This window comes from Rhamphochromis sp. 'chilingali' (assembly GCF_963969265.1).
Source record: "Rhamphochromis sp. 'chilingali' genome assembly, chromosome: 2".
NCBI classification, from domain to species: domain Eukaryota; kingdom Metazoa; phylum Chordata; class Actinopteri; order Cichliformes; family Cichlidae; genus Rhamphochromis; species Rhamphochromis sp. 'chilingali'.
The window spans coordinates 23,355,423-23,427,511 of NC_137930.1; the positions used below are offsets into that span (position 1 = coordinate 23,355,423).

Here is a 72,089-nt window from a genome sequence, read left to right on the forward strand (position 1 = left end):
CTGTTAGGCTTATAGGCAAGTTTATTCACATCATGAGGCCCAACGATCGAGATATGGATTGATAGCGGAGACAGGAATTGATTCACTGTGTGTGTGCGTGTACACTTATGACAGCACTTTCAAAGCGTGAGTTGGCAGATCCATTTCAATTCAGCAAGTTACATATTTTTTTGTTTGCAAGTGAAACCTCAACGATGGGGGTCAAGAGCTTTTGAGTGAACACTTCCTTGATTGGGTATGATCTGGACTTTGGCCAGCTTATAAAGTCGTACCATGAATGATCATAAATGATGTCAGATTTTCCAACCGGCCTGTGCCTTGTTATGGCTCAATCCAACCTTATTTTCTTTGTTTTTTTTATTTGGTTTGGTTTTCTAATGAAGTAAAAACAAGAGTTAAATATTAGTGATTTTTTTTTTAAATTATACAGATATTATGACAGGCCAGCATTTTATCCACTAAACTGGTATATTAGTAATTGTACATCCCAATTTCTAGATTCCAAAGCTTTCATGAGTTTTTAGTTGTGGCATTTTAATTGCCTTTTGCACAGTTTACTGCACATTGTCATAAGATGTCTCTATATTAATATGGTTTTGCTTACAGTAGAAGAGTTGTCGAATCTTGTTGCTAAGGTAATTTTGTGACTGACTACTTCAAATTTTGAAGTAGACAAGCTGGATGACATGTTGGTCTGAAAAGTGTCAAGGTACAGTTCGGTCCATATATATTTGGACACTGATATTGTGCAATCTCTAAGCTTTCATTTGAGGGTATCCACATTCAAATTGGATGAAATGTTCAGGAGTTTCAGTTCCTTAATATGTGCCACTGTATTTTTCAAGGGACGGTGGTACGCGATGCTCACAGAAGAAAACAACGGTGGATGATCGCAGAATAATTTCCATGGTGAAAAGAAACCCCTTCACAACAGCCAACCAGTGAACAAAACTCTCCAGGAGGTAGACGTATCGATATCCAAGTCTACCATAAACAGTATGGAGGGTTCACCGCAAGCCACTCATAAGCCTCAAGAATAGAAAGGCTAGATTGGACTTTATTAAAAAAGACATCTAAAAAAGGCAGCACACTTCTGGAAAAACATTCTTTGGTCAGATGAAACCAAGATCAACCTGTACCAGAATGATGGCAAGAAAAAAGTATGGAGAAGGCGTGGAACAGCTCATGATCCAAAGCATACTACATTATCTTTAAAACATGGCCGAGGCAGTGTGATGGCTTGGGCATTGAGACACTAATGTTTATCGATGATGTGAAACACGAGACAGAAGCAGCTGAATGAATTGAATTCTGAAAATGAATTCTGAGATGTTCAGAATCATGCTGTCTGCTCAAATCCAGCTAAATGCAGTAAAATTGATTGGGCGACATTTCATAATACAGATGGACAATGACCCAAAACACACAGCCGAATCAACTCAGACAGAAAGGGCCACAAACAAACAGCAACTGAAAGCCGCTTCAGTAAAGGCCTGGCGGAGCATTAAAAGGAGGAAACCCAGCATCTGGTGATTCGAGACTTCAGGCTGTCATTGCCAGCAAAGGGTTTTCAACCAAGTATTAGAAATCTTTTATTTTCAGATATTGAATTTGTCCAATTACCTTTGACCCCCTGAAATGAAGGGATTGTGTTAAAAATACTTTAGCTCCTCACTTATTAACACTAGGAGTCCCAGGCTTCTACCTTTCTACCTTTAAAACCCACCACCAGCCAAATGGCTGGTAGGCTTTTAGCTAGGCTTTAGCTTCAGCCAAGTGGAAGCTAAATTGGCTAGTCATTCATATGTAAATTAGGTTGTTAGCTGGGAATTCTGGAGGGAGGGGAGTGGGGGTGTGTGGATGAGGGGGTGGGGGAGCTGCTAAAAGCTGTGAACTTCCTTTTGTGTTTCATCTTGATGCATTCTCAATCATCCAGGGAAATAAATCTCCAAAAGTCACCAACTTGGAGTGTTTCAGTTTGCCATCTTAGGGAGAAATCAACACACATGGGTGTATGTCCTTTGTTGCTGAGATTTATTGATAAAAACAGTACAAAAAACCAACCATTTGTACACATATTTACAAATAATAATAAAAAGTGAGTGAGTACATTTCAACATTTTCAGCAATCACTCACAATCCTGGCACTGCCATGGTATCTGTAGTCTGCATTTACCACATGTGTATCTGTAGCAGTGAACACATCGCACAGTGGCATGATTGTTCTTGCATTTGTGTTTGACCTGACACATGGCTCTTTTTCCAGGACTAGGTGTGGAGGGTTGTGTCCGAAGCAACTGTTCTTTTCTTGCCTTCTTCTCAGCTACATGAGAGTGAGCCAACTCTCTTGCAAGCTCCACCACATTTACATATGAATGACTAGCCAATCCACTAGTGGATTGAGGAATTTCCCTGCGAATCCTGTTGACTGTGCCGAGGATGGTGGTTTTCAGTCTAAGAAGTTTTTGCGCAAGTGAAAGCGATGTGAAAAAATTGTCCGTGGTAACATTTCTGCCCTTGTCTAGGAATGGTTCCATCAGCCTCATTACTACATTTTCAGAAAGTCTCTCCCCAGTGGGACGATTGGGGTCCTTGCCAAGATATGGGAAGACATTGCAAATGTACTTGGATTTTAGGTCGCAAGCCACCCAAAACTTGATCCCAAACTTGTCAGGTTTACTTGCAATATACTGCAGGAAACAGCACCGAGTCTTTGATGGGAAAAGCTGTTCATCAACGGTGATATGTAGACCAGGGTTGTAGCACATGATGCAGTTGGTGACCAATGATCCCCACACACTGGAAATTGCAGCGAACTTATCAGTCTTTGCTCGATTTGCTCCATTGTGGCATCAATCAGACCACTGGTATAATGTTGAAATGTACTCACTCACTTTTTATTATTATTTGTAAATATGTGTACAAATGGTTGGTTTTTTGTACTGTTTTTATCAATAAATCTCAGCAACAAAGGACCTACACCCATGTGTGTTGATTTCTCCCTAAGACGGCAAACTGAAACACTCCAAGTTGGTGACTTTTGGAGATTTATTTCCCTGGATGATTGAGAATGCATCAAGATGAAACACAAAAGGAAGTTCACAGCTTTTAGCAGCTCCCCCACCCCCTCATCCACACACCCCCACTCCCCTCCCTCCAGAATTCCCAGCTAACAACCTAATATACATATGAATGACTAGCCAATTTAGCTTCCACTTGCCTGAAGCTAAAGCTTAGCTAAAAGCCATTTGGCTGCTCTCCGGGTTTTAAAGGTAGAAAAAGCCTAATGGCAGTCCGTGGTGATGTAAGTGTTAATGCAATATTTTTGTTCAGCCCACTGAATTAGAGCCAAATTCTGCACTATAACTACATCTGAGTTGCTTCATTAAAAACTTATTGTGGTAATGTACAGAACCAAAATTAGAAAAAATTTGTCTCTGTCCAAATATTTATGGACCTAACTTTAGTTACTTTCTGCATTTTTTTTATACTCTCTGTGCCTCAATGACAAATAAACCTGAAAACCTGAAAAAAAGATTAGATACTATAAAGTCTTCCAGTAAAAGACCCCACCACAAAATTTATAATCATTCAAGAATTATGAATTTAATTTTCCTTTACCCACCATTAGTCATTTCGTTGGGTTGGGAACCATTGGAACAAGATACTTCACTGCACAAAGTAGATAAAACTAACCAATTTTATCACCATCCCCAAAATGTAACTATTTTATGCCATTCAGGATTTAATGCCATCAAAAGTCTTGTCACTTTTAATGATAAAGATTAATCAAAAATAATCATCTGATTTCAAAAGGCTTTTTTAGTAATGGAAATATAATTTTAAAATAAACTGCTGAGTATAAAGTTTTATATACAAAATTTACAATGTTGACAATTGTCCCCCTCTGTACAGAGGGCATATGTTCATGTGATAGTCAAACAGTGTTATACTTTATAAGCATGTCCAGAGTCGCTGCACCCACTGCTGTTGTTAAGCTACCTACCAGTAACCACATGAAACTCATGAATCCCCTCTGTCTAACCGTACATGTTCATCACCGGTGAATGGCTGTGGAATTAAAGCACTTTGAAATAAGATGATTATTTCTGATGCATGCTGTGCTTAAGTAGCACATGCCCATGCTCCTGTAATCGTTGGCCTATTCAAGCTATTGGCCATGAAATTAAATTTATACTGTATTTTCATAGGGTGTTGTAGCTGCATAGATGTTAAAAACAGGGTCATTTTAGGCCATTGCTACACAGCAAATCCAGCATGTCCAAATTAACACTGTCGGATTTGATTTCAACACTATTAAAGTGTCTATATGGGTCCACACCAGAGAGTGTTAATTTAACTCTTTTTGGAGAGTTGGTACGTTAACTCTGATTTAGTGTTAAACACCAAATCTGTCTGGAGTTGATAATTTAACACTTGGTGTTAAGAGTTTATATATTAACTCTCAAAGAGTATTTTAGTTTAACTACGTAAGAGTTATCTTCTAATTCATTCTAAAAAGCGGGAATTTAACTGTTCTGAACTTCTAGAAATTTCTTTTGGAAATAAACATTTACTAAAAAGATGCAATGGTTTTTGAAAAACATTTATTCTGAACTGTGCACCACAATTTCAAAACATTTTCTGAAAGATGTAACAGTGTACATGTTCTCACTTTCATTAGAATTTTGTTTATCAAAAGGTCTGACATGGTAAATGCAAATAACAGCATTCTCAACACTTATTTCTTCAATACAATATGCATGTCCTTCATTCATCACTTTGTGGAACTTCAACACACTTCTGCTCTCCCCCATATTCCATCTTCACAAGCATATCCTGTGTGGAGATTGAATAAAAATTAGTTGACACTAATTAATGGCACAAATAATCCAGTAAACAATTGCAGCACAGTAAAAAAAAAAAAAGGAATCCTCTTTGAGCCATTACTTGTGTAAAGTATTTTCCCAAAAGACAAGGACACAGGCAACAGGTAATACTGAACTAAATGTAAAACCTCAACCTTTTTCATTTTTACCTAAACCGTGTGCACAAAACTCTGGAGGGATCGATGCTAACTTAGAATCCAGTCAGGACGCCTGCTACTGCTGTTTGCTCGTTTTTTTGTTTTTTTTATGGGCGATCGTTTTCAGGCTTCAAGTAGCACCATTATACCAACATTTCACATTCTAGACATTGTTTTAGGTGTATTTGACCAAAAGTTTGACTGAAAATTCACATGCAAGCTTTTTTTCAAGGCTGTGGTATTTGCCCGCAAACAATACCTTTCAGCTAGCTAAAACAGAATATTATGCTATCAGCGAGCAACATGGCTAATGCCTTTCACACAGCTTTGTCTCAACTCCAAAGAGTCACAGAAGTAAAAGCTAATAATAATTGAAACAATCTTTGAAAAAATGACTTACCAAGCATGGCAAACAACTCAAATATGTAGAGCAAAATGTTCTGAAACGGCTTCACTTCAGCTTCGATTGGAGCCGTGCTGGGGGCGGAGTCTGTGAATTTACTCTGTTGGTGTCATAGCCCCTCTAGGAGTTCAGAGTTAAGAGGTCAAGAGTTAATGTTTCCATTTTAACACCTCCAGATTTGACAGAGAAACACTCATTTTTAACACTCGATTTTAACTACTATCATTTTACACCTCAGAGTTACATTAAAAGAATGTGACTCTACTTAGAGTAAAATTAACTCTACTTTTGCAAGGAGACTATTAACACCAAAACATTTAACACTTTTGAATTTGCTGTGTAGATGGTTGCTAAGCAGCATGATGATTATAATATGTCATGTGTAATTCAGCCTTTTTGGATATAAATGAGATGTTACTGTGGTGAAACTAAAATGACATGATGCAAAAAAGCAAAAAGAGAAAAAAAAGCAATTTGTATCATGCATGCCTGAGGTTTTGTGGATATAAAAGAGATGACTGTGCTCTGAACGAAAACTGTAAAATTACTTACATTTATTTTTTTTACAGGGTTTGCTTTTGCAATAGACTATTTCTGCACCATTGTAGTGGGGGTTTTTTTCTTTTTTTTTTCCGTACGGCAGTTGCCTATGTGGCGATTTTAGCATAGGAAGTCAAACCTCGTTCTAAACCTTATCACACTCATCTATCACATGATAGATGTGAGCCAAAAACCAATGTTCCCAAAGGAGATTATTGGAAAAGGTGCTGGTGTAATGATGATTACATTTTTCTGAGTTTTACAAACCCAGCAAAATTTTTGTTATTGCTATAACAAAAATCAGAGTTAAAAAAATCAGAGTTTGACTCTGTGCTCTGTGGGCCTCAATGTTGCAAATTTCCAGGTACCTCCTAGAAGATTATTGGAAAACGTGCATAAGAATGAGGCAAAAACAGCTACTCAGTCAGGGATGCTGACAACATTACTTTGAATAGTAAAATGAAATGAAATAAAACTATCAAAACGACCAGAATGGTCTACTGCAGCTTGAGTCTAGACGTGAAAATTTGCTGAGCATTGTGCTTGTAAGTTTTGTAAGAACGTAGAGAGGGGCCATGTTAGCAATCCATTAAAATTTGGATTATATTTGCCAAGGTCCTCAAGGTCAACTTAACACTTAAAAGCCAACGGGAGTGCCAGGGATCCCATTTCCATTTTTAAATCCTGGTAGAATTGCAACCAAATCAATTAGCTTAGCAACTTTAAATGCTTAAAAAATGTCACAATGGCATTCTCAAAAAGTCTTATAGCTTATAACTATAATTCTTACAAGCGTGGTGTGTATTGTCAATGTTAATGGGGATTCTAATTGTCATGTTACTTTTGACCTCTGACCTATTCTTCAAGATCAAAAAAGGTCTAACTTTCATAAAACATTTATAAAAAAAAAAGTATTTTATCTTTAAAACTATGCCCACAATTGCCTCATAAGTAAGTTCTGTCCAGAGAGTAAGTTTCCTTCGCAGAGATTTGATTCTTTTTATAATTCTTCGCATTATTTTTCTGATACTTTCATGTAGTCAAAAATGTTTTTGGTGGGCAACAAAAAATCATTTGTGTGGAAAAACCATGTCTCGCTCAAGAATTTCGAAGAGAGATCTTGGTGCTTGGGGGCTTTGTGGTTCATTATCTGTTCACTTAGCAGAGACAAACAGTAGTGTCTGTATTTCTTATCAGCCGACTGATTCCTGATTCCTTCTGCCTGAAGACCTTGAAGTGCTGTTGTACTTTTGTGAAGTTACACAATTATGCCTTTTATTTCTTTTGCATATTGAATGAAACACTTGTCAAAATGTTTTTTTTTTTAAATTTGTTTGTGATTTAATTAATATGTGCACAATACATGTACAGGAGTTTTGTAGTCTTAAAACAATACATAAATAACATCAACACGGTTATCGTAGTTTATAACACTGAGTCTGGACCTATTTTTTAAAACATTTTTTCATTGTGCCTTGAACTCTGTAGCATGAAAGGTACATAGCACCCAGTGGTTGAAAATCTTGACATACCTAAAATACTAAGTACTGAAAAATGTAGTATATACTGAGGGAGAGAACACAATAACCTCTTGGCACTGCTTCTCTCATAATCCCACCTATGGCTGTTGAGCTGGGATTAGTTTTTCAGAGCCACAGGGAATGTTTATTTCCATACAATCCCTAATCTGATCTAGCCTAATCTAACCCCATATATAGTGATTACTGACAGGGATCACCTTCTTACACATCCAGCCATGCTAACGCTTCGACCCCACAACACTGCCTTAGATGGCTGAGGAGGTTCAGTTTAAAAAAAAAAAAAATTTGATTCTAGTTCAGTCATAACTTAAAAATGGACATTTTGAATTTTAAGTGCATGGTATAACCTTTTTTAGACCATATCTTAATTTACAGTGAACTTAAATGTTAATTTTAAATTTATCACACCATCTGTGTCATATCACTGCCCGTTGCACTGTTGTCTTGCAAACTTCTTTGGGTCTAAAAATAATAATAATAATAATTTTCAGCCTTCTTTGCACTAATCCACCTTTTTCATTCATTTGGCCACTGGTAAAGTGGACCATAGTTTTTGATTCTCATATCCAATCATGAAGGCTTAACAAACATAATATTCATTAGATAGATGCAGCCACTCTTGACCACAAGTGATCAACATCTGATATAAAACCAGGCTTGTTTTTGATTGCAATTCCCAAAACAGTAAATAAAACCCTTGTTTGTATAGCGCTCTAAGAGGCTTTTACAAGACAGGCAAGGTATACCTACTGTATAATCCATTCAAGTCTGTCTTTGGTTGGCCCAAATTAAAACGGTCAGTGATTTTTGCCTTGCGGATGTTCTATATTTTGGATTTTTATAATTTATCCATATCCAGTGCTAAACCTTTGGTGAATATATTACAGCCTGAGGCTGGTAACGTCTGTCAATTAGATGTGGGCAATCCAAACATCAATAGTGTCGATACCAATGCTGGTATTGGGATCTGATCGATACTTTATTTCTTGCCTCTAAGACAATATGTAGTACACTGAATTGTGTTAAACAAATGATTACTCTTTTAAATATAAAAAAGGTACCTCAAACATGCACTCTGAAGAATATTTGAACCATTATGCATTGACTGTCAGATCTATTTTATGTATAGACTGTAGCACATTTAAACAACAGAAGCTGACTCAAAGTGCTTTGGAGACAGGCCCTGTTATACTCCTGCTCTTAAATAAACCTAGTTTCAAAATACATGAAAAGCTGAAAGACATATTTTGTTAACTAATTATTGTGAAATACATTGAAAATGATTTAGTGGTCATTAAATGTGTTCAGAATTTACAAATTGATGATGATTCGTGTCACAAATCATGACACACTGCTCTCTCACATAAGCTGCTTTTGTAAGTTAAAAGTGTTGGTGTCAGCGATACTTGCCCTGTATGTGCTTGGTACTGGATCAATTTAAGAATTTGCAGTGTGGCAGGGCATTACTGTTAATGATCTGGTTAAGTAAATAATTTTTTTCACTAATATAAGGCTCACAATTTTGTGTTTTTGTAAAGAACTAAACAACTTTTAAACAACTATAAGAATATGTGTCTTTTCACTGAGTGAAGTGCAGCAATTTTGGTGATCCTTAGCTTCTTCTTCAGTACCAATTTAGTACCGATTTATGGCTGTAAGTATTATGTCAGATATTTAAGGTTACCCTGACACTGAATACAGACATTCATACAGACATTTCCCTTAGAGTGCATTGTAGTGAACTCTTAACATTTTATCCATCCTCAGGTCAAAATTTTGGTCTATAATCAAACAATTTGTCTATTATCCATATGAGTGGATAGAGTACAGGCTCAACTAAAGTGGCGAACATTGAGTACTTTCTACTGCAATGTTTTTTTTATTGTTATTTTTATTTAGGTGTTTTTTTGAGATGCAGACATGTATTTTGAGTGTACGGTATACCTTCCATGGATTTGCTGTATCACTTATTTATCTGTAAATTTATATTGCATGTTTCTGCAGCATATAGGTATTTTTATTTCTTTACATTTGAATTATTTTTGCTGTAAAATAAACATTTTCTGGCCTGAAAAACAATAACAGGGTTACAACAGAGTTTATTGGAGTGTGAGGAGGGGTTTTATGACTTAATATATATAAAAATAATAATATAAACACATGGTTTCTGCTTTGCAAATTTTCACATTTCGAGGGAATACTGTAAATCACTTTTTCCAACTTTTCCCATGTCCTAATCTAATAGTTTATCAAGTGTAAAAGTTTTTTATGTCATTTGTTGGGCTTCTTTGGCTGCTAAAAAATTATGTGATTAAATAAACAGACAAGTTTTCTTAGCTTATACATTTTTGATAGATGCAAGATTATCAGGTTTATCCCATGTTTTTTATGGAAACGTGTCTATTCAAAGAAGAAAATGACAAGCTCAGATCTCATCAACGTAGTAGAAAGGGGAAGGGTATGTCTAACAGGAGCATTAGGTACTTTCTAACAAAATTTGAAAAACTGGTTTAAATTTTTTTTCATTTATACTAACCACATATACACAAAAAACCTCCTAGTGATTGCTTTGGTTGCTAGCAGATTGCCAAAGTCATCTGTAGTTTGCATGGAGGATTCCAGCTTGTCTGCTAACACAAGCATATTACTAGATGAGCAGCAACCCCGTCTTTAAGTCTGATGTCATTAGTCGTTTCCAGGTCCAACACACAACAGCCTTAATAAACGAAGAGTAGTTTGGACTGAGAATTAGGGTTCATACTCATCACTTAAAGACCGGATAAAACTTGAATAAGTGCAATGCAAACTGGAAATGGAGAACATTGACTTTCAAACTAGAAGTTGTGCCTCATAGCTACAGTTAAGACATGCCAAAAGGCACAACTTTTACCTTGAATTCAAGTTTCTATCACTCTTCACAGTCTTCCTACTTCTTGAAGAGTAGTTGGGAAGTGTTTACAGAAAAGGCAGTTCCTTGAAAAGTATGGTTGACCACAGCAATCTGCTAAGCTGTTGCAAAGAGATTTTTGCCAACTGGTCAGGGAATACACATTTTTCTCTACCATCTCAGTAGTTGCCAGAAAGTTGTGGATTGGACTGGCCTTGTTTACAGCTTTTGGTACTAAACACACAAGATTCTGTGGTCAATACTGAAAGCTGTGCAAACTGAGAAATGACAAAACTTAGAAGCAATAAAAATAATATCTACACTCTTTGAACTGGAGCATACAGAAGGCTGCTGTGTGTACTTATGCACATAATTTTTAACATGTGTGGAATATCTACACGTGATATGTAAAACACTTACATATGAAGAATGGGTAACACTTCAGATTAATGGGATGCAGAAAGCAGATCATTTGTGAAGGAAATTAGTAAGTACAACAAATTCTCTGTGAAGCAGAGTTTCAGTCTCTGTGCTGGAATTATGTTCAACTATGTCAAATAAATCTTTCAGGCTATTATTTATTAATCATTTGCAAATGATTTTGTTCATAACTTAACAAAAGTTTATATATGACTTGCAACACACTTGTAAGTTGTTAACAGGGCTTACTGACTTTCAAATATATATTAATGATTTGTAAAAGATTAATTAATCATTAATTAAAGGTTTCTAAATGCTTTGTCAAAAATATTATAAGTGTTATCAAATATTCCTTGAATGTTGATAAGTTTTCTGACTTTATCATCTAAGAATTCATTTAAAATAGCTGCACTACTTTCTAAAACTTCACCAGTATCTCTGTTTCACATTAAAAAGAGGTTCTTAAAATTGTCAACAACTCACCTTTTTGAACGTGACCTTTGGCTTTTCAGAAATTCTGCACTCTCTTTAACCCAGTGACAGCCCCTTACTCTTGGAATCACCATGCCCTATCCCTTGAAGATAAAGAGATAGAGCTTCTTTTACTACTTCCTCCCACTTTTAAATACTTGCCTGCACACACAGAGAGGACTGCAAAAGCAAAAGAAGTTAAAGTAAAAATAATTTTTATGAGATGCTGGAAAAATTGCCAGAAAAAACCCTGTATTTGTGAGTGTTGTAATATTTGGGCTTGAACACAGTGAATCCCCCTTTATTTATCTTGCCCAAGAACACATCAGCGTGCAAACCACAGTCACCCATGATCTATTACAAAGAGACAAGCTTTTTTAGATATCTGATTTGTTGATGTGACTTTAAAAAACTCATTCCTTTCCCGATAGTCTATGCTACAGACCTTTTTTTATTTGCCAATTTCCTTCTTAGCCATTTTCTATCATAAAAGAATGAAAAATGTAGTTCACATCTGACATAGCTAAGGATTTAATTTCTTCTCAGATCTAAGCTGCAATGGATTCTTGCCAGGAGAGTCATAAAGTCATCCTCACAAAGAGAAAAAAGACACCCCTCTCAATGATTAAAACAATAAATCTGATTAGCTTTTCCTTCTTCACTTTTACAAGGATTCTATGATGTGTGGGAGCTAGTGGGTTAGTAAGATCCAGCTTATTTCATTCCTCTCCCCAGGTGTGCCTAGGCAACATGTGAAACCTGAGAGTAGATTAAAGTGCCAATCCCGGAGAGGAAAAATGCTTTTAGGAACTTTTAAAACTGTGTTTAACGGTGTGTTTTTAGTGCCTCCTAAAACCAACACACCGCACCACATGGCCAAGAAGGAAAGACGGAGCATCCTACAGTGTGAGAGAAAGGCAGGAGAGAAAGAAGGAGAAAAGAAGGGATTTTGTTACTTTTCAGAGTAACACAGACTTTTTCTTGACAAAAGGTCTGGACTTTATCTAAGAACCAGCAGAAAACAAGGACAATAGTTTTTCTTTGGTTAACTTGTGTCTATTTTTGAGACTTTATGCTGTGCTCAAGCATTTACCAACTCTAAATGTTTTTCCTTCATTAAACTTGTATGGATAAAATGTGATTGTGTTTAGTTCATAGTTTAGATTAATTTAACTGCACTTTTTGTTTGATTGTGATTATTACACAAGCTCGCGTGAAGAATTATTTTGGTACTTAAAGTGAAGCACATGTAAACCAAAACAGCAGCACCTACTTGTGTAAAGTTGGACCAGCTGTTACTGTGTTGCTAAACTAGCATACCACAGTGAGGGGCAGGACCCTCACTCTTGCAGCTAGACCACTGTTGCGTAAACCATATGTAAGTGAAGATCATCTGGACAGCAGTGTCCACTCTTATCGATGCAGATTAAGAATGCAACTAGTTTCTCCAATTTCAACCAAACCTGGCTAGCTAGCTTGTTTGTTAGCAGTAATCATCAGTGTTGGGTAAGTTACTTTAAATTAGTAACTTAGTTACATTACTAGTTACTTCTATCAAAAGTAACTCCGTTACTTCAAGTTACTCGTTACTTTCAGAGTAACTAGTTACTAGGGAAAGTAACTTTGGTTTTACTCAGAATTCTCTTGTTAATGTGTTGCTTCCGTAACTGGATACCCAGCAAGATTGCCAGTCTTCTAGCTTGCTTACTTGCCACAAGTGCACTGTGCCACCTACCAATAGAAAGGAAAAAATAATGTGCACATTTCCACGAGAGAAATCCCACACCTGATTCTATCCTAGCCTGCTTTTTACATCCAACACAAAAACTGCAGTCGTGGTGCTTTCGATTGTACTCAGAACTCGGAAATTCTGCCTTCTGAATAGGAAGATGTAGATAACACCAGACTGCAGATGAGCTGCATACAGAGCTCGACTGGGACAAAAAAATCGTCCCGGGCATTTTGACTAGAGACCGGCCCACCATTATAGGAAAAATCATAAAGCCTTTGAATGAAAACAAACACTGTTGTGACAGTGATGTACACTGTTCTGATGGTATATATGTATCAATCTATCAATTGTTTGTTGCAAGACTCAGATAATTATTTTTTTAAAAGTGAGACATTTTAAATGAGAATAAGAAATTATTTCTTTGTGCCCCCCTTTCCCTTTTAATGCCCTACATGGACCCCTGGCAACACTTTGCTAGACCCGCCCCTGCACAGTTACCAGCTGTCAGCTACCTAAAAAAGGATCCTGGTGTTATTTGTCTCTCAGAAACAGTTCATAACTTCTCTTCAACTCATTCATGTCACCTAAAAGGTAAACCTGTTTCTCCATCACAGCTCTGATGATCCAGTAAGGACATCTCCTGGTTTCATCTTCATGTTTCCCTCTCATCACATAACCAAACCATATCATGACCAGCAGGTTTACAGCTGTGGCTCCAGCAAACATCAGCTGATACTAGAAATTAATATTAAATAAATTCTAACAACAGCTGATCAAGCTTAAACGTGCTGCTGTTGTTTACCGCGACATCCGCTGGTTTCCTCTTTCTGGCGCAAAGTGGGCGATAAACAAACAAGAGAGAAAAGCTGATCAGCTGATCATTGATCAGTTTCATGATTGAAGTAGAAACAGGAGAGGGAGGGTGAGAGGATGAGAGAAGAAGAGGCAGCTGTGCAGCATAAACACAGAATAACTCCAGCTTTGTGTCTTTTTCATTGTAGCTGAAGTCCGGGACAAACTGTTCCTTTTCACCTCAACACGAAACGCGTAATATTTTCTCTGAATACGAGACGATTCCGTTTTTTACGGGAGGGTTGGCAGCTCTAATAATTAACCTTATGAACAAAATAAAGTTCAACATCATTAACTTCATAGCACCCACCCAGCTGTATAGAAACTCCGTCATGCTAGCTAGCACGCAGTACGAAAAAGTCAGCATAAAATAAACTCCACCTAAACTTGGTTCATATCTGACCCAGATGGACTGCAGGTCATAACTTCTTACCTGAAGTTCAGTTCACCTGACACTCTCGGACCAGCGGCCGCTTCGGGTCTCTCCTCTTGCCTCCCTTTTCCTTCATCCACCTGCTGGCCTCCATCACTTGCTAATGTTATTGAATCTGTGGAAGCTCCGTGATAGCCACCACACGAAGTAACGAATAACGAGCCTACCTAAATCCCAGTAACGAGTAACGCGTTCCCGGTTTTGGCATAATAACTAGTTACCGTGCTCGTTACCACAATAATAACGTAGTTACTGTAACGCGTTACTTAATAACACGTTAGTCCCAACACTGGTAATCATTACCGATTTACACCCCGCAGAGAAGGTTTACAGGCAAACATATAACAGTTAGACATAAAAGCAAAACACAAAGTCTAAAACATAGAAGACTGGTAGTTGCAAAAATGTGAAGAGTAATAAATAAATCACCATGACAAATGCTGTATAGCTAACTTCTATTTCAAAACGTAGAAAGGTTTGTTTTACTGTGTGTCTCTTAATGTATTAAAAGTTGGGTTTCCCCTAGGAGGCACAGAGGGCTTCAACCAAAACTGCAAGCAAATTCTGGTTTGTTTGTATTTTTACTTTACTCGAGAAATTATTAACACTTGATAACCATAAAAAATAACACTTAAGACTTTGATATTGAAAATGTCAAAAAAGAGTTCACAAGACACTGTGTAAGACTTGTATAAATTATATTGCGTATTAAACAGAGTTGAAATTCTTGGCTTTTTAAATTTACTCTAATTAATTTGGAGGTGATATTGATGACTGGACAAAGCAAACACTGTGATGACAGGTATTTTTTAAGTGTGCAGTGAGATATTGGAATGCTTTGTGCTTTCTGCGGTGTTAAAAAACAAATTTAATTTGAATTTACTACACAGCAACACTATAGAATGACCATCCGGTCGTTAAGTGATGATGACGAATCCTACTTCTGGGCCTAAAGTAGTCTGTGTTTAATATGGCTTTTGTGTTGTTAAACTGTTTAATGTTATGTATTTTCTTCTATTTAATCTCAAAAAGCTCCTAAAACAGTCAGTGATCACTGTTGGCCTCTCTCAGCTTTTATTACCGCTAATCATTTATTTAAGCTCAGTTTTTAAAACCTTAGGATGTAACTACAGCCCAGCCCATGCAACAGTATATGAATTGTGTATATGAAGTGATAACAGAGCTGCACATTTTAATTTGTTTCCAAAACCCCGCATTCAGGACATATTGTATTTAGATAGAAGCTAGCGAGCTAACTTCCTGTTAACTTCTAACTCTGTTAAATGTCATAAATTCCGTTTTCATGGATGCCTGGATGTTAAACTCAATTGTTACACCTGGTAGAGCAGAACGCTGATCATTTTATTAAAGATGACAGACTTTAGACAGTTTTTCAACTCTCAGTAATGCCATAGTGATCGTTTGATATATGGACCTGCAGCGGAGTTTAGGCCCAGACACGGCTAGTGACGTCAGACTGAACAACCGGATGGTTTCTCTCTGTCTTTGTTTTTTCCAAACTACTTTGCTGTTGATGCTGTTGATAGGTAGTCTGATTATATTTGACGTTTTTCTTTTTTCGGGGGGGGGGGTTACAGGGGACATTGAGAGCACATGCACTTGAATAACCACCCCAAAAAGGTTATCAAGGTGGACGGGCTTTTGTTTTGGGGCAATATTGGGGGCTGTTTCTTGATGTCAAGGAAGGGGCGGGCTGATTGATTCACAGATCTTGAGAAATGGTTAAGTATCCACCTCACCACCTCACTTGGAAACAGGAAACTGGGGCTCCCTCCTGGAGCCTGGCCTAGGAGAAGAGCTTACTGGTAAGTGTCTTGTGGTCAAACCTAAGTCATCAGGCTTGGCCAGGACAACTGGAAAAATTGCATGGATCTATGTGGACCCACCACATGCACGGATAAGCACTAGAGTTTGGTGTTGTGTGAAGTGGGTGGCAAACAAAGGCTTTTTGTCCTTCCTAATTTGAACCAGAACAATGTTTTTAACACATACGTGGAAGTTGCTGAGTTAGCTAAAAAGCACTGCACAAAGCTTTTCAGAAAATCTAACATACAAATAGTTAAAAACAGTCTTCTGTTAACATTTCTTGGTTGTCAATGTAACAATACCAGTGACCTTTAAATTTCTGCACAGCAACGAAAGTGAACTTTAGTGACATAACTATTCTGTTACATAACTGACTTAATGATGGCACAATTGATATGAAGATAACTGCTATTAATACATTTATTATATTATATTATTTATGACTCAGATACTCTATCATTTCCAGCATGTATAAACTGTAAACTTTGCTCTGTGATGGTTTTTTATTATAACTCACCAACAGAGTCGCAGCATAGTGAACAGAAGATAGAAAACATTAGTCATTTGTTTTCTAACTCGGTTACAAAACCAAAACATCTGCCATCCAGCCAGTCAGCTAAAACCAGTTTGAACTGCTAAACACAAGTCAACTTTCTTCCAAGAAAAGTTGAAAAGAACCTTTTATTAAAAACTGCTTCAGGAAAGTAAAAATGTTTGTTTTACTTTTCAGTTGGAAAATGCTTTCTTTGTAATATTATATTGCAGTCAATAATATTAGCAGAACTAGCACTCTAGTTTGAAACAACATTTAGAGGAAAGGGCTGCATTGTCCTCTTCAGAGTTTTAACAGGTTTTATTTTTTAGCATCATACAACCTTACCAAGGGATGCAGTCAGTCAGGGTTGATCAAGCTCCTTCTTGTGTACAGGTATCGCTGTGCCAGCCATAGCTCATTTTTCCTAATCCCCCCGCCCACCTTGAAGTTATAGTATCCTGACATCTTCGGAGCTGGCCAGATGAGGGAGTTCATAAAGGTCATATAAGGCTGCTGACAGACAGTGGACTTTGTAAGGATGTGTATTACCCTTGTCCCTACTGAGAACTCAAGTGAAACCTTTTATGTTGGTTGTCACAGAAGTCCCTGTACTTACCTGTGATGTGGTACATCTGCTAGCTTAAGGGGTATGGCACAATCACCACAAGGTCCCCCTTGTGTTTCCTTGATCAGATGGGGAACCCATCTGAGCCTTTCCTTGCTAGACATCTCGGTCGTCTGCAGACTAACCCTTTTCCATGGCTGGTCCCTTCCTTTCTTCTATCACCACTATGTGCAGCTGTCTCATGGTCTTCAGTGTCTACATGAGCTGATGGAGATCCTCTAATTTACTGCCGGTGGTGTTCATGCTTTGTGGAGCTTTCTTCTTCAGCAAAAACCTCTCAACCACTCATGACGATGGCAGTCATTGTCTGCACTGGCTTTATCTTTGACTGTTGCTTTAATGAAATCATCTTTGTCAAACTGCAGCTACGTCTTTTCATTGTAAGTGTTGAGCCTCTTGACTCAACAATAGGACAAAATCATCCTGTATCTCACCACAGATGACAGCTATGACACACTTCATCTGGGCCTTGTAGAACTTCAGGTCTTGCAGGTTCTTGTATATGTTGCAAACACACATACACCTAAAACATTGTGCTGTTGCAATGGGATTCATTGGTATCACTCAAGCTGTTTTTATGTAGTGGCTCTCTCTGATTTCTTTTTTTTTTTTTTTTGAGAAGATATGGCTCTGGCTTCTGGCTTCATGTTGGCTTTCTAAATTTTCCAGCTATTTCATTGTGCGATAGGGGTCGTTTACTGGGGATCATCTCAATGATCATCACCTAGGGAAAACAGACACGAGGACAGAAGTTTCCATAATACATCATGTGCAATGGTAAAAACCTGAGTGAAGTGTTGACTGATGCTTAGGTTAAATGAAAAGAAAAATTCTCAGCACTTCCTGTTGTCATTTCTCGTTTGTTAAAACATTAAGAAAAACTGAAAAAAAGTATTATTTTAAATAAAAGAAACACAGAAATGCATTTTTCTCTCTCTAGTCGCCTGTCTGACCATGTTCTTGATGAGGGTACTTTTGACCCCTTTATACCTGCGCTTGTAAAAGCAGCCGCAGGGGGTCCCAACAAGGGAAGAAATGTAAGCCATGTGACACAAGACAGTACCTATAAATATGTCCAAGATCACAAGGGCACTTTATAAAGGGGTGGGCAGACAGCTTTTTTACCAGCGCGTCTACAACATCTTAAAAAGTTTCTGTCGTGTCATATGAAACCAATAAAAAACATATACTTCCTTCCCAGCAAAGAAAAGCCTCAGAACCTGCCACAACTCTCAGCCTTTCTACCAACTGCCCTGTTTTCTCTCAGTTCTCAGCATTTTAGTACCAAGAAACAGTTTATATCTTTTCTAAATTTTCCCATGCCCTTCAAATGCTGCATTGCACTTTCCTTCTGTCCCTGTGAACTCTTTGCAGACAAGCAAAGGAGGCTACTGTAGATTTGTGTCAGGAAAAGGATGTTTGAGAGGATTAAGGTGAGAAGTAGTGGTGATTAGATAAAACTAACTCTCTTACAGACTGGATAATCCATTTGTTGTCCAGACACATTGAATCTACAAAAATATATGCAGAAAGGTAGCTGATCTCGGTTATAGCAACAAAGATGATATGAATGAAGAATTGGAAGACATGCAAGATATAACACAAAGCAGTGATCCTGGATACACACCTATCACAACTTTCCATAACACATGCAGACATGCAAAGGCACATAGTGCACTATTCCAGCGTTGCTGCCCTTGTCTGCAAACAGAAATCATGTAACTGCGTGAAGTTCAACTGCAATAATAACATTAAGTAAGCCATAGTTAGTTAGGGCACTTCTGATGACAGTTAAGGATAAAAATAGATCACAATGATGTCATTACGCTTGTAGCTCTTCAAAGTTACATAAATATTCCTAAATTATTCTTGAATGATGAAATTATATCAAACATTTTGAGATCAGAGGTCTGTTCCTTGTGGAACATGGTTTTTGTTGTATATGACTCCATAATAATTTCCATAATAACTATTATATACTATTATATATTGTACATATATTTATTAGTTTCAGATGTAGCCATTCTTGTATTTTGCTTGTTTACATTATTGTATTTTGCACAACTCTGTTGCTTGTGAAGCTCGCACACAAGAATTTCACTCACATGTGCTGTACCAATGTACCTGCACATGTGATGTGACAATAAAAGTGATTTGATTTGATTTGATTTCATATTACTCGAGTTTCATAAATTCTGTTTTGTAGCATTACATTTAAATGTTATTATGGTATATCATACAAATCTGACTGTTTGAGGTGGGCAGATCGATCAAGATCAATAGTATTGATATCGGTTTCAGGTCAATACTAGCGACCACTAGGATTGATACTTTCTTTCTAACCCAAACATGCACTATGAAAAATGTCTTAAACGTTTTTGGGGTTTTTTGCGTTGACTGTCACGTCTGTTTTATTCATAGCCTATAGCTCATTTACAGAAGTTGACTCACTGTTCTTTAGAGACGGGCACATTTACATTCCAGGTCTCCAGTGTCAAAATCACAGTGATTTAGTGGTCATTAAAATGTGTCCATAATTTAAAAATTGATGATGATTCATCTCATAAATCATGACTCACTGCTCTCCTCTACATAAACTGCCATTATAGGTTAAAGTTATCGGTATCCATATTGGTATCGATACCAATATTGGTGTGGCCCTGTATTTACCTCCATGCCAAAATTTGCAGCATCACATACCAGACTGTGCAAAAGGTTCAGATATGTACCTGGTACTGCATTCATTTTTCAAACCAGAAAAGTACAAGAAACGGCACGATGCAACCTTAAAAACATATAATGTGGACTATTTTATGATATGCTCACTGACATTCACAATAGCTTGTTGGATCAAACTTAACCTGAATAAATGTTCTACAGCTAGATGAAATTAAGGTTATGTCAGCTTGTGTCATTTTTCTTCAGGAAATTATTTCTTGTATAAATATTTGTTGCTGATGCAGTGCAGTGGGTCTAACTGATTGTGGTTAGATTTCACGTACTTAAGTGGTTAAACACTTGTTACGTGAAATAAAAATAAAGCAGCAGGTCCAGGATAACGGTAAAAAGTACAAACCACTCCTGATGTATCACTGACACAGACAGTCGTGGATTGAAGATCCTCTCTCTGTGTCTCTCTTTGGGACAATGAAAGTCTTTAATCAGGCCATGGCCTGCTAATGAACGGAGGCGGGTAGACAGCCTGGGGAGAGGAGAGGCAAAGAGGAAGGCAATTTCTGGAAATGATTACAGACTCATTTCCTTGTTTATCCTGCCTTTGAAAATAGAAAGAAAGACCCCCTGCCCTCCACCCCCACAAGTCCTCCACTTATTGTGTCACAGTCCCCGCTCCCCTCCACTCCCCACCAACAGCATCTGTCTACATCCCTCATTGGTCCATCCTTAATCACCCTCACTCACACTCCACGCTCTTTCACTTTTGCTCCTGTGCTTTTCAGATTTATTTCACTCTTTCAAAAAACTATTTTCTTCATTCATCCATCTTTTCTTCCCGTTCCTCTTGTTTCCCTCTTCCTTGCACTGTGCTCTATTGTGGAACTAAGGGTCCCACTTGTAAACAATTTCCCTACAAGATCAAGCTGGGTCCCGTCCCTTTTCATATTGGGGCTCTGGCCTGCCTTGGCTCTTGTCTGCTTCAAGTGTGCAAACTGGTTAGGACTGAAGCTAATGGCTGGAAATCTCTAACTAACCTCTCCAACAGCTGTTTCCAGAGTCCCCTATTTATTGTGCTTGCTTTTAACCATGTGTCCCAGAGCTCCCCTCCACCTCACCCCACCCCATCGTCCTTTTGCACTCTGCTTCTCTGCCAAAATGTAGGAGGCACTGGGTGATCAGGCGAATAACCCTCTAGGAATTTCTCCAAAAATTTGCTTTTCCCCCAACAAGTGGCTCAAGGCCGGAAGAAAATGAAGGCAGTAGAATGGGAGGGAAAATGAAGCTCTAAAGCTCCCCTTTCCCCTCTATTTCTCCCTTTCTATTCTCTCCTTTCAGTATGAAGAGGAATAAGAAAAGACCCTCTATTGGACATGTCTTTCATTTTGAAACACAGGTTCAAAGGCACTGGAAAATTTGGGCCCTTTGTGAGAGTTTGAGGGTAATGATGAGAGGGGATGAACAACATCCAATTCCAAACAACTTCCTGGCCTTTTCTGCATAGAATCTCTCCAAGCCCTCGCCTGTAGAGCAGAGGCCTAATCCACACAAATCTGCACTAGCTCGAGAAAAGCTGTTTCCAGTCTTCAAGTGGGTGAAAGTACTACTGGAGTGGAGGCTGCTGGCTGACTGCTGAATCCTGGTGGGTGCCTGTTTGGCTTTCAAGCAAACACATAAATGGAAGGTCAACAGCTCCTCTGGATTTATAAGATAATGGGTACAATCATTAACGCAACAATGAATTACGCAGAACATTAACACAGTTCCTGTGTTGAGGGTTAAAAAAGAAAGCCAAACAACAGTCTTCCAATCTGTCACAACAAAGTTAAAAATCTCAGTATAAATACTAAAGAAAAGATCACAAAAGAGAAAAATGGTGCACCTTTCCAGCATATTACTTTTTAATGATGGACCACAAAGGCACAGAGTTAAAAGTTAACAAATCGTAAGTTCACCAGTGTAATTTGGTAATGTGAGTAAGCATGCTGATGTTCCGCCCTAGTGTCTTGTGACAAAGTGGAGACAAAATTTTCTCAGAAAGGGTTGAATTTCAGTATGAGAAGGGTGCATAAACTGGCAGTTGTTTGATAATTTGCCCTTCATTATGGATCTAAACCTCATACCTAAAAATGTCTAACATACGACACAAGAAATAAGAATATTCAGATTAAATATATACTTTTTTTATATGGATGAAAGGTAAAAGAAACATTTTGCAAAACAATCACGATTTAAAATATTTTTTGTGTGTGTGTTTGTATTAATACCATAGAAAAAACTGTGTTGAAAAATGCCGTGAGTCTATTTGCTTATTGACTGACTGTACAATGAGAGCACACGCACGGCGCTTCCTCAGACGTTGAATTGCCCTGGGGAGACAGGTGACAGCCTCCCATCAAGTCACGTCGTTCCCTCTTTGTGTTAGTAACACATTTAATTTGGCCTGGCAAGTACAGTAAGCATTTAACCTAAGATTACAATAGCTGACATTGAAGGCTAACTGGCATAAGGGGACATTATGGTACAGCAGCGGTAGTGCGTTGGCAGCCTGTTAGCAGCTACGGACTACCTGCAGAGAGCAAAGTTACAACACATAAAAAGTTGAAATGAAACAAAGGGTTAGACAATGAAAATTGTCTAGTGCAGTCACTGTCTGTAAATTACATACTGTGCTGTAATTTTTATCTTTAATTGGTTGATTGGTCTTTTTTTTATGCTTCTGCCATTACTGCTGAACTCCCCTGTCGCTCCTTTTCCTCCCCTGGACCACTTGTCAACCAATCAGAATTTGCATAATCACAGTACCATAAATTAAGCAACACAAAGACACAGACTTTAGACTTTATACCACGTGCTATCATGTGAGCACTAGAGACAAAACAGAACAAACTGTACTTGAGTAAAATGTCCTATTTGTCTTCCAACAGTCTGATTCATACAGGTTCTGGCACACACCCATGCACACAATAAAATAGCAAATTATGTCTTTACTTTTGTACAAACTACATAGTCATGTGCACACCCATACAAACATTTGCTACTTACACAACAAATAAGTTAAGCAAAAAACAAATAAACTTGCAAATGTGTAACTATGTACAAGCACAAACACACACTAGCCCTGTGTTGTCAAGCTGATGGTGGTCACAGGCCGTGAGGACTGATGAGCAAGATCTTGGCCGACATGCCCTGAAAGAAAGGATTTGTTGTCCTCCTTCATCACACCTACATCTTCTTTTACACTTGGCTTCTTTCACTCTTCAGCCCTCTTTCCATTTTTCTTTCACCTTGCTGAGCACATATTTCAGTGCCGCAGGACCCTCAAAATCCCCCTCCATCCCCCACCCTTCATTCCACCCATCAAATGTGGGCACCAGCTTACGATGCCACCGTGTTGCCACCTACAAAACACAAACAAAACCTCCTTCCTTCATCTGTCCCCGAACAAAGAGCCCTCCCTCTCTCTTTTCTTTCTGCACTGTCAGTCCTGTCCAGCTTTTCACTAACAATTAGCTGTGACGGGCTTCGCACTCATCAACTGTCGTGAGTTTAGCACCCAGTCATGAGGGGCCGTGACAGATCAAGCTAAGGCACCCTGACACCACTGGTGTGAAAGAAGATTCTAATTCTGGATAATTAGCTGACGAGAGCATGTAAGAGGACAGGGGGAGGAGGGGGAGGCGTGGGGGCTGAGGCGAAGTGGCAGTGCGTCGTAAGCACTTTCTGTCAACTTACTGTTGATCTCTGTTCTCGCTGTCGCTCATCCATCCGTCTATTTCTATGTCTGTTTCTTTTCTCTCCCCTTCACCTGACCTCATTTACTGAAACCAGTGCCCTGTATTTCATGAGATGCTCAATGCTTTATCATAACATACCTCCAGGTATTCCTAATTTATAGTTTTAGTCATGGTGTGAAGACTGTGAGTTCAACTTTAGAATAAATCTGGGGAAATTAATGGTAGCATTTTTAATGAACGAGTACAGTTATAACCACCAAATAAGAAAATTTGTGTTAAATTTATTCTGGTCCAAAAAGGATTAGTATCACTTAAAACTGTCTTTAATTTCAGTGCTCCACTCAATGTAAAGTTGGCTAGCACAGTGAATAACGTTGTTATTTGTTTGTAGCGTATTGCCGCTTCGAGAATCTGAAAGCAAATAGCCATGTGTTGGATGCACTGCTTTTTGTCCTAGTTGTTACTGTAGCTGTGCTGAAGAAATAGTTTGGAGGATGATAAAAAAAAAACATAATAGTGAACTATTAAGGCCAGAAATAAATGACCCCAACAGACTTGTCACAAGATCATGACCTAGATAGATTGATAGATGAAAGGTTGTAATTACCTAATTTTAAAACATGCTAATGTGATGATTTTTATTATGATACATAAATCCTAAGAATTGACTGTACCTACTTTTTTAGATCACTGTCTGCATATATTTGTTTGCACTAGCTACATGTGCAAGGCAGAACAATGCACTAAGAAAACCCAAAAAATGCACATGCAGGCAAATATGCCCCCTCAATGTCCTCATGTACTGGCACCACATAAATAAGCATGTAGGTACTCTCTCTCTCTCTCTCACACACACACACACACACACACACACACACACACACACACACACACACACACACACACACACACACACACACACACACACACATTGCCAGATAGCCTAGTTATCTTGGAGGGAATCTTGACATAATGTTGGCCTAATGCAGAGTGACATTTGTGATGTCAGATTCTTTGCACTACCGGCTGGGTAGTTAATGGCTATTAGAGGCTGTGCAGACACTCTGATTGGTGTAGGAAGACAGTTTGACCCAATGTGTGTGTTTGTGTGCAAGTATGTGCGCGCATCACTGACACCTTCGTGTGATAGCTGAAACAGTGACCCAACCAAGGCAGACACGAATCGTATCTGTGCATTTACCCCAAACTTTGGAAATCTACCTCACGTGCCCATGCTCTCTTGCCATATCAACACATTTGTTGCGTTAACCATCCATGAAGATCTACATATCAGACCATGACCCAAACAGTTTTAGCCCAGCACCGGGGCTTCTGTGTGCAGCATTTGGAGTGGGCCCATCCAACCATGGTCAACGCGGACCCCAACTATAGGTTTGAGCCAGACACAATAGGGAGGACTGATGATTTTGAAATGATATCTATTACTGTTAGTGACAGCAGTCCCAGACAGTATGTTTTGATGCTCGTAGAGACTGACAAGCTGAGCAGAGTGACACTGATCGCTGTGGGCACAAATCAGAATCGTTTTACCGCATCGGCAGCACCCCAGCGCCGCTACGCTCTCCCTAACCCCGGCGCCAACCCTCTGCCCTCTGCTACCTTCTCAAACCGTGGGTGAGAAGTACAGAGAAAAATCTGGAAAGGTAGGGGGGCAAGAGAAACAAACAAAACATGTACTATAGAGAAGGAAAACAAGTTGAATATTAGTATTAAATAAAAAAGAAGCGTGAAGATTGAAGAAAATGGATTAAAGAATGAGTATATGTGTGCAATCGTATTTACCACTAGGTTCTGGTATTTTTCATTTCTCCGTCAGCAGAGTTTGTTTTTGGAGAGAGAATGAATAAAAAATGTTACTGGGGAGAGATGAGAACAAGATAAAGTGCAAGAATAAAGAAAGCACGAGGGAGGAAAACAGAACTGTCAAGATGTGCAGCAAACTTCCTTAATGCTTTAAAAATGAGGCATGCTACTGGAATGGATTCCCAAGCGGATTGGGAAAAAAAACTTGTTAATCTAGGATGTGTTGACATAAGATAAGATAAGATAAGATAAGATAAGATAAGATAAGATAAGATAAGATAAGATAAGATAAGATAAGATAAGATAGAACTTTATTAATCCCTCGGGTGGGTTCCTCTGGGAAATTCGACTTCCAAAAAAAGCACAGCAACGACCGAAGTTACAGTTACAGAACTGTTTTATATATATATATATATATATATATATATGTATATATATATATATATATATATATATATATATATATATATATACACACACACACACACACACACACACACACACACACACACACACACACACACACACACACACACACACATATATAAATACAGCGACAAATATAAATAAAATATACAAAGGGGATAAATAGAATAAATAGGAATAAAAAATAAAAATACAAGTGAATTGCACATTTCAAGTATTGAGTCTATTGCACTGTTGACTATTTACAAAAAGTATTGCACAAGGTATTGTACAGTGAGGTGAAGAGGCACTACAGCTTAGCTGTTCCCCCCTCCTTTGTCCTCCTGTCTCCCCTCCCTCTCCCCTCCAGAGAGGAGTTAAACAGTCTGATGGCATGTGGGACAAAGGAGTTTTTAAGTCTGTTAGTTCTTGTCTTGGGGAGAAGCAACCTGTCACTGAACAGACTCTTCTGGTTGTTTATGGCCGTGTGCAGAGGATGCCCAGCATTGTCCATAATGTCCATCAGTTTCTTTAATGTCCTTTTCTCTGCCACTGTCACCAGAGTGTCCAGCTTCATGCCGACCACAGAGCATTTCTCTGGCTTGAAGCGCTTCCATTTCCACCTATAATTGAAAACATCTTAAAAAGCAAAGAAAATGGATCTCTTCTAGTCTCACATGTCCACCCAGAAATCAATTTAAAAGTTTGTAAAGTGAAGCCCACAGCTTTCCTGATTATAGGGATATTATCTTTAAAAAAAGAAAAAAAAGAAAAGTGCCAATTGATTGTAGCAGAAGGTCAGAGAAGCATTCACTGATCTTGCTGTGTGTCGTGTGTGGTTTGCTTTCAAGAAGATTTAAAGACTAATCACGAGTGGCAATTAATGTACACATAAGCAAGAAAGCTAAATACGTAAATGCACGTCCATGCTAACACCAAAAAACAACAGACACTAGCCAGAGAGGGTGAGCAGGCGGTGTTTCTCTGTGTGTCAGACACACCAGCATGCGGCTCCTGAACCGTAGAAGGGAAATGTAGTAGTGCCCACTCAGCTGAAAGGCCTCTGGCCACCATGCCATCACAATCTCTTCAGCACTTCGGGACCCCTGCCGCTCGCTGCATCTCCCTTTCCCTTTCTGCCTCTCGCCTCTCCCCCAACCCGCGTTTATTTCTGTCAGCTTCCATATTCTTGTCTTCACAGCGCGTTTGCCCATACTCACAAGACATTTCTAGTCCGTGCAGGCGAGGCGTTGCCGTCGACTGTGGGGACCCCTGGTAAGATGGTAAACAGGCACACCAGCTTCTGCAGGCAGGCTCCCCAGTTGTACAGGGGGCCTGGGGACACGTCGGAGTCAGACTTTCCTTTTATCCTTATTCTCTACAGGGACGATCAGTAGGCCTGTTAAGGTCCTGGTGTGACACCGCCTGTCCCATAAGATACACCAACGCAGGCAACTGGCTCTTACCCTGCAGTCCTACGGCCTCCATATGCACACATCACTACAATAAGGGTCCTTCAGTGAAGGCCCCAGCTTTCCTGATTTCAGGGATATTATCTGAAAAGATTGTCGCCAGTGGATAACAACAAAAGGTCATAGCAGCATTCACTGATCATGACCATGATAAACACAATATGATCAGAGAGCAGCATTTGTGGACTGAGAGCTGCAACCTATTAAAAGTAAATATGTGGTTAAGTATTTAAAGGAGTTTATGTCAGGACTATTCCAATACCCCTGTAAATGAGCGGTAAATACAGGCTACATTCAGCATTCTGCAATCAACGTGCAGATTGTGCTTCGTTTTTTGAGAACTCACTATAATAAGTATAATATCCGGCACAAATTAATAACAGAGTCAATTGTCGCATCCTATAAACATGAAATAATGATTGCTAGCATTCATGATTTACAAACTGAATGTAAACTGAATCATCCTTTATTAAGTTTTGAACACATAGTCAGAAGGCTTGCCTCAGCATGAATTAGCTGTCATTCTGTGACATGAGCAATCTAATCACATTTAGCTCTCTGGTGGAGAGATGAATTCTTGCCATAATTCAGAGTTTTTAACAGAAGCTCTGCAGCCTCAGGTTGGGGTTGTCGCGACCTAACCGTGTTGTCTTTAATTAGATAGGACCTGAATCACTGAGGTCAAGGTACAAAGAGTGAGAAAGCACAATGAACATGTGATTCATATGGAGGTAAAAGAAAGGGAATGTAGGAAAGGGGTTGAGAAAGAATTGTAAAATGAAGCTGAAAGAATGAAGAATGAATAAAAAAAACGTGACCGGAAAAGTAATCACCATCAAGTCTTAAATCTATTTTTTTCCCCATCATGCCCCTTTAGTGGGCTTTTTAAACGGTCCAGTTTTATTTCTACAGCTTCCTGACAGCCTTCTTTCTGATGTACTACCCTTTAATGAGATGAGCAAGGAGGAGGGCTTCAAGAATTGATGGCTGTCATTCTTGTAGGTTGCCTCCTGCTCCTGCCTCTGTACACTAGTTAGGGGTGATAAAGCCCATATATATAATGATCAATCCCAGTACACTGATTTACAGTGTTGACCCTTAGCATGCCCTGATAGCAGAGACAATTGTCTCAATTGAGAAACATAGGTCCACTCTATACCAGGGACATGTTGTTAATCCCTTCATTAGACTTTATGTAGTGTACTATATGTATGATGACAGATGGATACGGATAGATGCAGAACTTAATAGGAAAATGAACTATTTATTTTCAATTAAAAACCAACATGACTTGACCCTGAACGTAAACTAGTGCTGAAAAGTAAATGTGTGTTGAGGATTCATCATGATATGTGGATGTCTGGAACAGGGATAACATAGATGTTTTTTAGGAGGGAATTTTAATAGTTGTATGAAATTACTGAGAATTTAGTCCTCCATAAATATCTTCCTCTGCTTCTAAAATTTTAAGAAATGTAGCATTAAAAAACTAAAATTTGACAATAAATAGACTATAACTGAAATTTCTACTGAGCTAAGTGGAGCAAGTTCATCACTACGGTCAGATTTTCTTAACAGGGCGAAATAGCATCTGAGCTCAATCCCCAAATAGCCCTCTTTGGTTTGATTAGTTTTATGAGTGATTTACAAAAGTGGTGCTGTTTTCTAAACACAGGCACAGTCAGTTCATTTCAATGTCAAATGCAAAAAAAGAATACGTTTTTGTGTGTGTGTGTGTGTGTGTGTGTGCTAAATAGCGACATAGTTGACAGTAAATCGCATGCTTATTCTTGTCCCTATATTTTGCTCCTTGGAACTCCCAAAAACTTCCCACCTCTTATCCACAAAGTCTGTCTGTACTGGTGCAGCACGTCAGTAAATCTGGCCTCTTGAGTCCAAAAGTCACCACTGGTGGGCTGCTCCAGAAGGACAGATGGAATCAGGTGACAACTTGTGTCTCTCCCTCCGTAAGGCCGAAATGTAGACCTCCACAGCCTCCCCACAGCCAGTGTTTTCTGGCAGGTCATAAAAGATAATTGTGTTGCCTGGGCTTTTTAAGAGTTAGCCAACGAGGACTCCAGGGTGGCCAAGAGGACTTAATGTGTGCTTACCATGACATAGAGACAGTCAGGTTCTACGTCAACACCAAAAGCACAGATACCACATCAATCTGCACCATGTCTCCAATTTTAAGAAAGAAGGACAGGAAGGATGAAAGAAGGGGAGGGGCCTTTTGATTGTTAGTTTCAGGCATGCACCATAACTATGCATTGAAGAAGTGTGTGTTTGTGTGTTTGTGTAAGTGTCTAGGTGTGTGTGTGTGTGTGTGTTCCCACCTATGTGGGAATGTGTTTCTGTGTGTGTGGGCCATGACAGACCCAGACCCAGCAATCTACAGGGAGTCGTTGCCCTGTAGCCCCTACCCTGCTATAACTTCATTAGGTGCAGGTAATAGCACCGTAGTCCAGGAGCTCATAACATAGAGCCAGAGGCCCATCGGCTACCCGCCGGCCCACACAGATACACCAATGGTATTTCTCTGCCTAATCTTTGGCTATATGAGCAGAAGTATCATTTAGTGAGGAGCCTATATAACCTAATATGATACTGCTACTTGAAAGTTGAAAAAACTCACATTTTTTGAACAACACAGAAATTACACAAGTCGATTCTCTCTATAAGTCTGTCGTGAAATGTGAATAAAAGCTAAGAGCAAATGACAGAAAAAAGCCATTGATTTTTAAAGTCTTCACAAATCCATATCTTTTCACACCCATGATGTAATAAAGCTGGTCCAAATGCGGTCCAAATTCTGCTGACAGCTAGGTTGTGGTTACTGCTTTGTTGCAGTCAATGAGAGAATGAGCAAAAATGTGCTGCTTCTTCAAAAATAATATATTAAACTCCTGGATAAAACAACATAATCTTAAAATGTTGCACCCTAAGGTGTAACAATCGATTCCAAGTGGAAAGGATTAAATTACATTATGTCATTGTCTGTAGGCTATTGTTTTGGAAGTTGTCACTCACCCTTGGTGATCTGCCAGCTGGAAACAATGCCAGAAAAGAAGAAAGACTTGTTTTATAACAGCGGCGTATTTATAAAAGTCACAGGGTCACTTACATACTAGATCAGTAGATCATACGGAGACTTGAAAATGTTTTCCTCCCATTTATAAGCTCTCCATTTTTTTCAGTCCATTCAGGGCCAAACAACTAAATTCAAATTAGCTTAGTAACAATAAGTGAAACTAAAACTCAATTTAAATTTCAAACTATATTATATGTAATGCCTTAAATGGGTCCAAATAAAAGATATCCAGTACAGACTAAGGACCGACAGGGCTACCATCAACTACATTTTAGTGTGTGTATTGAAAGGCATGTCTTATTTGAATAATCAGCCTGGTCATATACCGCAACACACACACACACATGCACACACACACACACACACACACACACACACACACACTGATGTGAAGGAGCCCCTAGTTTATTTATTTGCCATGTGTCTGAACTTCCCTGTCTTGATGTTGTTGTGTTGTAAGTGAGTCAGAAAGGGGCCCCTAATTAAATCACGAGCTCTCCTGTTGGATTGAGACTATCCCATAGATCTATGGTAATACACAGCCTGGGGTGGAGGACAATTCCATTAGTGTAAGACAGGGGCTGTGGCTGATAGCGCTACAGATAGGGCCCCTTCCTTACTACAATACCTCTTGGCTGACTGGCCGTTTTCCTGTTTAGCCTCAAGTTTTATAGCACTAATCAGCAGCGGTTGCCTAAATCAGAATACATCTGCCCCTCACACTTGAGTGCTAGACATACAACGATGTAACGTCAACGGGCTCTAAGTACCTCGCTCTCAAGGGCACCGGAAATGAGGGGGCTAAGGGGCCACTGAAAGACATCGGCACCATCTCTTTATGGGGGCAGCCGATGTGCTGCTGCAAGGCAGTTGTGTCTCTTTATAATCGTCACACAAAACATGCACCATTTAAGAAGATTTCAAGCTTTTTCTATGCCATTTTATGCTGATTTGTTCCCACTGTGAAAAGATCCCCCTAAAGTGCCAACACAGACAAGAAAAAAAACCCACACTGGCAAATTGTCAGTGCTGATTTAGGCCATAGAGCACGCGGCCTTCATATGGTCAAGAGTATGGTCCGTGGTCGCGACTTCCCTTTGTGTCAATTGTGGGATCACCACAGCTGCTGCAATAATATGATGTTCTTGCAGGCTCGTCTCTGTATCACAGTGAGAATACTGTATGCCCTTACTTTTAGTTTTACCTCCCTGTGCACTGTGTTAGATTATCTGGCAAAAGTGTTGCGGTATTTACATGTGTTTTGATCATTTGAGTGTTTTGTGTTTCTTGCCCTGACTTTCAAACATCACATCTCACATCTCAGCAGCCACATTGGTGAATATAATAAAGAATGGAAATTATAGCAAAACCTGTGACCTATTTTGAAAGTCAAATTGTTGCTTTTATTGCATTTATCAACATTCAGGGAGTGTAAAACATGCACAGACTACATGTGTGCAATTTTGAGCCACTGCTCATATTTATTTAGCTAATCTTCAAAAAGTTATTCCACATGAGGGAACAAAAATAGGATAGGCTTTGGTAAAGCCTGTGATGAAAGCCCGCCACTCTTGTTTTTATTGTCCACTCTCCACCAGGCAGAGTGTTGTGGGAATTCTAGAGACTTGTGGCTGCTGTTTGATCACACTATAGGAGTCTGACCTGTCACTAAGTGGTAGCAAACATGGCCCACACACAGAGCAGCGAGGCTCTATGCATTCATATGTGTGCATGTGTTTCCCACACACAGTGCAACATACCTCACTAGAGCAGGCAGGTCATAACGTGTCAGGGTGTTGAGGATTCATAATGGCCATTTAGCCTTCAACAGCTAATATCAGCACTGCTGATTTACAAGGAATTGAGTTGTTCAGTCTCTGTGCTTGGAGCTGCTTCCATCACACCTGTTTGATATTAGCTGGTGTGAACATAGAACACCCATAATGTACAAACACATACAATGATTTATACAAAAACAATGTTGCATACATTTTCCCAGGACTGGACTTCATACCAGCATATAAGATACACCCAAACATGTGGCAGCAAGGCAATAGCTCTGGTAACCAGCTGTCTGCAGCCAGGCAGAGTGGCAAGGGACCGCAGGGAGCCACTGAAACTCCAGGGACTATGACAGAAGCATGATGACAAGTGATGATGACGCCCTCCCTCATGCATGTGTCCCTAAACTGCATAGGACAGCACCCTCAGCAACAAGAAAGAGGGAGATCACGCACCATGCTAAGCTAATAGCCATGATATGCTCTGTTCAAGTCAGCTCTGATAAAGGGTTGACCTGTGATCACTGTTGATAGGCAAACAATGTGACTCGTGCATGTCGGATTGGATATAAGAAAATGGCAACTCGTCCCTCGAAAAGTGTCTGAATTTGGCAATGAAAACCAGAAAACAAATGTTGAAGAAACTCCTGAGTTTAGAAAGAATCAGCAGTTGCTTCTGGCTATACTAATACGTTTTGTTTTTGCAACACAAAGAAATTGGTCCCTATCCAGAAAGATGTTTTAATGCAGTTCAGAAGCAACGTCTAGAAAGACAAATGCATATTTACTTGCACTGCACATGTGTCTGTATTACTTGTATAAAATACTGCAGACTAAGAATAGCAACTAAGTCCAGAGATTTTGTTGGTGGGACTGATGAAAATGTTGAGCTGTTACTGAAAATAGCAGAAAAATGCAAGTGTAATCTGTCACTGTGGCAATGGGTCAGGAGTTTCCAGTTATGTACTAACTTGGCTATAATGTTTAATTGTTTAATGTTTAATTTTTGTGACTGTTAACACCCGACCAGCATATCGTCTGCACCATCGTATCTAAATGTGTCTGTTTCTGACCGTCTGGACGAAAACACAGCTCCATCCTTTTAAAACTGGTTTAGGGCTTTTCCAAAAGTTTCCATTTTAGGGCCCAAATTCTGGAGCAGTGTAAGGTGCAACCTTAACAAGGGTTAAACTTCTGCAAATGCAGGATTTGACCTCAAATTCACCCACAAAACGTTTCAGAAATATCACTCGAGTGCTAATGGACACTGTGTTTGGTGTTTGTTAAATCTATTTGGTGGAGAGTCATTGTGCAAACAGCATGCACACGGAGGTTTGACTAGACACACACATACAAAAGCTCAATTTTTGGCTCTTCAAGCTTCGGCTCTTTACACACAAACATACACACTCACTTGGCCCTGTGAACCAACTGGAGACCAGAGAGACATTGACATGACCCAGATAATAGGCCCAAAGTCTTGCCTCCACAATTTGATCAATTTGCAGTTTCCTCACAATCGCAGGCACCGTGCTGTCCCCCGCAGCTACTGTGTAGCCCCCCCCTCCCGACACACACACTCAGCCATGCAGACACATCACTGCTCACCACAGCAAGATGCTCTGCTTTTCTCCCCTTTTCCCCCCAAATCACCGCTAAGCCTGCCTGATGCCTGCTGCTTGGACACAAACGTCCTCTTGCTCCTGTCATCTCTAAGCAAGCACAGACAGGAGGGAAAAAGCCTGACAGTTTGTCTTGTGCCATATGCCACGTGGCAGCAAAGCCCAACTGATATGGTCAGAGTTCTGGCCACGGCCAAGGGCTCTTTAAAAATTTTTATTTTGTTCTTTCTTGCATGTGCTTGAATCTTGGGCAAAAATGTGAAATAAAAAAACATCACTGTATGGCCGTAACAAGGTTGGATTTCGTGGCAAATAGTTTCAAAAACAGATTTTTTTTTTTAGCACTATTCCAATAATACCACTGCAAGAGCCTCTTCCTTGCGCGTGTGAGAGCTGCCTTGCAGAGGAAACTCCGCAAGAAGAAAAATAAGATATCTTATTGTCATTATCCCCTCCTTCCTTTCCTTGCCTGGAGAGATGTTAGTCTTCAGCCTCTCAATCAAGAAGTAACCTATGAGGTTTTTCTACACACAGCACTGGGACTGGAATTTGAGCAACACTGTCAGTGTGTGGTATGCTTGGTGAAGGCAAATTTGTTACTGGTGGTGTTTTTGACCTTTGGGGTAGCCTCGCGTCAATCATTATCCTCAGAGCAGAAAGGCAGGTCAGAAACCCTCCAGCTACCTACGAAGTTACAGAAAGTAAGGCTCCTGCTCACAGTCAGAAGGGGTATAAGAAATGCATGTGTGAAAGTATTAGGGAGATTAAGTATTTATTAGATTTTAAGTATAGATTTTTTTTTTTTTAACATTAAACATTACTAAACTTTTTTCTTTTCAAACAACAAACAAGATATAAACTAAATCAGGGAAATATTGCCGCCATAATATGTTTTCCAACAAAAGGCCTTCACTATCTTCTTTTTTATTTTGTACTTATTTTGAAAGAACAAACACCAAAGACGTGCAGCAAGAATGATTACTCTTGTCAGGAAAAAATTTGTTGTTTTTCCAGATGTTTTATTCAGTAGTGTTTCTTTTTTCTATTTTTTAAAATTAATTTTTTGTTTGTTTTGTGAATAGTAGAAGCACAAGCTCAGTCAATGCACCAACATATGTCTGTTTAACTTTAATAGTGTCAGGGTAAGTTCAGTTCAGGACTGAAATGTAAACTGTTTGCTCTTTACCTCATCATTCTCTCCTACTACATGTAACCATTCCAATATACATATATATCTTCAAGAATGTCAAATCTTTAACTTGTCAATTTTCCAGGCTCCAGTGCTTCCGCGGAGAAATATGCTGTAGTGTGAAGTGGCTGTCAGTCACCACCTCCGTGATGTGTCACTCTTTGAAGCAGCAAAGCCTAGAACTGGGACAAAGTGGTCACCATTTTCGCTCCGATGGTTCCTTTTCCGCCTTCGTTGGGGCTGTTGCAAGAAGGTGGAAACCAGGAGTTGATGAAAGAAATGACAGGTGAGTGACAGACGCCTTGAGAAACAAGGAGGGGAGCAGTGGGTGAGGATAGCGGTGTGCTAGCCAGCGAGGAATAGTGCCACAGGTGAAAAGGTGCCAGAGCAGTAAGACTGACGCACCTTGATGGCGCTGGCAGGCAGAGGTGACACAGGTGAGGGGCACCTTTGGGGAAGCTTGCAGGCTCCTCACAGCTGCTTCTCTTTGCCCCTGTCAGACAGATGCATAGAGAAGCACCCTTACACCGGGGACAACGCAATCATGTGTGTTCATTTGCGCAAATATGCTCACACTCAGAGTGTCATAATGCCAAGATTAAACAGAATAAGAAAACACAACACACAACAATACAGAAAGCTAAAGCGTTTATTTCTTAACATAGCAGTTTATCAAAACTTTTGCTTGCATGAAGACATAACTGTGTGACCTTTTAGCATACCCATTATAGATAATTAACCTCAAAATCAGTGATTGACTGCTGATTGGATTCTACCACGCCTGTATTTCCTTTACTGCTCCTTATTTCCCCTGTTACTCTCACAAGTTGATAACAGGTGCATTCATAACAGCTTACTTAGCATGTCACCCTCTACTTCCTTTTTAAATCTCCATTTCCCCCTCGTTCTACACCCATTCTAATTACATTTTATTTTCATTTACCTCCAGATAACCCTAACATTAAGCACTTTTTGACTGCTTTCTAATGAACCAACTAATGTGGAGCCAGCGGATGACCCTGATGTGACTATTATGTTGTATGGAAATTAGTATTTCCTCTCACTAAATTGTGCCATTGCTTTTGCTGACCTGTAATAACATATCCCACATATGCCATATCAAAGCACCACGTCGTGGGTATCAGTTTTACAGCATCTAGATGTGTCTTTTGTCCCGTCTTCCTTCCCTTACACCAAACCGGTGGATAGCTGCCCCTCCCTGAGCCTGGTTCTTCAGATGGTTTCTTCCTGTTAAAAGGGTTTTTTCTTTCCCACTGTTGCCAAGCGCTTGCTCATCTATCGTTGTGTATTTCCCTGTATTATTGTAGGGTCTTTACCTTATAATATAAAGCACCTCGAGGTGAATGTTGTTGTGATTTGGTGCTATCAGTGGTGGCTTGTCAATCGAGGGTTTTAGGATCATGTGTTAAATTCTTGCGAATGATATAGTTATGTATCGACCTTGTTGTACAGATGCATTGTATGGACGAGACTATGGACAGTCCAACAGTTTTTCAGTCAATCCAAGGTTCTGAGGCTCAGTTTCAATTGCAGCTTGGAATTTGCCCCTCAGGGTGTAATTTTGTGCATCCCTGACTAGTCGATATGGATTAACTGCCTTCTTTAAGAATTTGATTGGACAGTTCAGCATCATTCACACATTCACACGTCATCACAGTGCAGGCACCCTTGTCTTGAAGAAGAAATACAGGCACTAACTCATTAGCTAGCTTTTGACTGAGGATGGCGACTTCAAGGGCTGCTGAAACAGTAAAGTTAAATTCTGTTAGTAGAGGCCACTTGCCCCAGTTGGTCTTGTCTTGAAGTGTTCATTTGATTTGTGTAGATAATTGTGTTTTAAAAGGTTTAAGAAACATTAAAGTGCTTGTGTTGGGTGAAAATTTGTGGAATTTTTTCCCCCTGACCTGTAACATGCTTTAAATGTTTGACTCGTCAGACCGAACTGCCAATCAGAAATGCACACATTGATTTTACACTGCTTTAAAAAAAAGTTTTCATTTCTACACTAGAAAACTTTAAATATTACCACTCTTTTAATCATAATGTTTATTCTAAAGGTATTTATATGGTGATTGGAATTCAGCAGCTTAACAGTACCAGCCAATTATTACGTCAATCATCACTAATTTAATAAGCTTAAGAAAAAAAAATTTAATGAATGGCTCTGCATCAACAATAGACGACATCTGAACAGCATCTAAAAACAATAATGCTTTTTTTCCCCCATTGCAGACGAAATATGAATTAATCAGAAGTGTGATATTTTATTCAGGGGCCCTCAGTGCCAAGCGAGGCACCCATCTGTCTCTCATCTCGCCAGTCAGCCATGTCATGTGGGACCTAAGTGAAAGAGAAAGAGAGCCTCTCTGATTGCCTGCCACCCAGCTCTTTGCTGCTGTTCAGTGTCACTGCCACTCACTCGCAGTTCTGATGTGTTCGTTCCTCTCCACCTCCATTACCATCACTCTTGGTCGACGCGCTTGCAAATGGAAAAGCGTATAGACTTTCAAAACAGAGTAAAGAGAAACGCTTCATTTATGTTTTAGGTGTACATAGACACTTGAAAGGCAGAACAAGAGTGATATTCCGCCCTAACGTTGGCTTGCATTAACAAATATGTTTTTGAATTTCAGCGTTGAGTTGTTATTCAGGCACCCTGAAAATCTAGTCTACAGCTAACATGGTGCAGTTGTCCTCTGAGCGAGCTTGCTTATAGGCCCCAACATCAGTGAATGGAGATGTTTCAAGCAGGCAGAGACGAGGTGGATAAGAGGTCAGCATTCTAAAGGGGTAACCAATTGGATCATGACCCATGAGGGACAGATATGGGCAAGGGATTTAGTCTCAAAGGTCGCACCGAGGTCAAGGAGTGTCTTGCATTCCAGTCTCCTAATCCTTTCCCTGCAGTCTGGAACGCTGGCCTTCGCTGCTCTACACATGCATGCCCGCACACACATAAATGTCTACAACTCTCACTCTGCTTTGAATCGCTGTGCCCCTTGTACATTCAAACACAGGTTGTGCTGAAAGATTGGATAAAGGGACTTAAAATAAACGTCCACCTCCAAGTCTGGAGAAAGCACTGGCTTTGGGTGCTGTCCCCACTCAATTCCCTGACCTTCCACTTATCCTCCCACCTCCTACTGGGCCATCGAGTTTCCCCCATGCTGAGCCACCAGAGCGCCGGGGATGTAGGTAATTTGTCAGGGCGACCTAACCCCCACTTTTCATGCTTGTGTGTGTCAGCAGACAGGCATGTGTATGCACCAGAGGCTTTCTCTAGGAATCTCCCAGACTGTGTCGCCAGTCCAGGCAGTCCCAGACAAGTCAGTGTCAATGGCTGAATAAGCAGTGATCATTCTAGGAGCGATATGTTGAAACTGGGGCAACCTGACCATGGCAATCAGAGCCATACATCAAGCAAGAAGTGACATGCGTGCCACTCAAAACTGTGCAGCATTTGTGCCTCCTCCCTTGGACACTTTTATGCTTCTTCCACATAGGGCATACAGTGAGGACTACATACCCCAGATGATTTTGTAAACCGAACCTGTCGACATTTACTCTGCAAATCCCACCACACACACAAAACACACAAACATGGTGACAGAATTGCTCCATCTGTGGCTTGGACTGCATGAAACACCGCAGTTTGTGTGTAGCAAAGAACACCAAGCATCAGCCTCCTACTGTTTGTGTTGGACTAGCCCTCCTGCTGGGCCTTCAGTAGTACTCCCCGCACCCCCTCCCTCACTTCCTATCCCACTACGCTATACCAAACAGAGCCAAATAAAACACAGGCTAACATAATGTAGCAGCATGTCAGTGGTGGGCCCTGGAGCAAGAGTGAAACTTGAGCCACTCTGTACCAGCCATTAGGACAAGAGTTAAAGCAGCTACGATTTCTTCCTACCCATACAGCCCTTATGTTGTCCACTGCAAGGCCTGTGTGTGTATGTGTGTGTGCGTGCGTGCGTGCGTGCATGAGTGCATGCCGTAGCAGCAGATTGAATGATGTATCCTGTGTGACTGTGGTGTGCTCAGTGGGTCAGAGTGAAGTCCCAGCAGGGGACTACTGCTCCCTTGGCCCTCTGGCCACTGCACTTCATCAATCTCTCCAATGGGAAAAGCCTGCCACTGGATCTCAAGACTTTTACATACATGATGCAGTTCACACAAAGATAAAGCAAAAGCAGGTAAATCCAAAAAAAAAAAAAAAACTTTTAAAAGGGCAGAATCTCAGGGACATGATTTAGGTTTTGAACATCTAGCAAACAATAAGGATGTTTGTATTTGGTAATATTTAAAGAAAGGCTTTTTATTCAGTGGTTATTTTGAGCAAAAACTATCAGCATGGCATCTTATAACCATTTATTCCCAGGTCACTTGATAGAACTGAAACTAAATTCAAATTTTATCACAATGTTTATGCTTTTATCTTCTCTTAAGCTTCCATGTACTTTTAAATGTATAAACGGGGGGATGTTTTGTTCGATTTTTTGAAAGCTTTTTGGTCATTTTAAGCAGCTTTGTGTTGAAATTGAATATTTTACATTTTTGACTTTCAACATGCTATGCTAATTCTTCCACAGTCCGTAGGAGTACATGTATTGCATGGAAGGTGTGTTGGACTGGGATTCTGGAACTGGATGCCATAATTGGTCGGAATGACACTGATGAGATGACAGCTGATGAATGCTGTATTTAGGTCTAACTCTTCTCACGGTAAGATGTATATTTGACTGCTTGCGGCACTGGCAAAATCCCAGTTGTGTTAGCACATAACGCTAATGGAACAAATTAAAAAGACTTACGACCAACTGAAATTGTCGTCTGGTTTTGTTCTTATCAGTGGTGAGAATTTCTATAGCAGGTAGAATCCTGTTGGGATCTCTTGGGCTTGTAGACAGAGTTAAAAGGAAGCATGAGCACACATGGGCGTATGTAAAGGCACACAATCTGGCACAGTTCCTGGCTTCAGATGTGGGCTGGGTGCACAGATTCAGGGAAGGTGAGACATAGCAAACCTGTTTTTGTCTTGGTGATGATTCTAAAACTTGTAGGGAATTTCTCATGGGTGAGCAGGAAACAGGGATCTCAGCTCACCCCTTCACTGAGTTCTCTGAATTTTATGTGGAAGCCTCTAAATGTGAATCAGATTTACCAGCCGTGTAGGCTATGCTATGCTATTTTTGTCAAGTAAGAGGAGGCAAACTAAGCTGTGTTTCTAGTTTAATGATTGACAGATTGGGTTTATAGTTTATAGCTGAACATAACACGACCCAGACTCAATCTGAGCAAATGTATACAAACATCATTCATCTATTTCAGCTAAGCAAGCTTTTAAAAGTTGAATCATTACTTTGTCAAGTTAAGAGGAAGCTGTGAAAGGGAAGAAAGGAAGAATGAACGAGCAAAACGGAACATGAGCCGGAGCGAGTGAGGAGAGTTGGTTTACAGTGTAATCAGCATTAAGGAAATTGGTCTGCACTAGCGGTGCAAGTGGAGAGAGGTGATTGATGCTAAGTTAGGCTAGCAGGAAGGAAGTGGAGAAATTAGCGGCAGGCCAGGGCACTGAGAGCTGTCAACTACTTCCTGGTCAATCTGAGGTGTGAGGTATGCGTCCACTGCCAGCCATAATGTACCACTTGTGCAGATTAAGAGTCGTACACAGGCAGGAAAATACTTTGTGTATATGCAAATACAACAGGCAGTTTCTACAAAGCATTTAAAAAGATTTGCAAAGGATACACCCATCCATGTTTTTTTTTTATTTTCTTAAGTATTTTAAATTACAAAGTTACCACATGACCTCTTTTTCTTGATCTCAACTCGCTTGCCTCTGCAGACAACCCTTCAACAACACATCACAACAACACAGCGCAGTCTCCGGGGCACTGTGTCAAAACTTGGCTCTGTGCATGCCAACAGTGTAGCTATGTCAAGCCCCTGACAATAGCAGTACTAGCATACATGCAGTGTAATTAAGCAAGGCAACAGAGGACAGGCACAGAAGAGGAGAAGACACAAAGATGCCCTTGATACTTGGGTGTCGCACTGACAGCATTTCCTCTGACAGCTTCATCTCGTAGGCCACCACAGAAGCCCTTACGTCTTCTGACATGTGCTTTAGTCATTCCTGCCTCGATTCTCTGTTTCCTCAACGTGACGGGAAAGAATGGATAGTAGGAGGGAGAGTTAGAGATGGGTGGAAGGATATTGCGGTGGAGGTTGGTATCAAAAATCAAAGAAAGGAATTGGTGAAGACAAACTGTTCACCTACAGAGAGGCTGACAAACTGCCATTTGAAATTGCGAAAATGTTTAAGATTAGTTCTTTATGTTAAATATTCTAATGTGTATTTTTTTAAGGTGTGGTAATGTTTTGGAACTTGGGAAAGCTTTCACAAAATAAAGCCATTAAAATGGAGCTAGAGCACATTGTTAACATAGTTTACAATACAATACAATACAATTTTATTTATATAGGACATTTAAAAACCAAAGGTATGCCAAAGTACTTCACAGAACCAATTAAAAGCAATAACAGATACAAATACAAGTATACTGACAGGTGGGAGACATAACTAACCAATAATACACCAGGCACAGTACAGTTACGGCATAGTTGGCAGAATGAACTTAAATTTAAAACATTTTTGGGAGCGGCTAATGTGCCAAAAATGATCAACATGGGGTCTGTTTATATAACATATTTATATAAAAACATAAAGAGGAATGTCAGATTGCATAGCAGAATGATATAGTGTTGCATTTCAAAAAGAATTTATGTCAGCTCACCAAATTTATGACATGTAAACATGCTCATCATTCTAAATGGTATCTAGCAAGATGTACATAGCTTTTCTTTGATCTGCTGAAGCTGCAACATATAGGAGTCATAATCAGTGAACATATGTAATGCTAAAAAAAAATATAAAACATTTAAATCACTCATCAAGTCTGGAGTGAATGAAAATTTTAAGATGACAATCTGTACTGACTCAATATTGCCTAGCAACAATAGTCAAAATCTTTAACCCTTTGAGTGCTGGATTAAAACATGACACTAGAGTTTAAATCAGGGTGGAGATCTGAAAAATCACACCAAGCTCATTGTTTTTGTAATTTAGGTAAACTGACCTTTTACAGAAAGGAATCAGTGAGAGTGAGAGAGAGAAGGAGGCCGAGTGAATCCACCACAATAAATACAGGATTCCCATTTTTATAGAAGCCCATCTTGTACAAAGCAAGATTGAGTAATGCCCCTTTCCTCCCTTTCACCCTCTTATCCCTCCACTGCCCCTCCTGTTTCTCAGTGACTTGCTGGCTTGATTTATCTGATGGAAGGAATTCTGTGCAGAGCTGTGGCTCTAGTGGTATCCCTATACTGTAACCTTTTCCCCTCACCAGATGTTCCGCTCTCAAAACACGGTAATGTTCGCCCCCGAAATCCTCATATAAACATATCAAGTGGTCGCTACATCCTTACCCAGGCCACGGCCGACAGAAGTGACAGGGACGGTGACATGATCTTTGGGTATTGGAGGGCAGGGGAGGAGGGAAAGGGAAAGAAAAGCAGACAGACATAGAGACCACGATGTCAGACATATGCTCACGCCAGCTGATGACACCAGGATGACCTGGAGGAGTAAGGGGAGATAGGGGGCACAAATGGGCCGATAACTCCCACAAATGTTGTAATGGCTGATACTTTGAGCTCAGCGGTTTGCTCGGATCTGAGTGCCTGAACTGATTTATTGTATCCTACCTTTTTTACACAGAATTTTCCTTTTACGTGCTTTTTGATTCAGTGCTGGAACGGTCCGGCAAGAGGTAAGGAAGGCTTTTAATGGACCTGCTGTAAAACCAGCTTTTATTAGGAACGAGAGCCTGACATGCTGGAACGTCACTACCATAAATATGTAAATTAATGTTAAAAAAATATATACAGAAGTCCCATTTCAACAAATTGCACTTGTGTTATGTTTTAAAACTCATAATACTGCTATATTATTTCTGAAAATGAACACAAATCAAATTTTGGCTTAAAAGCCAATCAGGCCTCATTCTTTCGTAATTGTCTGAATCCAAAGCTGTTGTTACTTGCAGGTAAATATGCAGTTACCGACTAAGATATGGCATAGCTAGCAGGTTGCATTAGCAAGGCAGGGTATTAATCAATAAAACTAATGCAAAAATATAATTTCAGGTCATATGTTAGGTTCAGCACCAGCTTGAATAAGATTTTAAAGGGTTAGGGTTACAGCCACATTTCAGGTGTCTGTTTTATGCTGTGCTCACCAAGCTTTTCACAGTATTTCTCCACAAGTATAAATTGTAGATATTTGTAGATATATGGTTGTATGTACACTTTGCATATGTGGAAATTATATTTGTGAAGAAAACAAGACAGATGTCACAGGTAAGATAGGGGATGTGGAGGGCAGAGATATAAAGAGACAAAGAGAGATGATGATGACAATCCTGATGATGATTGGGGTGGGGTAACCTGTGTCAAGACCCCGACAGCTTTGACCGCCTCAGCCAATATTTGTCACTTTCGGTGTGCATGAATTCTTGATTTGATGTGCCTTAATTGATTCGGCTCTGCCCGACGCTGTCTGGCTGCCCTCCCCACTCCCCAATAGCTAGTTCCCCTTTTTCTTTCAACCTTCCTATTTCCCTATCTATCTGTACTGCAAAGGATGGGAAGTCAAAGCGCTGACTGGATTGGAGGACGAGGGGGAGTGTGCGCCGATGCTGCCCTACCTGTGACCCCGTCCATGACACAGTGAGCCCCAAATGGCAGACAAGATGGAGGATCAAGTGCTTCAAAGTAAGTTAAAACCCAACAGGCCCCCTTAGATGATAAACGAGTTTTGTAGCAGGAAAAAGCCATCATGTAGCTAGCATGACACCTGGGCTTTGGAGCACATGTCACATCACGTAGCAAAGAGAGGAAAGGGGAGGAAAAAAGACATGAGTCATTCCTGAGCTCGGACTGAACTTCTGGTGCAGGCCTGTACTGTAGAGCTTGTGTCAGTGTTGCTCCAGTAGTAAATTGTCAGGATTTAGTAGTGGGATTTGTGTTTCAAATACAGGTACTTTGTATCCAATAAGAACAAATTTTTGTAGTGCTTTTAACAGATTTTCATCTAATTCAATTACCAGCTTTCAAATCGTCAGTTTCCAGGTATTTTGCTCCCAGATCATCTCTGTGTGCCCGGTTTCCATGGTGTTCAGACCAAGGTTAGCCACTTCCAGTTTCCCTGTGTGTGTATTTTTTCAGTGTTACATTGTTGTGCAGCACGTTTACCTTGGTTATTCTCGAATGCCAAAACACAGACAAAATTGATTTCCTCTTCCCTTATTGTAATGGCAGTAGCATGCAGGATTTGAGGGGTTATTGCTAGATGCAGTGCTTTCCACTCTCCTTAGCCTTGGACTGAATGAAAGGTAAGGGAGTGAGAGGAACCAACAAAAAATACTTGTTTCATTAACACCTCAATGTATGTGGACGTGGTGGTGGAAATCTTGGGTGGAAAAAAATCATCATTACAGTAAGAAAAGTATAAAAACAGTGTAAAACTGCACTTGAACTGTGGTGACAATTACTTTAGAAAACTTAGCTAAGCGCATAATAATGCACAACACCCACCTATGTGTATGTGTTGAAAGCTGCTAAGCTCACCACACAGCTATCAGCTTGTGTAGCTGAGAGCTGCACAGTCTAGGTTGAAACACAACTGAAACCGCTTTCGTGCTTTTTACACAAAGCATAATAATGTTATTTACAGTTTCATTTTCCGTTCAAATTCAAGTAATACGAGATTAGTTTAATTTCAAGCTAGGTTTTCCCACTTTATAATGAAATGTGGATCGCACAGAGCGACCTGTAATAACAGAACGACCGGGTCCTTCCTTACAGTGAAGCACAGAAGGACCTGTCAGCTCGAGATTTAGATGCATACTTGATTGCTTTTAAAGTGGTGTCACTGATATCCTGTCACGATGTTAAGTCTTCTTTGTGGGGTGGTAAAAGCCTGAGAAAAACTTCTTTCGGGCAAAGATCGGGAAGGTGTAATCGTAAGGAACAAGTTGCAGTTTTATTAAAAAAGGGCATCTTGTGCTCCCATCCAACTCCACTCCCACCCCCGCACATTATGTTATTGTGCTGATGTCACATTGATTATGCTGATCGTAAACTGCCTTTGTTTGTCCCTCGCCGCCTGCCGTCAGTCATCCATCTGCAGAAGTCACACTAAAAGCCATCTTTTGCATGTTTTTTGCATTTTTAGGTCTGGCTGCGGATACACCAAGTCCCTCCGGAGGCCGAGGCAACTCCGCTTTTTTCTTTGCACACCAGTATATTAATTGCTTTTTAATGTTTCCCTTCTCTCCTGAAAGTTGCCACATTCTGACAAATCAACAACAATAAGGTTCTTTTTTCTGTTGCAGGCCATAGCCAAGACTAAAAGGGTATAGAGTCACTGAATAATCCATGCAGGATGCATTGGAATGAAGGCTTTAAGCTGGTAACAGAGGAGTTCTAACAGGAGGCCATTTGGCTTTTTTTCTGCTTTGTCCCAAGTGTCCTCCGCTCCCAGCTGTGTGCATGTCACAGAATGGGACTGTGGTGCGAGCGAGGATGGGAAGATGTAATGCTGATCCAGCTAATCCAGCTCACCCAACGAAGCATTGTGACATGCTTCATCCATCTTTAGCCGTAACTTCAGGCAAAATTAGAGTTTTTAGCATTCATTTTTAATCAGCACATAATAAGGAACGTTTCACGTAGCTTTTTAGATGAAGCGTAACAATCCATTATGCTTGAATCTCAAGAAAACACACCACAGGATTTTGGTTGTGTGCTAAAACATTTTAAAACACAGATGTTGCAGCTAAAAAAGTAAAGTTTCATTTTTTGAAAAATATGCATTGTGGCCACATACAGAAAGATTTACAGCCACTCATTAGGTTTTATTGTTTATTCTTGATTTTAGTCACTGTTTTTTGTTTTTTTGTTGTTTTTTTACAAAAACAGCAACTCCAACAAATATTTGGGAAATTATGGAGACTAAAAGTCCAACAACAAATTACATAATAATCTGAATTTGTTGCAAGCTTAACCAGCCTCTCAACACAGTAGCCTGCAGCAGAAACCAGAGCTCTCACTGCTTAAGCTGCTAAACTACAGCCTGCCACTGCTGGTAACATGATTCTTATTCATAGCATATAGGGGAAGCAAAGATGGAGTAATCGGATGCACTTAGAGTTATAGAGGTCTTAACTAAACTGCAAGATTGGTAGATTTACTCTATTTAATATTAGTATTCAACAACATCCTTGAGATTTTAGGTCCTACTTCACTGAATCAACTTGATTAATTTTACTGACCATGTTTTTAAAAAAAAAAATTGGCCTAAATTCATTAAATAGTTAAAATGATGATGATAACAGTGAGATAAGGTTAAATATGTATAAAAATTACTTGCTTGAGAAAGGCAATCACCGCACAAACTCACTGTATGGTTTTGTACTGGAGCATTAATATGCAAACAGTAATTTCCATCTTCTAACTGTGTGGCTATGATATTTTTAAGCTTAGTAAATAGAAGTACAGTTTGTTTGGAAAGTACAAGTTTGCACACACACACACACACACACACACACACACACACACACACACACACACACACACACACACACACACACACACACACACACACAAGCAGCTACTCTGCATTGAGCGAGGAATGCTAAGGGTGCAAGGGGGGTCATCAGCAAGTGTTTGGAGCTTGAGTTACAGGGCCAGCATCTGCCATCCGGCCATCAGGCCCTCATATCCATCACTGGCCGATGGCGTGGTGCAGCCCAGCGTTTGTAAAAACACCCAGAGGAAATGGAGTCTCTGAGCCAGACAAGAATAAAATTAGCTTGATGACTAAGTTCCTCCTCAGGTCCCAGTGGGAATAGAACTCTGCCATTTGTTTTCATTACTTCCCTTGGCTGTGGAAGGGGGACAACGTGCGTGTGACTGTGTTTGTGTGCACGTATGTTTGGACTAGAAGGTGTTTGTCTGCGTCTGCGTCCAACCCTGAAAAAACAAACAAACAAAAAAAAAACATCATCGCACAAAAATAAGCATTTTGTCATTTGCGCTCTCGTGTGGGTTTAAGGAAGCATATATGGTCGTAAAAACGCACCACTTTGATTTGAACCTTAAGTCAATGTGTAATATTTGTGCTCGGTCCTTGGAGGTGACATTACCGTTTGGAATTGTTCCACCAGCCTTCACGGCATACAATATTGGCTTTGGCCACTTTATTGCATTTGCCTCAGAATATCTAATAAACACGCAAAGGTTATAAAAATTGATTTGCTCGCAAATGTGTTTTCATTCATTACCAGTGCTATGACCTAAGTCTAGTTTTGCTGAACCAAACGTGCATGCAGCTTCTTCTGGGTGGCTATTTTATTGCTAAAAAAAGCAAAAACATAATCAATTCAGGGCAAAGTTAAAGTTATGAAATTGATAAAAAAAAATGGCTACTTTTCCTTTCGCTCTGTTTTCCATTTCCTTTTACTCTGCTTTCTCTGAAGTGGATCATGTGCACATAATCAATTAGACTTTAAAAGATTACTTAGTATGCATGAAACAAATAATGAGCCTGTTCTGCTCATGCGATGTAATGAAGATCACCGAAGCAGATGAAGAGCAAAGCAAAATAAGGTAACGAGCAAAATGTAAAAAAAAACCCAAATGACCTAAGTTTAAGTCAAAAGGATGCACTGAATCAAAAGGAGACATATGTACATGTTTTCTCATAAACACTGTATTTTCTGATAATGTAGACAATCTTTACGTATTAGCTGCTTTCCCCATTTTGCTTTAATTGCCAGCGACAGGCTATTTCAGTGTGTGCTCACACTGCACAATAACTGGCCTTCTTTGTTCTAAACAGGCACAAAATCAAAATGCAGCAAAGAGGCGAAAGCCCTTTTCCTATTTGTGCTGAAGAAACAATGTTGGCGTACAGTTACACTGCGAGACCACCTCTAAACTTTACCTACTTCACTGCTTTCTTATGCTCTCTTTTACACATACGCATACACACACACACACACACACACACACCTCAGATTAGTTCCAGCTTTTACCCACAGTGCCTGTTAGAGCTGAAGTGAAGACATCTTGTACTTCTTTAAAGCATGTAGCATTAACACCTTTGCCCCCTGTGTAAACTCTGAGTGCTGACCCGCAGCGGTGAGTGAGAAGCGCTCAGGTCTAAGGGTTACACACTGCTGCATCCCAAAGAGCTGTGCGCTTCTCACTCACTCACAAATGCTGCTACCACCACAGAGACTTGCACTTTTTTCAGTCAGTGGTCTGTAGGAAGGAAGGAATCAGGAAAGGCAATATTGGGGGTGAAGGAGAAAAAGTGTGTGTGCGTTTGTGGACGTGTGTGTTCTGAGGCAGGAGATGACAAAACAGGCCAATAGGTTGGCAAAGGCAGAGGCCTTGAACCTGAGGTGTGAACAGGGAGATCCGCTCACACGTTCCCACCAACGGTTGCAGGTTACAGATGAGTTAAATCACAATAAAAATCAAATAAATTCTCACATACAAACAATCTTTATTTTATTTTATTTATTTTATTTTATTTAGCATCTGTCAGTGCGCCCCAGGGTGGCTGTGGCTACAATGTAGCTTGCCATCACCAGTGTGTGAATGTGTATGTGAATGGGTGGATGACTGGATATGTAAAGCGCTTTGGGGTCCTTAGGGACTAGTAAAGTGCTATATAAATACAGGCCATTTACCATTTACCATTATAGCATGTTGAAAAGAAATATGCACGGGTAGGTGTCACAGTGTTGGATTGGTAATATTAACAATGGCAAAGGCAACGTGTACCTTTTTTCCCCTTTATTACCCAGATAACAAATAATATCTTCATAGATTTTTCTGTTGCAGTCTGCAGCTGCCACTCAATACCAGCTTCCCGAGTGAGAGTGTGGGAGAAGTTGATGGTTTGGTTTAGCAGAGCTTCAGGATGTTCGGTAAAATGTGTGCATATTCTGTGATGATGACATGTTTTCTGTTGGTGTCATTGTGGTTATGTGTACAGCTCAGCTGCTCAGGTTGTTGTCTTGTTTACTTTTATTGTAGGGTTGCTGGGTTGATGACAACCTCTGTGCTTTCAGAGTTATAATCTCATGTTACTCCTGATTCTGGCTCCCACTTAAAAATATATATATTTTTTCCTTTTTTTCTTTATTTTAAGGCATTTAAAGCACTTCATTTAGCAGAATGAACAAAGGAATACTGAAATCGCATTGAATACATTTCTTTTTACATATAAAGGTTTTACAAAGACTAATACTGATTCATTCAATGACAAAGGAGCACTTGTTAGAGATGAGCAAGCAGAAAATGTTGGAAGTTAAAATATCTTTGTGGAAGCCATGTAATAATATCTCTGGTTAACACAAAAGTCCCTGTTTTCAGAAGTTTTCATCCAAAATAAATCCCTTATTCAGCCTTTTAGACAGTTTCTATTTATAAAACATCAAAATCACTTATTTTGGACATGTATGATTTTAACTGGACAGCAAATACATGCTGATGGTGAAAATGACCACAGGACACCGTCATTACTGACATTAATTACATTTTATTTACTTGTAGTTGGCCAAAAAAATAAATAAAATTAAATAAAGACATCTCTAAACAACTTACCTGAAGTAAAACTACACATAGGTAAGGTGCTTTTCATTATTTTCTGTTGTTTTGCCATTTGTTTTAAACACCCTTTGAACATTGCATGCATTTCTATCACTTCCATCTAAATGTAAGAAAGCAACACACGTGTCTTTCAGATAGAAATTAACGTACAAATGGACACACACACTTTAAAAAAAAAAGAAAAAGGAGACAACGCAGATCACGGAAGAATTACACAACATCCCAGAGCCGCTGCTGTTGAAAGGGGGAAGTGCTTTTCTCTAATGTATATCTGTGTTGTGTCCTTGTCCTGGCTTAGCTGGTTTGGACAGAAACAGTTAGGGGATCCTGCAAAAACGTGGGTCATGGCAAGTGTGTGTGTGTGTGTGTGTGTGTGTGTGTGTGTGTGTGTGTGTGTGTGTGTGTGTGTGTGTGTGTGTGTGTGTGTGTGTGTGTGTGTGTGTGTGTGTGTCAGACGCCAAAAGAAATAAAAAGAGAAAAAGAGGGAGAGAAAGAGAGGGAGAGGGAAAGAGAGTTTGCCTGTGACAAGGAAGCCAAATAAAGGGAAGAAAAGCTCCATTTCCTCAGCTAAATGTACCCCTGGGAGGCGTAAGGGAGGGACAGAGAAAAAGAAAGGTTATGAACCGACAACTCTCCTGAAAGGCTCCAGATTTACAACTACCAAGCCCTAAGAGCTCTGCCATGCTTGCTTCTACAGCCAGTTAAAACAAATTGCAGCCGTGTTTCAATCACCCACATCCCTTTCTTGCTCATCTGCTTTAGCTGTGCGTTTGGCTGCAGAGGTATTTCTCTCTCAATTACTCCTAAATAAATACTTTCCTCTAGTGAGGCAATCTTCATCCACTGGAAAGTCCCCGCATGCTGTACATACACCCACAATCTCCAGCTCCGAGTACTGCTCCCTTTTTTCCTCTTCCTATGTTATCACAGATTTGGACCTGGAGGGGTTTCAAAAAGGGAAGGGCTTTGCTTGTAGAAGCTGTCGTCGCTTTTGATGTTGTTTACTTTTGTTTTGTCACTGTTGTGAAAAATTATATGTTGAAAACTAACAGGTTTGCTTTATGGGGAAAAAAATGACACTTTCGGCTTCCTTTTGTTGCGCTTCGTCTCAAAAGAGAAGGAAAAAAAGCAGCTCAAACAAAACGTGCAGTAAGCAGCAGACTGAGTGGAATTCCCGAACTACAGCGCGGGGGAACGGAAGAATGCACATAAAACAAATGTATACTCCCTGTTTTGTATGTCTGATTGCAAGTTGTGGTCAAAATCTTTCGTAACTCGATACACTGTTTGATTTGGGCTGAAATGAGAAAGAGCAACATCAGGCAGAAGGAGCGGGGTGGGGGTAGAAGATGGTTGGGGGCACGTACGGGGTCATACGAGTGTCTTTTTCATGTTGCAGATTAGAAGCAGATGTTGGTGGGATTACACCACCGGTGTCATCACTCACCCCACAGCTCCACCTCCAATTCATACACACACAGTACACATGCGCACAGACACACACACAAACACACACACACTCACAAAGAGGTAAGAGAAGTTTCACAGTCCTCTCAGCCATCCATAAAGCTAAGGGGTAAGCGAGGAGCAGTAGTGACTGATGTGATGCCACTGCTAAATCATCCTCTTCTGAGGAAAACTGAATTGTATGAGAATATATTGAGCGTGGAAGTCTGATATTTGAAAAAAAAAATCTTCTGACAATCTAATCCTTCAAATTAATCAATCAAATCAATTCAAAAACATAAACAAATGAAATACAAGATGACACTGACGGTGCCTTAAGGTGCTACTGTAATGCATTTATCGTAAGCCAGCTGGAGGAATGGGATGTACATGGAAGTGTTTAGCTACTAAGTACTGACTTATTGCTTCATGAAAGTTAATCTTAATCTACAGTTGTAGGTTTTTTGTCTTTTTTTTTTTTTGCTGGTGGATCAGTTTGAAGCATTGCCGAGGTAGAATGGATTTCATTACAGCTCTGACAAAGCATGGAAAAGTTAAAGCCATTTCTATTCCTTAGGGAGGACGCTGTCTGGCTTGAAAGGGAGAAATCTAGCTCATGAATGAAGGATTTACTTCACTGAACCGAACACTCGCTGGATCCGTTTTTGAATGAAAGGATCCAAGTGAATCAGACACTTGCTTTCTTGTCACTGATCCGAACACCAAGAGGAAATGAAGAACCAGTGCATGTACACTACTGCAATGCATGAACCGTGCACAGTTTTTAGTGTTAAAAACACAGAGAGGACCTGAGAAAAACTTACCCGAACTGAGGAAATAGGTTTTCTGAACTTCTGAGCCAATCAAAGCGTTTAATGAACTGATTAGCACGTGTACCTTTAACCACCAGATTTTTGTGGCACTCAATCTTTTTTCCTTTTTTTTAAGCCATCAAACTTGAATTTTGAAACCCTCCAATGATTACATATAACACCTATGGTAACTTTAACACTGTTAGCTCATCCCTCACTCATGTTGCTAACTCTTTAGAGAGATCCACCCCCACCACTGACCTCAGCACCATGCACCTCTCAGGGCCTTGAAGTGGTCCTGGCCTGGATGATAAATGATGTGACTGAGGAACCGTTGTCTACACAGAGCTTATTGGAGTACCTCTGAAGGCTGATGTAATGGGTCTAATCTCATGAGGACTGCTCCCATGTGTTCAAATATGTGTACATGTGAAATTTTACAAATGCACAAATGTGTATATAATGCACGCGTGGTTTGTAAAGTCTTAGCTGTGTGATGTCAGTGACAGAGTTGTGTATTCTGGTGCTGGTGCAGAGGACAGGAGCCTAGAGGCTCCATAAGAGATAACTGTAAGGCGAAACAACTGAAAGTCACAGCGCTTATTGCTCCTGACAGGAACCACACTGAGGCTGTGAGCATAGTCACAGCTGCTGAGAATAAAACCACATCACTATATTGGTCTGTTATTTTGACCACTGTAACTGTATGGTGACGCCTGGCGGCCTTGTTCTGGTCAGGGTCAGAGGTCATAAGGGAATGTCAGAGGTAACAGGGATCAACTGTGACCGTAGGCATCCATAAAGAAATTCTGGGCATGTGAATATGGGAACTGTTACACTTGGGAGACGTGTGTTCATTGTAAAAGAAGCAAGGGTTAGAGACCACCTTGTGGGGGGAAAAAGAGAGATGTCCATTAAAATCTCAATAGAAATCGAAAGTATTTCCCATCTTTAACAAGATGGGTTTACAAATATGAAAACATTGTGGAATTCTGGAGAGATACTGCCATTGGGAAAATATGAAAACCTTCCCCTCAGGAAAAAAATACTTGTTTTTGTTTAATCATCGGGACAGTCTTATCAGAATTGCAAGGAAACCTTTCATTTAAGAAAACATCCTCACTGTTCTGAAAAATAAGTCCTTTACGATCCTATGATTACAGCTATATGAATGCTACATGCCAAATTATGTCAGCTATAGAAGAGGCACCAGAAGTAACAGTCAGCACAATGATTAGTATCTTTCAATAAAAAACAAGAGGACAAAAAAACAAGAGGATCCCAAAGACACAGGTCGTATTTTTTTATTTCCATGAAATCAGTCTTTCAGGTAAATCTCAGCATTTCTTGGTATTTTTGAGGTAATTCAGTGATTTAGAAAAACATTCAAATATTTATCATACTTTGAGGTATTGTGAAAAGAATTTATAGAGACAGAGTATTTTGTAAGATAATTGTTTATTCAGAAAAACTGGACATTGTATGTGTTTTACAGAGCAGACTGACTTCACACAAAACAATGTGCTTATGCACTTAAACTCGCTATGAAATGACTCAAAATCCACTAAACCAAATATAGAATCCTAAAATAACTGTTTGTTGGGTTTTACCAAAGCATGAGTCGTAAAATTTGATAATGACTTAATCTTCACAGAAGAGGATAATTGCTGTTGTTCACTTGCAAGTAAGAGTGAAAATTTTAATAATAATGTGGCAAAAAGAAATTCATAGCATGTAGTAAAGACTTTTATTTTGAATGCTTGAAATGCACAAATTTTAAAAGTGTAAAGAAAAAAACAGAACGTGGTGTGATGTCTAAGGAAAAGCAGAAAAATAAAATGGTGTGTGTGTGTGTGTGTGTGTGTGTGTGTGTGTGTGTGTGTGTGTGTGTGTGTGTGTGTGTGTGTGTGTGTGTGCGCGTGCATGTGTTCTGAGATCAGAGGGTTAAGACAGTTAAGATGTCTGAAAGTAGGAAGACATTTAGAGGTGCTGATGTTGAAGAGACAGGCCGCTGGAGATTAAAGAACTTAAGGCAGACAGTCGTTCAGGGCAGTTCAAAGGCTGGACTTTTGTGTGTGTGTGAGTGTGTGTGTGTGTGTGTGTGTGTGGGGGGGGGGGGGGGGGGGGGTGTTAAAGAAAGCCTGTCTCCAGCACTAACCACCACATCACCTTAAAGATACAGAAGCAAATTTGCTTATACATCGTTAACCGTTTTATATTCATTTTTCTTGTTTGTTGAGAAAATTTTAGCACCCAAGACTGAGCTTTCTGTATGTATATGTAAACCCACGGGAACAATGCAAACCCGTGTTACTGGACCTCTTTAACTCTTTATTTTCAGTAAGAGATGTCAAAGCACTTATGCTTACTAGAGTACCAACTTAACTGCACAACATTAGAAAAATAATAAGTCTGAGACTGCGGCATTATGAGAATGAAGGACAAAATACTGCTTGTCATAACCTATATTTAGTTTCAAAGTGCAACTCTGTGCCCCCTTATCTCATCCACTACATGGTAACTGCATGCAAGCCTTTAGTGCTTCCTGAGAACAGCCCTAGAGCCCCGAGAGCCTGCTCTTGAGTGAGTGTCTCCAAGCTCTTGACCCAGCCGTACAACGTGTAGATACCCCTAACAAAGGCACCTAATGCACAGCAACAACATCCATTTTGTTAAAATTCCTTCTTAACTAACAGGCTCATGCTCTGTTCTGGTTTTAAAGTGGGTTGTTATGGGATCTGCGGATATTTGGATGATTGTTTCTTTTAAAAAAATTTTAATTAAATTGTGAAGCATAATAAACAGCACTGTTTAAAAAAAACTACAGAAACTAATTAGCAAAATGTACAGAACCAGGGTCTGATAAGTAGACACTAAAAGGGTGCATCTGTTTTAGCACCTCCGAGAGACATGATCCCACTATGTCATTTCAGGGGTGCATAACTCTTAATGCAAAACTGCCAATTATATCCAGGTTCGCATCATCAGTGTATCACATGATGCAATATGCAAGAACCATGTATGATACCCCAAGCCTGTTATTGAAAGGGATTGTAAACTTTCTGATACACCTAGTTATAAAAATTGGACTGTATTTCCTCTACAATGTATTCGTTGTGTTCTTGTAAATTTCACTTTTTATTAGAATATGTTTTCCCCCCTGCCTTTGGAAGACTGAGTTGTTTCTGTCTATGAAATAAAGGCCTTATTTAGCTTTTTATGACTGATGGTTAGCCATCACTACATTCTTGCAATTATCACTGACAGTTAAAAATATTATAGTTTCACACTAGTAATGATTTGTGGCCACATGCCCTAGCTCCCTGCCCTAATAGCAATTACTGTTGCTGCACAATCGAGCTAAAGGCAATATTTTCATGTTTAGTTTCTCTTCATTGCCTTGACCTGCACGGTATCCTGGATTTATATCCCAAATCTGCTCCCTCTGACCTACAATCAACCTTAATTAAATCAGCAAGATGTATGATCTTTTCTTTCATTTCTATATGTCTCTGTGTATGTACACACGCATGCATGTATGTTTTTCCACATTCTATCCTTCTCCTCTTTTCTTTTTAGCTCCTCCACGTTACTTTTCAGCAATTGAAATCAAGGTAATGACTGGGCAAGGAAAAGGAATGTTCTTTCAATAGATAATTAGGGAGATTGGTTTACCAGGGCCACTCAAAGCCTTTTCAAATGCAGGGCTGAAGCCAGGCCTTGTTGTCGGGTGAGCCCAAAAGACTCCCAAGAGAGGCATTCGCCTTGGCTTCATTTCTCAGAGCAGGTGCCTGGCAGGTAGTCAATGGAGACGACCAGTCGAGATATATAAGAAACCCATCCCCCTGTACAAGGGGTCAACATCACAGGTCAGGGGTCATGAGCAGAGGTCACAAGGTCAATGTTTAGCACACAGGACTGGCCAGATGACTGGAAATGCATCCTGAACAGCCACCTATCACACGTATGACTGGATGTGTGAAGAAAAGGAGGACACACTTGTTGTTGAATGACAGCTAACGTTTCTTTCATTTCTGTCAAACTATCATGTGAGTTTAATACTGTACTTTTTCTATTCTAATCAACAACTGAAAATTACATTTATACAGCACTTCTTAAATCAGTGTACAAAATTTATTAAGTGAGGCACTATAGTGTAGTAGTTGTCACCTTTGCCCACCCAAGGCTCCTAGGTTCAAGACCAGAAGGTCACACAAAAGGAAGGACATCAGTTATAGATAGATAGATAGATAGTTAGATATTTGTCATTGCCTGTAGGTTATTATTGACAAGGTCTCAAATAACACAGCATTGCACATGAAGGTATCAGCCCTCCACCTTCATACTTCACCCAGCCACCATCTCTGGACACCTTGTGATCCTGGGCTGCACCCCAAAGGAAACACTATATAAATGTCAATGTACTGACTACTGTAACCGTCACAGCCATAAAGGGGGAAGCACAGGAGATTTTCTTCCTGTCACTCTAGTGGTGGTTCCTGGAAGTGCAGCTGTGATTTAGGGACAGATCCTCTTACATAGCAGTGGATGTGAGCTTCTGTGACAGGAAACTGAAACTGTGGTCGGTTGGCAAAATGTGCACGCTCAATCTTTGCTGCTTGTTCATGCACCTCTACACATGTAAGGGAATGGTAACAGAAACTACTGTAGGATACACAGACATATCCCATCTCAACATCTGTGTTATATGTATGAATTGTTTTGGTCTCTACAACCAGTTCTGCATTAGCATTTGTGGAAATACAAAAGCAACATATCCAATATGCATGTCAATTTTTCTCTCTCCAATCAAATAGAAAGCCTGTGAAGTAAATATCTATTTTCTTACTGCCTGGCTGTTTACAACAGGGGAGAGTGGCTATATAAACCACGTGTGGCAAATGAAGAATTTCTTTATCGGGAATCGGCTTGGCCAGCATATGCTGGATATAGGAAACCCATAGCATCAGTGGCTTCGTATTGGCTGCAGAGGTCAAAGGCTAGGGAAGGTCAAAGGTGTCGTCCTCCTTTCTCATCATGAAGTGCATTAACATCTTCTCCCTGTCCCATCTTATCCAGATGGCTAACCAGGCCAGAGGACAGATGCCCCATTTTAAAATATCTTAGGGATCCAAAACGTACCATCGAGAATAAATATGGCTGCATTTTTAGGACATCATATTTCAAAGGAATATGGATATGGGTGGATGGAGATCGCCTGCACTCAAACTGCGTTAACTAGATCTTTGCCGAATCTTGGTATGACTGCAACAGGTTGCTCTATTCACTATGTGTTTAAATTTTATAAGTTTTCTTACATTTAATGTTTGGAGGGGAAACATGGAAGAAAGAACATGAAAGAAAGGTGGGAGAAATTGGAAATTTGGGATCTCATTTAAAAAAAAACACAAATCAGATGTGTTAAATATCTTCAGTACTTTTCTTGATTTGTCCCAGGATTAAACCAAAAATGAAACCAAAAAAAATCCCACCTATAGATGTTTACAGTATCATCACATAGTGAGAAAATTTTAAATATTTTTCAGCTCTGATTAAAATCAAAACGCAGACAAGGTTGCTGCTGTTTTCAATAAACAATCACTAAATGTTCAGAGAGAAAAAACGCAGAAACCTTAACATAAGGTGGTGACCTCACTTGTGTGTCTAAGTAATTAAATCACAGGGCCTTGGAGGACATATGCATTCTTCCACTTTTGCAAGAATATGTCACATGATTTCCAAAGCCACATGATTAATGTTGTAAGGACATTGAAGGGTGATTTTAAAGCTGCCAGAACAAATTCATGCATAATTTTTCTCCAAATTTCTCTGCCATCAAAACTCCTCATTCAGTGTCTCACGTCAACCAATCAGCACAGCTCATACACAGATGACTCCACCTCTGAGAGCTAGTCATTATTTTTACAGCACCAAAAGCCTTCCAAGCATGCCCACAGTCAAACAAATGGAGCCACTCCAAGTCAAATAGACTAGGGCACCCTGCCGAGAACTTTGGACTGGCCCTCATGCAGCGTCTCACACATATACACACATTCAAGTTTATAGCGTGAGGCTGTGAAAAGTACACACTTTCTCTCTCACACATCCTAACACACACACACACACACACACACACACACACACACACACACACACACACACACACATACACAAACATATATGGCAGCTATCCTGCCCAGAGACCTCTGACTTGAACCTGCTGCTCTCACTCAGCAACTCATAAATCACTGGGCTCTCAGCAGCACTGCTGGCCCTCATTGCCATGCTGAACTTGACTCCACGGGAATAAAAGTCTGTAACTAGATACAAAAACTAATCCAGACCAGAGACAATTGCTGGCACACAGAGGCCCTAGAGGTGGTGATACCCCTATCTGATGATATGCCGTCTCTGTTATGGGACCTGTGACTTCTGACTTCTGAAGCCCTGCTCTGTGCTACTGGTCAGAGACAAAGAGACAAGAGGAATGAGTGAGGACATGAAGGAAAGTGGACGATTAAGATATAACCTGTCAAGCCATCCTTAGTCATGGAGAGACCATTTGCTTCTTTAAACATCCCTTCTCTCCAGTTGTCACAGGTACAATGAAAGTTACAAAGCTGAAGGACTATAAAGCTAATTTTACCCCTCTTTCATTTGCACTTTATATTAACAAATACCACTACACCTCTACTTTTCAGGTGTACGAATTAGATTCTGCATTTTACACTACTTTAAGGGTTTTTTTTTAGCATTTGTAGAACGAGATTAATTAGCTGCTTTAAATTATTTTAGAAGGAGGGAAAAAAATAAGCTTCTAAAATATGACTGGTTGATATAAACAAACCAAAAATCTTTAAAAATGACATCCACATGAAACAGCTACATTGTTAATTCTATGTTTGCATGTATATACAGCCAAAATGATGATGCTTCTTTTTACTACAAAAAAAGATCACTCTACTCAGCACTCTGAGTATTTTCAATACTTGGCTAAATTTAGTTGACATTTCCTTTGATTATAAAAATAAGTAAGCACTTACAATACTTTTACTGTTATATATATTAACAGGTTCATTAAAGTCAGAAATAAATTGGAGGGAATTAGGTGTACCACACAGACACCCGCAACCCCCCCCCCCCCCCCCCCCCCCCCCACACACACACACACACACACACAAGAGAACTTAATGCGAACAATCTGAAATCATACATCAAGCATTGACAACATAATATATGATCCTGCTTTCTGCAGGTGTTGCCTTCCTAAATACTGGGCATGAGCGTGTGAATAATCCAAAGTACTCACAGTTATTAACAAAAATGAAATAGGTAAGAAGTTAATCGTGCCTTTGTTATAGGTCAGGAAGATGGATGAGGCTATAATAAAAGACAAAACTCCATTTGGACATTTCCGTTTCCTTTTGTTGTCCTGTTAGTCTAGTTACGCAACTGACAAGAAAGTACAGCAAAGCCCTAACAACACCCTGCTGTAAATAATCTAGGAGCCAGTCCAGTAATGTGGCTACCTCCCACACCACTCCCAAACTGTCTGTTGCACTCCTGCAGTACTCTGTAAGCCACCGTTCCAGCCCCCCCAGTTACAGCAGCAGGCCTGACTCAAGCTAGTAATACAGGAATGTCTCTGTCCACTTCTGTCATGATAGAGTGGCCACTGTTTAACTCTGATAACATCAGGCACCGGGGCCTGCACAGCCACAGGGCTCCGAGACACACTTTTATGACTTAAGTATCTGGGGCTGATATCTACTGCAATCAGTGCTATACACCCTCATCACATACTTAGACAGATAGTGAGACGCTCTCTGTCTTTCCAACAGATAAACACACACACACAACTTCAAAGGACATTTCTTTGACTAATATTAATTTTCTAGAAATTTAGTCTAACTTTAACCATAAGTATTACTTGCCTAACCTTAATTTTAGCCTCGAAACATGCCGATGTTTTTTCGAATGTTTGAATGCTGAAAACTTGCAAACCTTGCCAAACTACAACAGAGATTTTAAATAGAAAAATCCTAATATTGATTTTGTTTGTTTATCTTATTATGACTAACCAGTTTGTAATGCCACATCGTTGGGGAAACTGAAATTACTGACTATACCAACAACTACAATGTATATGTGTGACATACATCACCAAGGTTGTGAGTTTAATGAGATTTTCAGATGCACAATATGATAGAACTCTGAATCTGTAGCATTTGAAAAAGAGACAGAACCAAAGCTAGCATAAAAGGATTCATTGATGAGTATTATGGGGAGAAGGACTTTATTGTCAGTAATAATAATAATAATGTTTTAATGATTGGGATGGAGACTGTCAGTCTAACATATCAGTCTAAAACCTTCAATACATGTTTAATTGGCCCCTCTCTGTATGTGCACACAGGAAAAGTAGTTGTGTTGCTTAAATAATCATTTAGACTGGACTTACTTCTCTCTTTTTTGACCGTTGCATTTCATTTGTGAGTGACTGGTTGTTGTAGACACTGCAAAACAGCAAATTCGATCTCAAAAATGCACTTTTCGCAAACTGAAGTGCTCCTTAAGCTGTACTATGAACTGTGCTGTAAATCTGTTGCATCCAGTTAATAAAGCCCCACCTAAACCACTGCTGTCACTTGTGTCAGCTTATTGAGACACCACCAAGCGCTTTTACTCCTCTTTGACCTAAGAAACAGGGGTGTGTGTGCCATTTGATAGACAGCCTTACTTCAGTCTTTCACAATGATGGTCAGTCAAACAAACAAAAAGAGGGATGAGATGAGTTTCTCAGGGGAGTGAGGATAATAAAATCAGAGTGTCTGTGTGTCCTGAGAGGGGGCAATATTTGATGCTCTAACAAAATGAAGGTCTTTGGCGGCCCATCCTGGCAGTCTTTTAGCTAAAGCAAGCAGATTTCTTTGAAGCCTGGCCACCATGGCTGAAGAGCCATTACTCCCAGGTTTTTCTATACATTAACCATGCTACAGCAGCACAAGTGCATTACAGACAGCCGCCCCAGCAGGACCCAATTGTACTCCCTCTTGTTAAGTATTACCCCAACAGAGCTTTTGATTTTATTTTCATTTTTTTTCTCCACATGCCGCTTATCCTCCTCCCCACCCCCGATCAGATTAGGATCGATTGCTGCGTAGCAGAGCTTGCCCAGACAGAAGGACCAGAACAACGCTACAACGTGATTGTGCTCCTCAGGCCCCGCCTTGGAGACTATTCAGGCGACTAAATAGAATGATTTGCCCTTAGATGTCAAATTTCCTCCGAGACAAGGATGTCAATACCAATTAGATTGTCTGCAGTTGCCGTAGTTACGCTAGCCTGCCCCACACACCATTGCCGCCACCCCAACATCTTTCCCTCTAAACATACACTCGCGCTCTTTTAACGTCTCTCTCACATCTCTCTTTTTTTTTTGTAGGCAGAGTGGTGGTCTCGGCACCAAGCCTTTAGCCTCAAATCAGTTTTATGACTGGCGCTGCGCAGACATTAGGCTAACTCCATTAGCCTCTTGGAGATGGCCTGAGGGGATACTGAGGGGCCAAGGATGGGACTGGGTAAGGGTGTGTGTGTGTGTGTGTGTGTGTGTGTGTGTGTGTGTGTGTGTGTGTGTGTGTGTGTGTGTGTGTGTGCGTGCGTGCGTGCGTGCGTGCGTGTGTGTGTGTGTGTGTGTGTGTGTGTGCATTTAGCGAGAGGGTGAAGGGGTAACATTGTCTTACAGAGTCTTCTGGCATCTCCTTAAAGGTCACTGTCTGCTGGTCGGAGGAGGCAAAAGCCCACTGATGCAAGAACATAAACAAGAAAGAGAAGTGGGCAGAAAATGGATTAATGAACAAATGTAATTAGGAGAAAGGGTGGATGGAGAGAGTGGGAGAGAGGACTCTGTCTCCACTTAGCATCATGGCTCCTGCAGGCGCTTAAGTGCTAACATGACAAACAGATGTGGCATCGGCTGGCCAGACATAGGATGAGACACTCGGATACACATAGGGGCGCACAAATGCATCTTCACATGTATGAAGTCGCCAGCTGTCTTTTACTCTCTTTTCTAGTCCTCTAAAAATTGAGCACAGAAATAACATAAGAGAACTGACAGTAATTGCAGATGTTTTGCTAAAATCTGCAAAATTACTCATGAGAAAATAAAAGAGACAAAACACAAGTTCACAACAAGTTCAACTATGTCCGCGTGAGCAAGATATTAAGCAGCTGTGCAAAGATTAATTTATCTGGAACTCCTTCACAATGTCATATCAGGCGCTTCTACTGATACACTAGAATCTATAAGTTTTCAATCATTGTTTTCTGCCTTTGATCTGTCAGTCTAGTGATATGTCCTCTATGTATTTTATTCATCTGTCAACCATTTATTCCTGCATATGTTTTACCATGATGTCATCATCTCAAGATTTCAGCTTAAAAACCTGCTGATACGCTTTCAAGAACAGAAAAGGTGCACTATCAGTGTCCCGATACACACTGATAGTGCAGAAGTTGTTCCATCAAACATTTGACATCACCAAGTATGTGTTAATTTCCTTCTATTTTGTTTCTGTGATATTTGGCACAATAATATGAAGTCTTATGCTTTGTTTTATGGGTTTCAATTATTATCAACAATAATTATCGGGTAACTGCTCCAATTTACTGATTAACTAAATTAGTATCTTTCAAGAAAGTATTTAAAGCATTCTGCTCTTTTTTTAATAAGCTATATTCTGTAGCTACACTGGGAATATTTTTGAGAGCATGTGAAAATAAAATGTCTTACATTTAGTCCCATAGTCAAAATTAAAACTTTCCTGTTCTCAAAGCACCGGTTCAAATGTTTGAGATGCATGGGGAAAACATATTTTCCGTGTAAACACTGAAAACTTTCCATCACTTTAATGTTAAAAGCACACTGTGCACAACTGGCAGACACTTTCAAAGTAATATAAAGCATAACCAAATCCCCTTCTTTCACTATTCCACCCACCCTTCTCTCCCCCTCTTTTCTAAGGGCACAGCACCACACAATCAATTGAGGAATGGAAACACGGCTTGCATTTTGAAGTTGGTTTAACCTTGCAGTGACACCTATTGCGGATGGTTTGAAATGGTTGAGAAGAATAGTTTCCGCATGCTGGATTCTGCAATTAGGCAGCACATCTGCTCCAGCAGCAGCAGAAGCAACAGCAGCAGAAGCAGCACCCTAGCATCCCCCCAGAAACTTGAATTTTGGCATTTGTTGAGCTTGCCGTTGGTTGTCAGCCAACGCAAACAGTTTCCACTGCACAACTGCGAATAATTTTATGAGATGGATTTCAACTGGACAATTAGATGGATTTCAGCTGTGAATATTTTTTTTAAAAAGTGCCATGCATTTCCAATCTGTAAGTAAAGTGACAGATTAAGGGAACAGAAGAAACACAGATGCAAGTCACAAAACAGGAAGAGCACGGGGCTCAGTAAAACGAAGAGTCAACGAGGGATAAACAGAAGGAACGATGAAAGAAGGGGAGGAGAGACAGTGACAGCCATGAGACAGAAATTTACAACCAATCATCAGTTAACCACTCCAATCATAATGGATAAAGCCATTAAATTTGCATCTTTTTTTTTCTAAACAACCCTCAGACTGACACTGCCTACAGATCATTAGCTTGTATTGATGGCTGATGCAACTGCGCAGACCGAAAGTCTGAGAAGTTCACTGTTTGTCAGTTAATTCGCCACATGTAGTCAGGAGCAAAACAAATGCCTTCCCTCTCAATTTACGCATGTCTCATTAAATGCAATCCAGTTATTTCAAGACTAATGCCTTTTGCTCTCAAGTTGGCATGTTTACTTTGGTCTCGTTTTTCTTGTGCTGAATAGGCACAGAATGTGACCATTAAATATATTGCTGATGGAGAGACAAGGGGAGAGAAACATCAATATTAAAGGGAATTGGAGTTACTGCCGCCTGTGTTACATGACAGGCTATCCCTGGTGACATCATGACCAGGTCAGATAAAAACTAAAAAGTAAGCAGTGAATTCAAAATCAGAAATCGGTTAATAGAAAAAGCAAGTCAAGGATAAAACATCTAAATAAACTTTTAATGAATATAGTCAAGATTTTAAGATTCTTCGGTTTTACTGTACTTACTATACTCTACTTAAGTATAAATTAAAAAGGTAAGAATATGATTTGATGCGGCTGAATCCACTGAAGCACTGGAAAATCAGATTGTTTGGAAAAATGAAAAAACTAACTAGCATTTGCTTCACCATTATCTGTGAAATTAGCATCTGTGTAATGAAAAGAATATGTGAAACAAAGGGACCTTTGGACATGGCATACTCCATAAAACCTTACTTTCAGCACCTCTGAAATTAAACCTAAAGTCGCCCCAGAGGGGCTATTAGATGACAAATCCTTGCTATTGACCAGGTTCTGCCCTCTGCTTGCTCGTGAGTGACGTCCAAACCTCTTTGATGTCCCTCACCACAACAACACCAGCTCCACTTCCTTTTCTTGAAAAGTACAAAAATGTGAGTCGCAACATTTAGGCAATCGAAAAAGAGCAGGAGAAGGTTAAAGGGGCGAAAGGGGACTCACAACACTCAAAGTAAGCCAGATGTGGAAAACCACGCTTGCTGTGGACCTGCATTAATGAAGGCAGAGATTCATCTAAGGGTGCTGATAGGCAACAGGATGCCGTGTGATAGGCCATTGCGCATACACTCACTCACCTGGTCACATGTGCTAGCAATAAGTTAGACTTGCTGCCACTCTGTTCAATCAAACAGATGGGATACGGGTGAGATTTGTCTGAGTTTTTTCACAGAGATGAGAAATAAAAGCATATGGGAGAAAGAGCATACACTGCTGAAATGCAGCATACATTGTGTAATCTGTAAGTAAAGGAGCTGATTTATATTTAGCACAAATATATTAAACTTACATACTGGGCCCTAAAACAGTCTTTTCAAGTGATGCAGTGCCACTTTTTATAGTAATAATAATAATAATAGCTTTTAAATGGGAAAAATAAACCATAGTGTCTATTAGTTTTTATCTGGACAATGATACATTCAATGAAAGCAAAACTAGTACTTAGCACAGAACATTGTATTGTATAAAAGCTTTTTTTGTGGCAAGTTTAAAAACAAAAATGTCTCTTTTAGTTATAAAAACTTTGGTGATAAAACACAATAATTTTAAAGTGCTGCGAATAATTTATCCTAATATAATTCAAACATACATTTAGTGTGTGCCATTAAGTATCATTACCACAATGCTCACAGCTATTTTGTGTTTTTTATTCTGGTGGAATAAAATAATGATGTAGATCAAGGTTAATATCCAACTTAATTTACTATGTCTGTCTTTTAAGTTGTAATGTTATTTTCATCTATATTAATTTTGCTAATTTAAAACTAAATGTATCTGATAATTAGAAAAAGAGATGTTTCGTTTTAGCATAAATGGGCCGGTGTCAGTATGGAGAACAGTAAATCAGTACATATATGGCTGCAAATTGCTTTGTGACTTTAATTGTTATTATTATCATTAGTTGCAAAATTCTGCAATATTACCTACATTATTGAAAGTCTTATAAGGAAGACCTAGACTCATGTATCTCTGTGTAGGAGACTCTTGGGTGTTTCCTTTTCTACACCTTTAAAACAGCAGAGAGATTTCAGAAAGGAGTTTTAAAGTAGAGCTGCACTGGTATTGCTACAAGACTTGTTTTTCGTCTATGATTTGATCATACCATCAAAGATACTAGTGCACTTCAAAGGTACGCAGAGTAATTAGGCATATGTGTACAGAAGACAGTATGTACACTGTAGTGTGACTCACGTCTCTGTCGCAGCGGTATCCCTCCAGGGCATTCAGCAGAGCATGCATAACATACAGTATGCCAAAGATCTCCACAATTTTAACTGTAAGGCGTTTTTTACAGTAAAAAAATAACAGTTTGAATATATTAGCATTCACAAAAAGACTGCAGAAAGTGCTACACGAAAGGAGAAGGAGGGAGGAAAAGAGTGAGGGAGAGCAGAGGGTGAATGAAAATGTAAAGACTGCTTGGAACACTTAAATTAAACTGTACGTGAACCCCTAAACGCCAACAAAATCTATTCTTCGTCGTTACACATGACCGCAAAGCGCTTGCAGCCATCATGCAGGAATGCTAGGTCGAGATGTTTATAGGCTTTAAACATATATATTTCCTTCCCAGGTAAAAGATCTTTGCTCAGTACTTTAACTTTAGGTTGTGATGTGTACTGACAGTTTGAGATTAGATGTGATATATATATATATATATATAGATAGATAGATAGATAGATAGATAGATAGATAGATAGATAGATAGATAGATAGATAGATAGATAGATAGATAGATAGATAGATAGATAGATAGATAGATAGATAGATAGATAGATAGATAGATAGATAGATAGATAGATAGATAGATAGATAGATAGATAGATAGATAGATATTTGTAAAGAAAAAAATGTAAAGAAAAAAATATAACTACTGATTAAAATCTTGGTTACAATTACCTCAGCAAAACATCCACACTGTCGAAACAGCTACAAGTTTGACAGCGTTGTGGCGTGTAACTACATTGCTGGTTTTCTGATCTCTCATCAGCTGCTCTCAGTGACACATCACATTAGACTGGGACTGAACTGTGGTAATGATAACCACAGTTGCATGGTTACGATGGTATTTAAGAAGCCTAATGTCCTGTTTGTTTTCCTATGTGTTCTCTCAGAGGTGCTCTCAACCCAGCAAGAGTGTCATGATTGGTGTGTTTTTGTCTGTGTACATGTTCGGAGACACTCCCTCTCTTAATCTGGGAAGGCCTTTTTCTCCCTCTTCATGTGTCTGTCTCCCAGCTTCATTCAGTAACTCACTTTCCCTCACTCGCTCTTTTCTTTCCCTTTCTACTTCCCCTCTTTATGTCTGCTTGTTTCCTCCTCCTCCTCCTTCTTTCTTTTGCCCTTTCTCCTCCCACAGGGGTTGTATGCATTCCTGCCAAGAGGGGCGGAGGTGTCTGTGATCCGGCCTCGATAAGGACCAGACCTCGCCTCCACGCTACCCTCCCTCGTGTTCACCCTAGTCCTCACCCCCTCCCTGGGAAAATGGGTGTACCCTCCTCCCTGGCAGGGCACCGGCTCCCCTTTGAGTGTGCTGCCTTGGCTGGCAGCAGAGACTTAACATGATTTGTTTGTCTGCTGCTGTGTGTTTGCACCAATCCCTAGCACCAACCTCCATTACTCCTGTCAGAGATCCAGAGGGCTGGTTAGCTAGTGCAGATCAGAAGCGAGGCCGCCAGAGGCTGGATGTGGAGGGTTAAAGGGGTGTTAAAGAGGCTGAGGTAAGAACGGCTAGAGATGCACAGGGGTTTGAAAAGTCACATAATGGAAGCATTCAGCATTTTTAAAGTAAGTCAAGCTGCAGCTGCCTGTAAGAAAGAAAGAAAAGAAAACAAGCACACACATTCACATGGAGACACATACAAAACCATTTCACTAATCACTCAGTTTTATCCATGAGGATTGAGGGGTTTGTCATTCTTCTTTTTTTTTCTCTTTTTTTCTTGGTGTTTTCTAATTGGCTCACTTCCTGGTGCACTGGGAGACAGCAGGCACAGGAGCGGCTGCCCAGCCGGCCCATTGATCTTTCATCAGCCCATAGAGTTAAAGTTGAAGGCAGGAGGGAAAGGCTGGAGAGGCTGTCCCTCTTTTTATGGCAGCCTGCTGGAGCCTGCCTCAGATTGTTCCCTGTTTCCTCAAATTGTTTTTCATTTAGTCAGGCTGCAGCGCCGTGCTGCTCTGAAGAGGTGAGGTGGAGTGTCACAGACATTTAGGGGAGCACGTAACAGCTACAGTCTGGGTAGGTGGATACAATAGTATAGCACAACTGCTTTGCTGATAGCATTTTAGCTTCTATGTGTCTGTGTGCGTGTGTTTGAGTATCTGGACATATGTGCTACTTTAACCATGAGGTTTTCTCTGTATGAAAATGACCTACAGGCTGAAGGGCTTTGTAGTAGATGATAACCTCATAGCCTTATGAGCGATTATCGTAAGAGTCCATTCAACTGTCTTTGACTCTATAATCTTATAAAGCTCTATTTTAGATATCATTACTAGAGCAGCAGTAATCTTAGATGACACACTAGAGTACCACTAATTTAGTGGGAGATGATATAGCATATTAAATTGCTTCACTTGATAATATTTCTATTAGTCAAAGCCATTTTAGATTATGAACAACTATAAGAGGTCTTAACAACTCAAGTTTCACTTGAGGGGCTAAAATTACCTTGTTCAATTTGCATGAAAGCCATGGTAGTGGTCAAGACATCCACGTGACATCCAATCAGAGGGTCTAATCAGTATGTGGGTGTGGTCCGTTGTATCCCCAACAGTATTCCATTGATCTGAGCTCCAGCGCTGAGCTGCAGCAGTCATGTAGGCCCTAAATTGGTCATCTAACTGATATGTGATATTAGGATCCTTCTTCGAGGAAGCTCCACAGGGATCTGGTCAGAGGGAGAGAGAGAGCGAGAGAGGTGGGGGTTGAGTGAGAAAGAGAGCGAGAGAGAGAGACTTCAGATCACCAGATCAATTTTCACTGGACTTTGAATATTTCATGGAGTCTTGCAACAGATACACGAATAGGCTAAATAACAACAACCCCATCCCATCACAAACATACATCAGGTTGTGTAATCTCAACCAAAAAAACAAAAAAACAAAACATGAACATGAACATAAATATGGTGTTTTTAATCCTTCATGAACTACAAAAAGGCTTGGACATCAGAAGACAAAGCCCTACTGAAAGAAGAAAAAACACATTGACTGCATTAATAGATTCCGGTGAAAGGAAATTTATTGCACAGCTCAGAAAGATCACTCTGAGAAGATGATGCCCAGACGCAGAGACACGCAAACACACATGGCCCCTTCACCCAAAGGGCCGAGTTAGGGGAATCATGTCTGGATTATGTTTCTAGTCCCAGCAAACATGTGGCTGATATAAGGCTCAGATAGTGACTCCGCCCTGGTTCTTAAAAGTGGACACAAAAGACAACCTCCTTAAAAAGCCTGTGATATAGATTTAACAGATATGCCTGCGTGTGAGTGCATGAGCGCATTTGATTCACTTGTCTGCTTAATTCTGTCTGAATTGTGTAAGATCCTAACACGAATGTCTCATCGCTAAAGAAAAACTTAAATTACATGCTGTGTAAAGCAGACCGTAAATCTATCAGGACTCTCAGCAGTAACAATGCAAATGGGGTAACACACTCTTAGAGCAATAACCCACACCTGACCCCTAAACCTTCGTGCATGGAAAGGATGTTGTTTCACCAACTGTCTTCAAGTACTTTCCTCTCAGAAAGACATCAATGAAACCAGAGCTTGTCATGCTCTGTATTTGTTTATTAAGTATTCTACTGGACTGGCTCACTCCCAAGATGGCTGTAACTGAGAGATTTGTTCATGTAGGCATTAGGGCTGGCTATCAGTGGTGAATTATTTATTGCAAAAAATCTTCCTTTCCTTGATGGATGAGGGAATATGTAGGACTGCTCACTGACTCTGCCTTGTATTAACAAGCAGGATGAAAACATTGTTAAAAACTATACACTGATGCTGAGTTTGGGGAGAAAAAAAGGTGTGAGAATATTTATTTAGAGGACAATAACTGCAGTAATAAAATTGCAAACAGATGATCTGGTAATAAATTTGCCACAGTACACTGCTTGCGGGATGTCTATTTTTTCAAAGGAGATTTAAAATGTGTATTTGATAACTGAATTTCACTACTATATAAATTAACATTTCTAATTTAAGTGATTAAAGGTTTTTTAATTTTTTACATGTTGTTTTTGTGCTTTTTTGTTTCAGCTCTTTATTTCAAAACTCCCAAAAAGCTGTCAGCCTTTCAGTGCCTCATTAAAATGTTTGAATGATGCATATTTAAAACAAAAAGAAACAGAATAAGTGTGATCAACAGCAGCATGTGCTGTCTGCTTCCACTGACAAGAGCATCAAGAATTCCACAGGAGAGAAGCAGTGCTTGCAAAATATCAACTCGGTGGAACCCCGACTACTATTTCAGTTTATCTAATAAAATGGAAGCAAAGGATAGACACAGGTCTTTGTGTGAGGAAAAAGTCTGTTACTATTGACATCTTTCCTGACAAATTTAAATCACAAATGATTTGTTCAAATAAGACTAAATCACATTTTGGTCCTTTTCTCTGCCCCTTTATTATGCTAGTTCTAGTAGTCTCAGCAGTGAAAGAAAAAGGGCAGAGGGGTCTGGCAATTGTCATTCAATGGCTGAGCCATTTTGGAAATCACCCTTCTCTTTTTGTTCCTGCTGCCTCCCGCTCTCTATTTCCTTATGGCACACTAGATGGAAGGCTTCCCTTTATGATTTCCAAGATACACGTACACCGCCAATCCCCTTCTTTCTTAGAGAAACAGGCACATATAAAATGACTGAATGAGTCAATCTTGCAAGCAAAAAAAAGGAAAAATCCTGGCAGTTCAGTTGACAACAGGATAACTATATAAAGCTGATTAAGCACTAATTGAAAATTCACATGAAGATACTAGGACGGTTTACACAGAGGCACCTTTTAGTCCTAAATCAAGTAAAATTTAGTATATAATTCTAGTCAATGTGACATTTGTAAACTTCAGATCCAATCTGAATAAAATTAGCCTAGCCCTATGACCCAGGGACATCCAAGCAGTCTCACAAAGAGCCACTAAAAGGGATCCATGACCCATTTTGAGTCTTGGCCCATATTTCAAGAATAAACACCAGTGAGCCCCAGCATCATCTTCACTGAAAGAAAAAAGAAAACAACAGAGAGAAAAAAAACAGAAAAGGAAAATGTTCCTCGCCCCAACTATTTAAAAAAATAACAACAGTGCAAGCGTGATAACTACATATAACTACATAAAATCTAAGCTACCAATGGAACTGCTGAACATGTGTGAAAATATTATCATCAAAACGGAATGAAATTCACTGGCATCACCACTGGACACAAAATAACCGCTGACTTTATGCACCGGTGTGTGTGTGTGTGTGTGTGTGTGTGTGTGTGTGTGTGTGTGTGTGTGTGTGTGTGTGTGTGTGTGTGTGTGTGTGTGTGCTTTTGCGATCGAGGGATGTTTTTGAGGAGTTTTAACCCTCTGCCTAAGAATGTCAAACAGCGTGGAGTTTTGAATTGTGTGACTTCTACCTTGTCCTTGTCACAAGGTTGAATATTAATCCACAAATGACCTCCATTTTTCACACCTGAATCAAAACACTCAAGTTCTGACACACACGCACACACACACAGAGTATATTTTCAGAGTAATCCTTATCACACTGTTTGTGCCAGCCTGCAATCAGACACCAGGTGATGTGGTGTGGTGGGAGGGATGATATGAAGCAGAAAATGTGAGCATGTCTTCAGTCTTGTAAAGGGCTTAAAAGGACTGCACTGAATGCTAGAGAAAGAAATGAAAATCAAGGTGTGAATCAGTTTCTAATGTGCTTCTGTGTGTGAACCTTTAGAGAACGGAGTATCTTAAGCTACTTTAACATGTTGCAACAATAGTCACTGTATCAAAACCTCCAAACCTAATACAGGAGTAAAATAGCAGGTAAAACAGAAGTAGAAAAATAGCAAATAAATAAAAATAAATAAACTGGGTGTAGCCTATGTATTATTAAAAATGGACATTGTCAATTTTAGTGGTCATTTTGAAATCCATTGCTGTGATACTGATCTGATTATTTTTTTTATTATCAAACCATATTGTCTTCAAAAAATAGTTTTAAAACATATTCAGTTCTTTATATCAGGATATGTTGCAATTTTGTTTCTTACTAATATCCATCAGTAGTCCCCACTGTGGAGCAAACCTGGAGACATGACATC

The 72,089-nt window shown here is 39.8% G+C and overlaps 1 long non-coding RNA gene across 1 annotated transcript; it reads right to left on the reverse strand.

The window, feature by feature from the left end:
* Positions 1-4,590: 4,590 nt before the first annotated feature.
* Positions 4,591-5,726, reverse strand: LOC308392337. The gene is made up of 2 exons (XR_013970798.1): positions 5,427-5,726; positions 4,591-4,839 (listed from the first exon to the last, which is right to left on the reverse strand). It is a non-coding gene; the product is annotated as an uncharacterized lncRNA (long non-coding RNA).
* Positions 5,727-72,089: the final 66,363 nt, after the last annotated feature.